Source organism: Gorilla gorilla, chromosome 4, assembly GCF_029281585.2.
Source record: "Gorilla gorilla gorilla isolate KB3781 chromosome 4, NHGRI_mGorGor1-v2.1_pri, whole genome shotgun sequence".
Lineage (NCBI taxonomy): Eukaryota > Metazoa > Chordata > Mammalia > Primates > Hominidae > Gorilla > Gorilla gorilla.
Genome location: NC_073228.2, coordinates 59,988,638 through 60,060,051, shown reverse-complemented (window position 1 = coordinate 60,060,051; position 71,414 = coordinate 59,988,638). Strand labels below are relative to the sequence as shown.

The 71,414-nt window shown below is 45.3% G+C and overlaps 2 protein-coding genes across 9 annotated transcripts in view; both read left to right on the top strand.

Moving 5' to 3' along the window:
• The window catches only part of TMEM98 (transmembrane protein 98), a 21,729-nt gene extending 17,952 nt beyond the window's left edge, over window positions 1-3,777 (top strand). For all 4 annotated transcript variants that reach the window (XM_055388510.2, XM_055388509.2, XM_004041949.5 and 1 more), the window contains 2 exons: window positions 1,605-1,664; window positions 2,914-3,777. In XM_055388510.2, coding sequence (XP_055244485.1) covers window positions 1,605-1,664; window positions 2,914-3,121 — 268 coding nt within the window. In that variant the 3' untranslated portion in view covers window positions 3,122-3,777. The remainder of the gene's footprint in view (window positions 1-1,604; window positions 1,665-2,913) is intronic.
• An 11,094-nt stretch (window positions 3,778-14,871) lies between these two features.
• Window positions 14,872-60,243, top strand: SPACA3 (sperm acrosome associated 3). Of its 5 annotated transcripts, none has more exons than XM_055388504.2 (6): window positions 14,872-14,940; window positions 37,966-38,083; window positions 57,546-57,854; window positions 58,978-59,136; window positions 59,566-59,644; window positions 59,833-60,243. In XM_055388504.2, the coding sequence occupies exons 1-6, from the start codon at window positions 14,908-14,910 to the stop codon at window positions 59,897-59,899; spliced, it is 765 nt and encodes a 254-aa protein (XP_055244479.2). In that variant the 5' UTR covers window positions 14,872-14,907; the 3' UTR covers window positions 59,900-60,243. The 5 variants fall into 5 exon arrangements, with proteins under 5 accessions (XP_055244479.2, XP_055244480.2, XP_004042000.2 ...); XM_055388505.2 differs by having other exon boundaries at window positions 59,017-59,136; window positions 59,833-59,933; XM_055388506.2 differs by lacking the exons at window positions 14,872-14,940; window positions 37,966-38,083 and adding exons at window positions 54,824-55,141; window positions 57,318-57,379 and having other exon boundaries at window positions 59,833-60,239.
• Window positions 60,244-71,414: the final 11,171 nt, after the last annotated feature.

Sequence of the window (71,414 nt, the reverse complement as noted above, 5' to 3'; positions counted from 1 at the left end):
CACCACACCCGGCCTCCTTCCCCATTAGTTTTAAAGATTCTGCACTGTGGTATTCACTAGACCCTTCGTCATACTTTTTGTGCCTTCTAAGAGCCACTTAGAGGTCAGGCAGATTCCTGTGATACAGGTTACAAGGCAGCACTTTCAGGAGGCTGAGGTTTCTGTGTGAGCCTGGGTGAGTAGGATCAGCACGGGTCCTAAGATGAGGGTGTGGCATTGTCCAGAGAGTGGACCTGTGCTGGTGCTCACAGGCCCGTCCTAAAGAGTACCTTGGACTACTTCTAGAATGCTCCGTGCCATAATTCAGCCAGCGTCCTGCTTTGTCTTTTTGCCCTCACACTTCTTTCTCCTTCTGGCCATGTTTTGTCCCTATTGTTTTTCCTGCTCCATTTATCCCACACAGTGTGTTGATGGCCTATGAGTCTCGAGGAGGTGGCTTCAGCTCCAGGGCAGTAGAGAAAGGAGCTGGCTGAGATAGGCGCGGAGGGTGACTGTGTCTCTGCATGTCCTCACCGGCTCCACAGCCGTGAATAAGAGTGTTTGAGGCCATCTTTTTTTCAAGTGCTTTTAGAAATCAAACAATACATCTTTATTTTTTCTTCCTATCGAGTGTTCATGAGCAAAGATTTGGAGCAAAACCTTGTGCCACGCAAATCAGAATGAATTGTAGTTCTGAACTTGATTTAAAAAAATTAACCACAGGGTAGAAGAAATCCAGTAGAGCAGTGTGAAGCCAAACGAAACTCATGGCCTTCTTTTTCGGTGTCTTACATACCTTTAGCTTTGTATTTTTTTTTTCCTGAATACAAGAGTAATTAATGCTTATAAAAATGTAAAATACTGCAGACATAGATGACCTGGAAAGTCTACTCCCTCCCAATTGTAGGAAAAAACCACTATTAAGTGGTGAGTGTTCCTCCAGATCCTTCCCAACCCCACATTTCAGAGCTTTTGTTTATCTATTTTTATGCAAATGACAGATCGAGCTTTACATATTATTTGGCAATTTGCCTTTTTAATATAGTAGTAATCTTGAACATCATTCCATATGTATGACTGTATTTTAAAAAACCATTGGAACTGAAACAAAACTAGAAAACAAAGTAGTCTCTACAAAGACTGAACCTGAAGTCTTTGTGCCTAAGTGTCTGTCTGAGAATGCAGAAGCAATTGGAGAAAGAACCATTAAAGACCAGGTCTGGAATACCAAAAAAGAAGAACTGGAATAAAGATAGGAAGGAAGGGGCCAGGCGTGTGGCTCACGTGCCTGTAATCCCAGCACTATGGAAGGCTGAGGTGGGTGGATCACCTGAGGTCAGGAGTTCAAGGCTAGCCTGGCCAACATGGTGAAACCCCGTCTCTACTAAAAATATAAAAATTAGCTGGGCATGGTGGTGCGTGCCTGTAATCCCAGCTACTTGGGAAGCTGAGGCAGGAGAATCACTTGAGCCTGGGAGGTGGATGTTGCAGTGAGCTGAGATAGCACCACTGCACTCCAGCCTGGGTGACAGAGCGAGACTCCGTCTCAGGAAAAAAAAAAAAAAAAGGAAGGAGAAAAGGAGATCAGGAAAGTGAAGTACTGAACACCTTTTGCCTCCGGTCAGGGTGGATGATGTTGTGAAGTCGATGTACCCTCCGTTGGACCCCAAACTCCTGGACGCACGGTGAGACCAGGGGTGGGTGCATGTTCGGTTTTTCATGCAGAGGTCCACAACCGTTTTATCAGATCTGTGAGGCTGGCTGACTGGCTTGTGTAGGGAGGGTGGCTTTGCAGCCTCCTTAGGCTGCCCGGGCCATGGGTGCCATTTACTTCAGTGAGTGGCGCCTGACTGGGTGATAGAGGCCAGTCCTCTCCTGAAACCCAGGAGAAGAAAGAGCCAGTCTTAGATTTTAAATTGTTATGATTAGACTTCCGGCCATGTTACATCGTAACTGTGCCTTCCCTTCTACCTTTTCCCCTTTCCCCCTCTGATTTTTGTACCCCAGAAGCAGACATGCCTTAGCTGTGAGTGCCACCCAGTTGGGCGGTGGGGCAGTGGTTCCCAGAGCAGTGAGAATGGAGGTGACAGGTCAGCCACAGCTGTGCTCACCTGCCACCAGACATGCACATACACAGAGTGTACTTAGCCCTATGAAATTGTTATGTTCCTGTACCAGATGCAACCCATTTAAGAAATATAGATTCTTTCCTGCCTTGGATTTATATGACTGTTTCATACACATGTAACAGTTGCCAGATCGGCAGTGGGTCACAACGCTTCAGCTTTGGTTTCTCTGCCCCACTCCTACTGCTGCCGAGCTTTGTCCGTGGGTTAATAATCTGTAATGTATTCTCAAATGCATCATGGTACTAACCATATAAAAGGTATTCTACAGTGAATCTTTCAGCACTGAAAAATCTACTCCTCACTTTGGTTTTCAGTTACATTTTTTTTTTTGAGTTGGATAAACCAGCCCTGGGCCTTACCGATTTGTAATCAATAAGGAATGTTTAAGTGAGGGTGTGTCTGTCCTGCGTTTCAGTGGGCAGCGGTTGGGGAATATGCTCATCTGATTGACTATATCTGAACTGTTTCACAAAGCTCTCTTTGGGGAGATGTTAATAGGTGTGCTGCAGAAAATGGCTTCCACAGTCTTAAATAAGTTTGTGAGAGACAGCCTGTTATATTCTCCTTGGAGCTTTACCAGGTACATCTCAGAAGGCTCTGAGGCAGGCTTCAGTTAACCATGTTTAACCCAGCCATCTCCAGATTTATTTGAGCATGGAGCCAACTTTAAATTGCATACCTACCAACATCCTAGGGAAGGGTGTGCAGTTTGGGGAATACTAGTCAAAAAGTCTATCTATTTGGGCTTTTGTGCAAAGTCCCTCGTTTCCTAGGAAACCTGACCCTATTTTCTTTTTTTCCCTAGGACGACTGCCCTGCTCCTGTCTGTCAGTCACCTGGTGCTGGTGACAAGGAATGCCTGCCATCTGACGGGAGGCCTGGACTGGATTGACCAGTCTCTGTCGGCTGCTGAGGAGCATTTGGAAGTCCTTCGAGAAGCAGCCCTAGCTTCTGAGCCAGATAAAGGCCTCCCAGGCCCCGAAGGCTTCCTGCAGGAGCAGTCTGCAATTTAGTGCCTACAGGCCAGCAGCTAGCCGTGAAGGCCCCTGCCGCCATCCCTGGGTGGCTCAGCTTAGCCTTCTACTTTTTCCTGTAGAGTTAGTTGTTCTCCATGGCTGGAGAGTTCAGCTGTGTGTGCATAGTAAAGCAGGAGATCCCCGTCAGTTTATGCCTCTTTTGCAGTTGCAAACTGTGGCTGGTGAGTGGCAGTCTAATACTACAGTTAGGGGAGATGCCATTCACTCTCTGCAAGAGGAGTATTGAAAACTGGTGGACTGTCAGCTTTATTTAGCTCACCTAGTGTTTTCAAGAAAATTGAGCCACCGTCTAAGAAATCAAGAGGTTTCACATTAAAATTAGAATTTCTGGCCTCTCTCGATCGGTCAGAATGTGTGGCAATTCTGATCTGCATTTTCAGAAGAGGACAATCAATTGAAACTAAGTAGGGGTTTCTTCTTTTGGCAAGACTTGTACTCTCTCACCTGGCCTGTTTCATTTATTTGTATTATCTGCCTGGTCCCTGAGGCGTCTGGGTCTCTCCTCCCCCTTGCAGGTTTGGGTTTGAAGCTGAGGAACTACAAAGTTGATGATTTCTTTTTTATCTTTATGCCTGCAATTTTACCTAGCTACCACTAGGTGGATAGTAAATTTATACTTATGTTTCCCTCAAGTGTGTAGTTATTGAGTCAAATTCATATGCATGATGTATTGTGGGACATACTTAGATGGAAGGAGAGAGCCTAAGAATCCTGAGGATGATTTCTGTGTATGCCTCAAAATGAGATATTTAGGCTGGGCGCGGTGGCTCACACCTGTAATCCTCGCACTTTGGGAGGCTAAGGTGGGTGGATTGCTTGAGCCCAGGAGTTTGAGACCAGCCTGGGCAACATGGTGAAACCTCATCTCTACACAAACTACAAAAATTAGCTGGGCATGGTGACACGTGCGGCTGCTTGGTAGGCTGAGGTGGGAGGATCGCTTGAGCCCAGGAGGTGAAGGTTGCAGTGAGCCCTGATTGTGCCACTGCATTCCAGCCTGGGCGACAGAGTGAGACCATGTCTCCAAAACATACATATATATAAAATATATTTAAAGACCTCTTGGAGTTCAGGCAGAAGTGAAGATAGCACTATGAAGTAGTTTCCACATTAACAATAGCAATGACTTGAACGATGTGTTCCCCCTTTCTTCTGATATTAATATCTGTTCATTTTGCAAACATTGAAAGATTATGAAAACTATGACCCAGAATCACAATTATATAATTTGGATACATACCCAAATGGCATAATTTCTGTCATAAGCCTGTAGGAAAAGCTTGAAGTTCTTCACTTCTCAGATTCTCAGAGCCAGCTTGCTCTTGGGAGAGGGGCCTGGTATAGGGGCTGCCCAGGTTCGTAGCCTATGCTGTCAAGCATGTTTGGAGTTGCACATCTGTTCCCATGTCATTTTCTCTGTCTAACTGAAGTCAGAAAATTCCTCAGCTGGATTCTGGGGAACCAGGAACCCATATTCCCAAATCCAAGATTGGGACCTGGTTTGTCTTTCCATTTGGGCACATTTCATTCTTTCCAGGAAAACAGGCCACTTCCAACCTGCACAATGTACACCAAACCACAGAACCACAGCTGGGATATGGAGTCAGGAGAGGGAGGCTGGAGCTCAACTCTCATGGACTAAAGGATGGATTCTGGATAGGCTCCAGGGGACACCTTATTGGATTGGTGGCTTCCATCAACTCTTAAAAACGTTAAGTGGTGAACTTTCCTGTCCTGTCAAGCTGTGAATGGGGAATGTATACAAAGTCACTTTGACTTTTCTATTTGAGGCCTCCACAGTAAACATCCAGAGTCATCCTATTTTTGTCTTTTTACCTCCCTTTCAGAACCTGTTTTCGTAATTAGACTGGAAAGCAATTCATGCTAAGTTTGCAATGGCTGCCACAGTTGTAAGTGTCCCCTGCATTTTAACCTGCACTAGAGCCCTAAACCACAGAGAAGCAGTTCTGAATTGGTATCTCAAATACCATCCACCTGGTGTGGGTCTGCAGGGTGGAGAGCTTTCCCAGCACCCCTGAAGCAATGCCCAATGTCGATTACCTTCTCTGAGTCCTGGCAAGTCCTGGCACATTGGCTTTCTGGATCCCTTAGATGCTGCCCTTTCTGTTGTGAGGAGAGGTTGCCGAAGATATTGGAGGTGTCTGCTGGACTGTAGGATTTCTGATCCCACTGCTGTGTAGTTTTTTTTTCTAGTGCTGGACAAGTAAGAAGCCTCTGGATAAATTTGGTGTTGGTGGCTGATGGTTGAAGTGGAAGCAGTCTTTGGGGTAGGAGGCAATGCCACTCCTCTAGGCCCTTCGGGAGTTGGCTGAAGTTACTTCCTCCCTTGGAAGGGGCTGGTTAGTGAGTGCCAGGGATCTCAGGACTGTCTCTGTGCCAGGTGTGGTTTCCCAGGCAACAGACACATTCCTAAGTGCCTAGTTCTCTAGCGTCTATATACATGGTAGTAGAGCCTTCCTTCCATGTCTCTCTTCCCTCTGGCCTGGAATAGGAGCATTAGACTCAAATTCTGATGAAAAAGAAATTACTTGGAGATAGAGATTCAATGTGAAGAGAACAAGATATTTGAAGTCAGAATTAGGTTTGAATTTGGGCTCAGTGACTTACAGTGTGAGCTTGGTCAAGTTCTTAACATTCTGGTCCTTAGCATTCTCATCTGTATGATCAAGGCTATTGTCATTGGGTTGGTATGTCAATCAAGCAGAACGGTATGTGTGAGCTGCCCGATTGTGGGCCTGGTTCTGATTAGCCAATGTTAACACCCTTCTCTCCACAGCTTCCCATTCTCTGATGCCGCCGACCCAGGTGGCGTCACCTTAGTTCCCATGGCTTGGTCCAAGCAGCAACTTCTGTTCATGGGCTCTGGAATTGAGTGGCCAAAAATCTGGAATCCCTACAGTAGGGAGAGTAGCCTTGTCCCTGCCCCACTACAAGTCTCTTCATATGGAGACATACAAAGCCGTCGCCTCTTATCAGTGTTCAAAGGGTCGATTGTGCAACTCACATTCCTCCAGAGAAATTCCCCCAGCTTGTGAGATCTCCGAGAGGGAACACGTATTCCTGGCATCCAACTTCTCCTGGTGCTCCGCCTGACCTGCCTCATTCCAGGAGTTCCCTCTCTTCAGAGACCCTGTGTGCCCACACGAGCAGACTTTTAGAAAATGGCCTACAGTTCAAAGGCCCTGCATTGCTTTATGGCCTTGGAAATGTGGGGAAAGTGTCAGATGAAGAATTTCTATCCTCCTCACCTCCTCCCTGTCTCCAATAAATGCATACCAAGAGCTTTCTGTGGAAGAGGGTTCGTGCTAGATGCTGGAGCTATGAAACAAAAGGCACAATCCCTACCCTTAAGGAGCGATAGAGAAATGAGCAGCTGCTGGAGCCATGACTGTAGCCAGTGCTGTGATGGAGGGGACCACAAGAGGGACTGTGGGCACACACAGAAGGGACAGGGCAGGGGTGGGGTTGAAATAGGGAGGAGCTGCTGCCTGAATGGAGACTTGACAAAGAAGGAGTCAGGCATCAGAACAGAAAATGGTCCCAGCTACTCAGGTGGCAGGGGCGGGAGGATCGCTTGAGCCCGGGTTGGGTGGAGGCTGCAGTGAATCTTGATAGAGCCACTGCACTCTAGCTTGGGCAACAGAGCAAGACCCTGTCTCAAAACACACACATGTACACACACACAGAAAGTGCCGGGGGAAATAATATGGTTGTGCTGTGTTTGTTCTGGTGGGTCTTACTGTGTTTCTATGAGAAAGGCTGATGAGCAATTTTCAGAATTTGAGGCAAAACTGGTTCTTCCTGTTTCATCCTATTTGTATTTTTATTATCCCAATTTTGCAGGTAAGGAGACCAAAGCAGAAAGATCAGTAACCCTCCTGGAGTCTCACAATTAATATGAATCAGAGCAGGATCTTCAACTCCTCAACTTGTGTTTTTAACTGGCACATCTTCCTGCCTGGGTGCAGCAGGTGGGAAATCCATCATGGAAAGGAAAGAACAGACATGAGAGTCATTCCATTCTCTTCCAGTTCAAATCTTTTTTGTGAAAAAAATGGTAGTTGTGACCCGTGAATTAATTTCATGGCCCACTAATTGGTTACAACCCACAGGATGATAGAACATAGGTACTAAAATGAGGGCTGGGGCATGGGTGAGGTATTTCCTCTCCTTCCAAAATGACTTAATTTTATCCATTTAAAATAAAATTTGCATTTACCAGAATAGTGGAAAAATTTATTGTGCAGAATAGAATAATTGATTTATTACATGAATGATTAGTTCAAGAGTCATCTGTTGAGCATCTGCACTGGATTAGGCGCAGAGATGCATGAATGAATAAAAAGATAATGCCTCTCTTGAGGTGCATATAATCTAAGGTGGAAAGAAAACCATAAAGAGTCATTTTCAATACAGTGTGGTAAGGGCTAAGGGAGGGAATGTGTGTGTGATGACAGCGCAGAGCAGGGCCACCAAACCCAGGTCATGAGAGTTTCCTAAAGGTGGTTACATCTCAGAATAGTCTGTCGAGGAGTAGGCGTTAGGAGAAGACAGGGTGGGGTTGGGAAGGTGGAAGTGGAGGACAGAGCATCCAGGCAGGGCCATCTTGCAGACATGACATTCTATGCCATGCTCAGGACATGTTAGCTGGTTCAATACTGTGAGTGTCAGGTGGGAGCTGTGGCATGGTAGGAGGTAAGCCTGGGGAAGAAGGTGAGGATGAGACTCTGGAGAGTCTCATAGGCCTTGCTGAGGTCTTTGGACTTTTTCTCTAGGTGATAGGGGGCAATTGAATGTTGAAAATTGTTTTCTTATTTTTTTCCTGGGGCCTTAGCAATTGATCACTGCACCCTCACCAGCCTTTAATGTTTTCCTAATTTGATAGGTGAACAATGGCCTAGCATTGTGTTAATTTGCATTTCCCTGACTACTGGTGCAGTTAGACATTTTTTTTTCAGGTGTTTATTAGCTATTTGTACATATTCATGCCCTTTGCCCATTTTTCTACTGGGATTTTAGTATTCTTATTGACTTATATGAGCTCTTTATATATTAAATATAACAACCCTTTGTCATATTTATTGCATATATTTTCACCCAGCTTTGTCATTTGCTTTTTAGTTTTGTTTACAATGGTTTCTGATGTCCAGAAGTTTCAAATTTGGCGTAGTCAAATTTATTGATTTTCTTTTTGTTAGTTATTCCTTCCATTGCTTTTATACTTTCTTATCTAGAGATCAAATAAATATCGAGAGCTGGAGCTATGGAACAAAAGGCACATAATAATATTCACATGTTAGGTGTAGTGGCAGAAAAAAACAACAGGGTAGAAAAAACCCAAACCTTCCTTTATCCACCCCAATCCACCCAAATCCTGTGGGAACAGTCACAGGTCAAAGAAATAGACAAGAATGGTGAGGAGAGGAAGGGAACACCTTGAAGGATGAGTAGGAGCTGGTCAGGCATACAGGGTGTGTGGGAGTAGCACAGAAAGGAAGCTGCATGTCCCAAGGTAGAGGATGAAGAGACAAGCATGTCTGAGTGCGGGGGATGCAGGGCAGAGAAAAGCCACACAATTTCTGCTCTCATGAGATTGTAGTCTGGTGAGGAAAGACATACATTAAACAAATGTTGCTTAAATAAATGTAAAATGAAAACTTTAAAAGTGTTGTAAGAAAATAATTTGAATCTTATGAGAGATTATAAGGGAAACTGATCTATCTAGATGTCAAGGAAGGCTTCCAGTAAGAGGATCTTTGATATACTATCTGGAGGATAAGTAGGAGTCCAGAGGTGAAGAAGTGGATGTACGAGAAACTGTACGTGCAAAGGCCCTTTGGCAGAAGGACAAGAACTGAGACTAGGCCAGTGTGACTGAAGAGCAGAGCAGACAGGGAAGAAGGCCAGGTGAAAATGGGGGAGGGACTGAATCACGCCAGACCTTGCAGGCCGTGTGAAGGACTTTGGTCTTTCTCTGAAGAGTGATGGGAACCCATTCAAATGGTTTCTTCAGATCTGGTGGGGTTTGATTAGAGGTGGAGGCATAATCAGATTTGTATTTTGAGAAGATCCTTTTGCCTTCTACGTGGAGAACCAATAGGAGGAGCTGGAGCAGATAGGAGCTGCCTGATGCTGCTGCAGCAGTCTAGGTGAGAGATGATGGTAGCTTGGTCTAGGCAGGGAGAGGAAGATGGAAAGGGGAGTGGAGCATTTGAGAAATGTTTAGGAAGTAAAATAAATGGAATTTGGGTGGATTGGATATGGGACAGTGATGCAAGATAATAGTGTGCCAAGAAAGACTCCTAGGTTTCAAGTTTGCACACCTATATGGGGGTGACAGTTTGGGGCTAGGGGTCACTGGTACAGGAAGCACCAGAAGAGGATCAGGTTTGGGGACGAGTTTAAAGTCATCCATTTTGGAGTTGAAGAGTTTGCGGTGCATTTGAGATATCTGAGTTGAGTTAGAGATATAATGGTTGGAGCTCAGAAAAGACTGGGCTGAAGGCTTTTCATTAAGTTATTATGAGAGTTTTGGCCATGGGTGCAATCCTAGGGAGAGAGTGTGGAGTGAAAATTGCAGAGGGGTGTGAGATACTCTTAACATCGAATATGATACTGGGCCAGTTCAAAGCTCTGTACTGTTATGTTGATGGCTAAATGAAATTGCGTATGCCCAGTTCCTGGCACACAGTAGGCACTCAGTAAATATTAAATATGTCTCCTTTTTCTCCTTTGTTTCTCTGCTCCCTTTATTCTATTTCTCTCTCTTTTCTGGCTCTATGTATTACAGCCAGAGACTCAAGCTGACTTCTTTCAACTTCCCCAGGGTACCTAGTGCACAAACCTGGCATACATCGCTCTCCTCCAAGACCCAGCCTGGGAGAGCCTACCTCTTGAGAGCTGTCTCAAGCTGAAGTAGGTTTAGTTACCAATGATCAGCGCTCAGAGAGCCAGTTTTTTTTTCCTTCCCTTCCTTCCTTCCTTCCTTCCTTCCTTCCTTCCTTCCTTCCTTCCTTCCTTCCTTCCTTCCTTCCTTCCTTCCTTCCTTCCTTCCTTTCATTTGTTCTTTTTTCTAGATGGGATCTCACTCTGTTACCCAGGCTAGAGTGCAGTGGCATGATCTCTCAGCTCACTGCAACCTCCGCCTCCTGGGCTCAATCAATCCTCCCACCTCAGCCTCCTGTGTAACTGGGACTACAGGTGCATGCCACCACACCTGGCTAATTTCTTTTTTTTTTTTTTTTTGTAGATATTGGGTTTTACCATGTTGCCCAGGCTGGTCTCAAACTCCTGAGCTCAAGCGATCTGCCCACCTTGGCTTCCCAAAGTGCTGGGATTACAGGCATGAGCCACTGCCCCGTCCAAGAGCTAATTTTCTTAGGACACACAGCAACTTCTACTGGACGATCGCACCTTAGAATGATAATTATGTCACCTTGCATTTCCAGAACATTTTGTATTTTTTCAGAGTTTTCACAGTGATTATCTCAGTTGTTCATCAAAGGATTTTTCATTATGAACTGCATTTGCATATTTTATTTACCTATAATCCTTTCCCCGCTGCTGAAACAATAGCATTCTGAGCAAACATGCATATGGCTAACAAATCCACTCTTATTCATAAGATTTCTTTTTCTTGTTTTCCCATTTTATTTTTAAATCATGATTTTTATCTTCCAGGCCATATTCTTTCACACATTTTTGTTATTCTCAAAATCATGATTTCATTCTTTCTCTTCTGATTTGGCACGTGCCCTCTTCATCTCCTCTCACCGACGAGGGTTCTGGCCCCTAACGCCCATTGTTCCAGTACATTCAGAGACTCACGTTTCTGACTCCTCTCCACCTCATTCCTCTCTGAGGCAAGTGCTGTTTATTCTGCATTGAAGCTTCATATTACCTTTAACTAGAGATTTGTTATGCAAGACAACCTCATGATCGTGCAGCCTCATGCAGATTTTTCCTTTGCCCTGGCATCTTGAAGATTCTTTTTTGCTTCTCAAATCACATCTTTTTTTCCCATTCTTCATGACACTTTCCTGATTTCCCTTTCTGTATTCTTGATCTTTATCTTCTGCTATCTGAATTCATCATCTCAGCAAACATGTGTCAAGCAACTACTATGAACCAGGCTCTGTGCTGGGCTCTGGGGATTCAAAAACCCATGACCTGATCTTGACCTTGAAGTATTCACAGGCTGCAACAGTGGGTCTCAGACCTGGTGGCACGTTTGAATCGCTGTCTGAAGAACTTTAAAAAAATTCTAATTGCGAAGTCCTAGCCATAGAGATTCTGGTTTAATTGGTATTGAGTGAGACCCTGGCATTGTTATTTTTAAACAGATTCTAATGTGCACCCAGGGATAAGAACCACTCACTAGTCTAATGGATGAAACAGATGTGGAGACAAATGATTTTAATACAATGTGAAGGCAGAAGTAAGCACAGAGGGCAGGAGGAGAACAGAAGAGAAACCCGGGATCCAGCTTAGGAAGTGATAAAGCCAGGCAGGTTACCCAGAGTGGATGACTCAGTGCCCCGTCTCATCCCAGAAGAACTTTTTGCAGAGCCCACCTTTCCTCCCATTTTCCAATCAAATAGGAGAAATGAAAGTATCTCCTAGAGTTACCTTTTATCTTTTTTTCCCCCCAGATGCAGTGTTTATTGTTTGATTTGTAGTGCTTATTGTTTTTGGAGTTTAAATTCTCCCTGCATGTCTGATTTCAGGGTACCAACATGATGCCATTGAACATGGGACGTGATGTGCATAATCAGCTCTTGGGAACCTTCAGGTGTGGGCTCCAGCACCTCACTGGACCGCTGGGTTCCTAGTAGAGTGGAGGAAGTGTTCACTTAGCCACAACTTTGCCTCACCCTGGAGGCCAACTGAGGCATGTTAGTATACCCTCTCCCTGTAGTTCTGGAGTGAGGACATTGGAAAGCTAAACAGTGGTGCTTGATTCAAGGTGCTTGATCTAATTTCTGTGGCCTTTGTCTGAAGAGGGAGGAATAAGAATGTGTCAACCTGGAATTCCCAGACTGGCTGATTGGGTCATATTTGGAAAGCTGCTGTGTGCACATCTGATTATCCTGCACCTAGGACTATGATTCACTTCTTCTTTCTCAGAATGTGCATCAGTTTGTTATATTGATTAGCCTGATTGTCTGAATAGTGTCTTTCTGTGTCAAATCTATGAAAGTTTGAACCCTATATGCTTTTGCTGAATACTGTATTTCCAATACCTAGTAATTATACCTAGACTGACACATAGTGGGAATTTTTTTTTCAAGTTTAAGTGAAAATTTATTTATTTTTTTAAATCTCCAAAAGCTTCCCATTGTTTATTATTTTTATTTTATTTATTTATTTTTTAATTTTTAAATTTTTTTATTATACTTTAAGTTCTAGGGTACATGTGCACAACTTGCAGGTTTGTTACATATGTATACATGTGCCATGTTGGTGTGCTGCACCCATTAACTCGTCATTTACATTAGGTATATCTCCTAATGCTATCCCTCCCCCCTCCCCCCACCCCACGACAGGCCCCGGTGTGTGATGTTCCCCTTCCTGTGTCCAAGTGTTCTCATTGTTCAATTCCCACCTATGAGTGAGAACATGCGGTGTTTGGTTTTTTGTCCTTGCAATAGTTTGCTGAGAATGATGGTTTCCAGCTTCATCCATGTCCCTACAAAGGACATGAACTCATCCTTTTTTATGGCTGCATGGTATTCCATGGTGTATATGTGTCACATTTTCTTTATCCAGTCTATCGTTGATGGACATTTGGGTTGGTTCCAAGTCTTTGCTATTGTGAATAGTGCCGCAATAAACATACGTGTGCATGTGTCTTTATTAGCAGCATGATTTATAATCCTTTGGGTATATACCCAGTAATGGGATGACTGGGTCAAATGGTATTACCTTTTATCTTAAGGAATAGAAGAGCGATTATGAGCATAGGCTTGGGATGCAAGAAACACATTCAAATCCCAGCTCTGCCACTTACTGTGTGGCCTTACACAAAATCGTGTGTGTGTGTGTCTGTGTGTATGTGTGAATTGATGGAGCTAATGTATGTAACGTGCCTCACCCACTGCTTTACATTCAGTAGATGCTCAAAAACATTGTAGCCATGGGCCGGGTGCGGTGGCTCACACCTGTAATCCTAGCACTTTGAGAGGCTGAGGTGGGTGGATTGTTTGTGGCCAGGAGTTTGAGACCAGCCTGGCCAACATGATGAAACCCTGTCTCTATTAAAAATACAAAAATTAGCCAGGCACGGTGATGTGTGCCTGTAGTCCCAGCTACTTGGGAGGCTGAGGCAGGAGAATTGCTTGAGCCTGGGAGGCGGAGGTTTCAGTGAGCTGAGATTGCCCCACTGCACTCCAGACTGGGCCACAGAGCAAGATGCTGTCTCAAAAAAAAAAATGTAGCTATGTACACTTCAAAGTACACAAACACACAAATGCACATGCTGATGATGCTCAGTGTGTCTTCTTCCAGCAGCAAGTACTCAGATGACTTTCCATGTTTGCCCTGCTGGCCCATCCCTGCTTGGGGGAGATACTTCACTTGGTCTGTCTCCATGTGATCTTTGAAGGCAGGTGTCTGAGCCTCAGCTCCCAAGTGCCTGCTCCTCTCCAGGTCCCTTCCCTTGTCTTCCCCAGTTGTTTAGCATCTTCTTTACCTCCAGTATTCCTGCCAACATTGGTCCCTGGCTCATTGTCTTGTCTGAAGCTTATCATGGATCTGGATGTGATGGTTCTCCCACAGCTCGCTCTGTCATCCCTGCTGTGTTTTCCCTTATGGTGGCTGAGTGGTCCACTGCCATCCTGCATGGCACCCCCAGCCTCACCTGCTGCTGCCAGTGCTTGTGGTGGGACTTAAGCTGGAGCTGCAGCTGGAGGGCTCCAGCTTGCCATAGCTGCCCACTGTCCTTTCTAAATGTATTATTATTGCCTTGGCTAGGCCTCTCCTTTTCCTGGGACAGCGATCTGAGGTTTTCTTGGTATTGAGGCCATATAGAGACGTTGATTGCCAGACTCTGATTCCCTGGGGAGTGCTTTCTTGAGTTTATAGCTTGGCCCATTCTGGAATGATGCTGTAGTCTTCCTCTAAAGCCTGCCTCCCAGTTTCTCTGAGCCTTCCCTTGCTCCTGAAACAGAACGATTACACTGTTCTGATGTCCTTACTTTCTTATTTCTCACCTTTCCCTGTGCATTCTCTCTCAACCCTATGGCAGCCCTCTGACCTCCTTGCATTTCTGGTGAAGGTCTGTGCATGGCATTGCCTTCTTGCCTGCTACTCCGTTTGTCTCTCCTATTTACTGGGATTCTGTTTATACAGACTTCTCACTTTGGCTCTTTGGTTTTTTAAAAGTGATTTCTGCTTCAATTCAGCACTTTACCATTTCTCCTTCTCCTCTTTGTTATTTACTTCTGCAAATGGGATTATTAATTTTGCTCTTTGAAACTTTTGGCATTGTCCTCCCCTGATATGGCTTGGCTGTGTCCCCACCCAAATGTCATCTTGAATTGTAGCTCCCATAATTCCCATGTGTTGTGGGAAGGACCCAGTGAAAGATAATTGAATCATGGGGGCAGTTTCCCCCATACCGTTCTCATGATGGTGAGTAAGTCTCACGAGATCTGATGATTTTATAAGGGGTTTCCCTTTTCACTTGGCTCTCTCATTCTCTCTTGTCTGCTGCCATAAAAGATGTCCTTTGCTCTTCCACCATGATTGTGAGGCCTCCCCAGCCATGTGGAGCTGTGAGTCCATTAAACCTCTTTTTTTTTTTTTTTAAATAAATTACACAGTCTTGGGTATGTCTTTATTAGCAGCATGAGAACAGACTAATACATCCCCTGAGAGAGGCTTTTCTCTTATTGTCTTTCCAGATGACCCAGCCCCATTTGTCTTATGAAGGGTGAATAAGACTCCTTTTCTCTTCTTTTAAAAATTTATTGTTATTGATATGTATATTAGATATACATACTTTTGGGGTACAGGTGATAATTTGGTACATTCATGTAGTTAAATCACAGTAATTGGGACATCCAATACCTTTGTTAAAATAAAAACTTCAATGGAAATAAATTTAAAGGAGTTTAATCAAACAATGAATGATTCATGAATCAGGCAACCCCCAGAATCACAGCAGATTCAGAGAGACTCCAGGGGTGCCTTGTGGTCAGAACAAATTTATAAAAAGGGAAGTGAGGTACAGAAATAAGAAGTGAGGTATAGAAACAGCTGGATTGGTTACAGTTGGTGTTTAACTTAGTCCATGAGTAGTTTAACTTAGTCCATGAGTAGTTGAAGTGTGGCCACTGGGATTGGCCAAGACTCAGCTATTGTTACAGGTGCATACTCCTAAGTTAGGTTTTCAATCTTGTCTGCCTATTAAGCTAGGTTACATTTTGTCCACAATCACTCATATATAGAAGTATGGAGTCCTTCTCAGGCCGTATTTAATTTGCTTTAACACCTTAAATATTTATCTTCCTTTAAGCGAGGAACATTCAAATTATTCTCTTCTAGCTATTTGGAAATATACAATTGATTAATGTTAACTATAGTCACACTGCTGATGTATCGAATACTAGATCTTATTTTTTCCATCTAAGTCTATATTTGTACCCATCAATCAACTTCTCTTCATGCCCCTCTCCCTGTACCCTTCCTGGCCTCTGGGACATCCTTTCTCTTAGTTGGTGTTGTTGGACTGATCACTGTGTCCTGACCTGGTAGGACTTTGCTCATTCCCCATCTCCTCTCCTCAGGAGAACACATGCCACACTCATCTTACTGGAGTCTGTGGATTCCTTAAAACAGCCTGGGAGATCTGGAGGGGTAGCAACTATTATTCCTGGTTTTTAGTTAGGAAAATGAGACTTAGCAAGGAGGAAACAGGCCTAGGAAGGGAAACTGACGCTCCAAGCTCATGCAGCCAGTAAGGGAAGAACTGGGAAAGAATGCACACCAAGGAATTCCCAGTTCATTGCTTGGAGGAGAGAAGGTGAGTGTGCTACTCAGAGCCCCTAACATCTGTCATCCTGTAAAAGCTATAATAAAAAGTCATAAATGCATAAACAGTGTGAAAAAGTTCAAAGGTAAACTCATTAAGTTCAGAAATATAAGGGGTATGCCTAGGGCCAAAAAAAAAAAAAAAAAAAAGTCATCTAATGACTTATGGGACGCACTAGCACAGTGTGGTAGAATGTTAAAATAGCTGAGAGGAGCCTGCAGAGACAGGGGCCTCGGGTGACTGGGTCCCTACTGCATGTAGGGAGCTGTTGGAAACACCTTACATGCATTATTTTATTTAATCTTCACAAGAGATGAATGACCTTATGAGGCTGGTGTTATTACATCCACCAACTCAAGGCTCAGAGAGGTCAAAGCACTTGCTCACAGTCACAGAGTGGCTTAGGAGCTGATTTGGGATGAGAGACCAGGTCTCTCAAATTCCATTTTCATGTGCTTGCCTCCATGTCACGATTTGCCCAGTTTTCTGAAGGACAGACCTGCACATGGCCCCTGCAGGAGAGATACATCTCTCTTTGGGAGAGGTTGGCATTGGGGAGGAAAGCCCTGCCCGTCAGCCCTCCTCCTGGCTGCAGCGTCCTGGCTAGCTGTACCTGTGGGTGTGACTCTGTGTAGCTGTCTTTCTCTTAAGTACACAGAGAAAAAAATTTTTTTCCGTCGTGGGGATAAAGTTCAAGGAACAACCTCACCAAGAAGGTGGGGCTGAGTGCTGCCCAGCTGGCTGGCTGCCTGCTGTGAATAACTAACCAGAACACATGGAATATGGCATGATATGGGCCAAGACAGAGCAAGGACCCAAGTTCATGTATGACCCTCATCACCCTCCTTCTACATGCTCCCAGCGCCATGGAGAGCTTGCAGTTGGGAGTTAAGAGGGGCTACTCTCCCTTCCCTTCCAGGTAGAGGTTAAGATTCATGTCTCATAGTCCTTTATTCTTCGGGGTTTTCTTGAGACTTATTTGAGTCAAATACGTGCCAAATGAGGACGTGTCCTGCTTAAGTACTGGAGTTGGAGGAGACTAAATACCTCCTGCTTATCCCTCCCTCTGCTTGCAACACCCTCCCTGTTCCTCAGTTCTTCCTCCAGGTACATCTCAAATGTTCCCTGTTATAAGAATAGCTAATATGCTTATACACTAATACTTATGTGGCAGATATATTTATTCATTTATTTAATCCTCTCAACAGCCCTACAGCATAGGTACTATTATTTCCATTTTGCAGATCAGAAAAACAAGGCACAAAAAGGCTAAGTAATTTATCCAAGGTGACACTGTTAGTAAATGGCAGACCTGGGATTGTATCCCAGTCTATTTCAAGATATTGAAGTTGGCAGCATGGTGTGGTGAAAGAGCCTGGATTGGGTTCAAATCTTGGTCACACCATTTAAAGCTGCATGAACTTGGGAGGTGACTTAGCCATCTTGAACCTCAATTTTCTCATATCTGAAAGGGAATAATATGGTCGGGTGTGGTGGCTCATGCCTGTAATCCCAGCGCTTTGGGAGGCTGAGGCAGGAGGAACTTGAGGCCAGGAGTTAGAGACGGGCCTGGGCAACATAGCAAGAACCCATCTCTAAAAAATAAATAAATAGATAAATTAGTTGGGCATGGTGGCGTGTACCTGTAGTCCTAGATACTCAGGGAGCTGAGGCAGGGAGGATGGCTTGAGCCTGGAAGTTCTAGGCTTCAGTGAGCTCTGATTGTGCCAATGCACTCCAACCTGGGTGACAGAGTGAGACCCTGTCTCTAAAAAAAAAAACAAGGGAATAATACATCAAACATCATATAATTGTTTGTGAGGTTTAAAAAAGATAAATAATGACAGTATTGAACATTTGAAAATAAGTAATACGTATTGGTTCTCTTCCGACTTTGAATCAATCAATTATATTAAGCATAAAGCTTTAGCATAGAATAGTATAGGATAGAATGAGATGTCAGATCCGGAAAGGATCTTAGCAATGACCTAATCCAATGCATTGTCTGAAGGGTGAGGAATTATTGACACTTGCCCAAGGCCAGTCACATAGTAACTCAGTAACTGTGACAAAGATTGTGAGTTGCCTTTTCTAATATCTTGTCTCCCTTCTTTCTTAGCAATAGCATCCCTGGTTTTTAGCTGGGTTCATGGTGTCTTGGAAAAAGACTACATTTCCTAGCTTTCCTTGGAGCTAAGTGTGGCCATTTGACTATGTCTGGCCAGTGAGATGTCAGTGAAAAAGTCATAGGATACTTTCTGGAAGTCTCCTTCAAAAGGGAGAATGCTGGTTCTTTTCCCTTTCTTCCATCTTTTTGCTTAGAAGGCAGATCTGGTAACTGCAGCTCTTGTCATCTTGAACAGGAGTATGTCATAGCCTAGGGATGACAGTGCCTTCACACTACCATGAGTTATGTACCTCTAGATTTATTTCTTATGAGACAGAAGTAGACTTCTGTCATGTTTAAGCCGCTGTTGGTTGGGTTTCCTGTTACTTGCAGTCTAATCTAATCCTAACAGACACCATTAGATACGGACTAGAAACAAGGTCAATAAATGTTTATTGAGTTGAGGAGAGGTCCCCCAGAGAAGCCTGGCCTGTCTTTTTCCATCTCTGCAGGTATTTAGGAGAGAAGCTGGGGTTTTCACAACAAAACATCTTGAAGCCCTAAAATGACTTGTCATGCCTTGTGAGTGGGGGTGGGCTTATCTCTGGAAACCAGGGCTGTGGCTGGAGGAAGGTGCCCAGGTATGGGTGGTCTGGCACTGTCGGTCTTCTCTCTCAGCCACAGAGGGACAAACCTGTGGACAGAGCTATCCTTTGGTTCCAAATGTGGGTCTCTGCACGTGGTCCGTCCCGTAAGCTCTCAGCTGGTGGGCTGAAGAAGCCTGAGGAAGCCAGGATCTGTGAGATGGCCCGATTACCTTGCCTGTTATTCACTTCGTTACTGGCATGTTTTGAAATTGATGATTTCTTTTCTTTCCTCAAAAAACTTGTTCCTCCCTTTGCTTTGCTTTTTTTTAAATTAATTTTTCTGTCATGAAATATTTCAAAGATAGACAAGAATAGAAAAGAGCATAATGAATACCTATTTACCCACGATTAAGCTTTATCAAATCTTAACATTATGTCATATTTGCATCAGATCTCATTTAAAGAAATAAAATATTACTGATATAATTGAAGATCTCCGCATATTCCACTCCTACCCCTGTTCCTCTCCCTCCTCAGAGGTAACTATTACCATGAATCCAGTGTTTATCATTCCTATGTATGTTTTTACACTTTTATTACATATTTATGTATTCATTAATACAATATAGCATTACTCAGTAGGATTTTAAATTTTATATATAAATTGTAGCAGATTCCACTTATCATTGAGTATTCCATTGTATAAATATACCACAATGTATTTCTCCATTTTCCTGTTGATGAATATTTATGCTGTTTCCTTTTTTTTTCTTTTTTATAACCCACACTATGCTGTGATGAATTCCTCCACTTACCTCCTCCTGGGGAACAGTGAGAGGGTTTGTTTAAGGCAAGTGTCAGCAAACTATAGCTTATAAGTCATACCTGGCTACCACTTGTTTTTTGTATGCAGCTATGAATTAAGAATGGTTTTTACATTTTTTCTTTTTCTGAATTTGTATTTTAACTTTAAAAATTGTGGTAAAATGGGGCCTGGCATGGTGGCTCATGCCTGCAATCCCAGCACTTTGGGAGACCAAGGTGGGCAGATCACCTGAGGTCAAGAGTTTGAGATCAGCTTGGCCAACATGGCGAAAGCCCATCTCTACTAAAAATATAAAAATTAGCTGGGTGTGGTGGCACATGCCTGTTATCCCAGCTACTCGGGAGGCTGAGGCAGGAAAATCACTTGAACCCAGGAGGCAGAGGTTGCAGTGAGCCAAGATCGCACCACTGCACTCCAGCATGGGCGACAGAGGTCGCACACACACACAAAAATAAATAAATAAAAATAAATAAAAAATTATGGTAAAATATGCATAACAGAAGATTTACCATTTTCACCATTTTTCAGTATATAGTTCAGTGGCGTTAAGTACATTCACGTCATTGGGTGACCATCACCACCATCCATCTCCAGAATGTTTTCATCATCCCAAACTGAAACTCCGTGGTCATTAATAACTCCCCTTTCCCGCTTCCCCTAGCCCTGACAGACACCATTCTACTTTCTGTCTCTGTGTACTTGACTACTGTAGGTCCTTTATGTTGGTGGAATCATGCCATATTCATCCTTTTGTGACTGGCTTATTTCACTTAGCATCATGTCTCCAAGGTTCATGCATGTTGAGGCATGTGTCAGAATTTCATTTTTAAGGCTGAATAATTTTCCATTGCATGTGTGTATCACATTTTGTTTATCCACTACATTTTTAATGATTAAAAATAATAAGAAAACTATTTTGTGGCACGTGAAAAGTACATAAAATCCAGATTTCTGTGTCTATTAAAAAGTTTGAATCGAGCACAGCCACAGGCATTGATTTGAGTGTTGTCTATGGCTGCCATCATGCTAAAACAGCAGTTAATTAAGACCATATGGCTGGCAAAGCCTAAAATATTTACTATCTGGCCTTCACAGAATAAGTTTGCCAACTCCTGCTGTTATATAATTACCTACAGGTGGAATAATGAATGGTAAGGTATGGGCATCTTCAGCTTTACTAGATGTTGTAAAATTGCTCTCCAAAGCAATAGAACTAAGTATTGTAGTGCTTGAGTTTTTTATAAACTTCTTTCTTTCCTTTTTGGACAGATTCTTTGTTTAAATAAAGGTGCTGGAAGTGCCCTTAAAAGGCATTGTGCAGTCAGTTAATGTTGCTGCATACAGACAACTTTGAAATTTGAATGGTGGCAGAGTGTGGTGGCTCACACCTGTAATCCCAGCACTTTGGGAGGCCAGGTGGACGGATTACTTGAGCTCAGGAGTTCGAGACCAGCCTGGGCAACATGGCAAGATGTGATCTCTACAAAAAAATGCAAAAATTAGCTGGGTGTGGTGGCATGCACCTAGAATTCCACTACTTGGGAGGCTGAGGTGGGAGGATCACTTGAGCCAGGAGGTGGAGGTTGCAGTGAGCTGTGATTGCACCACTTCACTGCACAGTCTGGGCAACAGGGCAAGATGGGACAAAAAAGAAGAAGAAAGAAAAAAATAAATTTGAATGTTTTACAACAAGCGTTTATTTTGGGCTTATTGACCTGTGCATTGGTAGGGTTTGGCTGATGTGTAACGGGCTCAACTCAGCCTGACTCCAAGCAGTGGGTTGGGTTCAGATTTGCTCCACATGCCTCTCATCCTCCTTGGACTTGTAGCTGAGGCAAATTTTTCTCATGGGAAAAGGCAAGAACTCGAGTGTAGGCCCACACAAACACTTTTCAAGTCTTTGCTAGTGTTGTGCAACCATCCTGTTGGTCAAAGAATAGGTAGGCCCAAAGTCAAGAGCTCAGGAAATACACTCTGTCCATCGTGAAGCCATGGTATGAATGTGGATGTATAATTCCACTATAGGGGAAGGAAGATCTGGGGTCAATAACTGAATCTGCCACAGATATCAGCGTTTTTTAGTTTCAGGACCTTCCTTCCTTCCTTCGTTCCTTCCTTCATTCCTCCTTCGTTCCTTCCTTCGTTCCTCCTTCGTTCCTTCCTTCCTTCCTTCCCTCTCTTTCTGTCTTTCTTTCTTTCTCTTTCTTCTCCGTGTTTTTCTAATATCTTTTTTTTTTTTTGAGATAGGGTCTTGCTCTGTCACCCAGGCTGGAGTGCAGTGGCTGATCATGGCTCACTGCCGACTCGGCCTTCCAAGTTCAATTGGTCCTCTTGCCTCAGCCTCTCAAGTAGCTGGGATCACAGGTACATGCCACCATACCCAGCTATTTTTTTCTTTTAAGTAGAGACAGGGTCTCACTGTATTGCCCAGGCTGGTCTCAAACTCCTGGGCTCAAGGGATCTGTCCACCTTGGCCTCCCAAAAAGCTGGGATTACAGGCATGAGCCACTGTGCCCAGCTCTCTCTCTCTCTCTCTCTCTTTCTCTTTCTTTCTTGGAGACAGGGTCTCTCTCTGTTGGCCAGGATGAAGTGCAGTGGTGTGATCATAGCTCACTGCATCCTTGAACTCCTGGGCTCAAGCGATCCTTCTGCCTCAGCGTCCTGATAGCTGAGAGTATAGGTATGCACCACCATGCTTGGCTAATTTAAAAAAAAAAATTTATAGAGACAGGGGGTCTCACTATTTTTGCCCAGGCTAGTTCAAAACATTTTCTTGAAACCAAACCTTATGTAGAATTGTAATGTAATATGGAGAAAAGTGAAGCTGCTCTGATTTGAAGTGGGAATGGGGGTGTGCAGAACCCCTGCCTGCTCAACTCCCCTCTGTTCCCGAACAACTCTGCGGAGTCCCCCAGCTTCACAGAATGTAGTTTGATAGCCAGTCTCTTACATTGTTTCCTCTTCCAGGCGACGTCAACACTCTCCCCGCTGCAAGATCCAGGGATCTGCAGCAACACAACCAGGAGCAGATCCTCTCTGAGGGTTGAGTCTCAACATGTGGCCCAAAGGGGCGCCTCCTAGAAGCCAAGAGTAAAGAGGATGCCTGAGGCCACACCTGAATGTGGGCAAAGTAGATGACAAGATTAGAAACAGACCTGGTTTGCTCCGTGGCTCAGCCCAAGCTGGCTGGATTGACAGAACTTCAGCTCCTTGCCTGCCTCTGACTCAGGGAAGGAGATCCTTGTCCTGTGGAACATCTGGCTCTCATGTCATGAGTCTTCTGTCAGAGTAATGGTGGCTTCTTATCATTATTGACTTTCACCATGGTCTTAGCAGCACCTTTTGGGCAGGCAGTCTGGTTGCTGTTTCCAGAACAGAGCCACAGGCCAGCCCCATCCCATGTGGCCTCTGTAATGCTTTCCTCTTCCATAGGCAGTGTGAGAAGCCCATCCACCAGAGTTACAGTGTGGAGGTGATGAGTCAGACCACGTCCTATTGTGAGCTTGCAAGGCTGCTTTCATTAGGTATTAGTTCCCTGTGTCTGGCTGGACCAGGAAGCAAGGTCCAGCCCCCTCTTCTCCTCTCCATGCCCCAGTAGGCTCCCCTGCTCTCTCCAACCCTCCCGCAACAGCCAGTCTTCCCCTCCCAGGCGCTGCTCCTGGAGCTCAATCAGCAACTCCATCTCCAAGCTTTATGTTTCCCATTAGATTTCTCCTAATTTTCTTGTCCTTTACAACCTGACAGTATCTGTACTTTTGTTCTTATGATCTAATTAAAATTAGTGATTTAATGAGACTACCCTCGGAAGCTGCAAGAAAGGCAGTGATGGGCAGGATGGTGGAGACGGGAAGGTAAGCAGACACTTGGTGTCTATAGGGGCTTTGTCTTGCATTTATTAATTCTACAAATGTTTATTAAGCATCTATTATATGCCAGCATCCAGGCTAGGCAATGAGAAGATAGTGACAAACAAGAAAATCGAGCCAGTTATCTGTTTCTCCCCTTCCCCACTTGCTGGTGAGGTCTTGCTGCATCTGGACATGTTTTCCGTAACTGACTTCCATTTATTTGGCTGCTGAGCTCTGGCTGGCTGCTTAGACATTCTGCTGCTGTGCACTCATCCCAGCAGCTTTACAGACATTTACTGCTTGTACCCTTGAGTTTGCTTCACTTTTTGAACTAAGCACCTTGAACCTTCACAGCTGCCTTCTGCAGGGGCCCAGCCCTGGAACTGAATTTTTTTTTTTTTTTTGAGATGTTATCTTGCTCTGTCACCCAGGCTGGAATGTAGTGGTGCTATCTCGGCTCACTGCAACCTCCACCTTCCGGGTTCAAGTGATTCTCATGCCTCAGCCTCCCGAGTAGCTGGGACTACAGGCACCCGCCACCATGCCTGGCTAATTTTTGTATTTTCAGCAGAGATGGGGTTTCACCATGTTGGCCAGGCTGGTCTCAAACTTCTGACTTCAAGTGATCCACCCACCCTTCCTCCCAGATTGCTGGGATTACAGGCGTGAGCCACTGCGTCCAGACTGGAGCTGAAATTTTGCCCCCTACTCAACTCTATCCTGAGCTCTGGCCTGGCTTGTTCTCACCTCCCTGTCTTAGACTCTAGAGAAGTGGGCACTATTTAAGGCCAACCATTGACTTCTGATAATATAATTAGATAAAGGCTTCTGGACTAACTCCATTGCCTTTGTATACATTGGTTTCCTCTGATAAGAAAACTGGGTAGTAACTAAAGCCACATTCTCTGGAGAGATGAAAGATTAACCAAGAGAAGAGCAAGCTTCCACTGTTTATTTAGAACGTTTAAGGAACCAGAAGTGGGTAGCTGCTGCTTGACTCTCTTTATCATGTGGGTGCCTCTGTCTCCTTCTGTCTTCTTGTCTGTATCTGTCTCTTGTCAAGCCTGATTGTCCCAATACTCCCAGCAACTTTGGAATTCAGGGGTCTGCCTTACAGCCTCATGAGCTCTGTGTATGTTTGCAGGACTCTATTTTAAGCACTATCAGAGTTTGGAGCTCAGTTTCAGCCCTCTGTGTGGGAGTGCCTTAGCGAGATACTGGCAATCCAGATTTCAGATTCTGTGAAATAGCTTACTTCAGATCATTCCTCCAGGGTTGCATCTCCTTGGATTTTGAATGATTGGTTTCAGACTTTTAGCCTCAGGACTTGGCATTTCAGAATGTTAGGTCTCTCCATAGCTTAACTAATCTACATTCTTGTTGACCTTTAATCAATAAGAGATGGTCTTGGCTTAACCATGGGACAGATTCTGTTTTACAAGATTTCTTTCTTTATAGAGGCTCAGGGGTAGGATGATGCCTTTCCCACTTCAAACAGTCATTTTAACCTCTTTTGATGGGTATGTTCTTGGGAGTGCAGTATGTTCTTGGGATGAAGGAAGGAGATGCTGGAAAAACACAACTTTATATCCCCATCCTTCAGAGTATAACAGATCTTTATCTTGATCAAATGTCCAATGTCAACTTTTTTATATGTAAAATGGGATGCGTGTGTGTGTGTGTGTGTGTGTGTGTGTGTGTATGGAGGGAGGGTAGCAGAGACTACTAAACATCTTTCTCATGGAACCGTGATGGGGTTTGACAATGTTGTGTGATTTTTCATGGAAATCTTAAACAAGAATATAGTTGTGCCTAGGCAGGCAATACACTAATACACTGACTGGGACCCATCTGTAGCTCTTAGAACACAACAATAGCTAATATTATTAAGCACTTACTAAATACTTTATCTCACTTGAAATTCACAGCCTCCTAATAATAATTTGAATTATTACCATCCCTACTGACAATTAGGTCACTCAATAACAAATGGCAAAGGAAGGGTTTGAGCTCAGCTCAGACTTGGCATCAAGGCTCTGTAATCTTCCACTTTGTAGTGACTGGAGCTGTTGAAATGATTATTCCAGTGTAATCTTTTTTTTTTTTTGGACAGAAATATTTCTGTTAGGGATGGGTCAGAGGCCTAAAAGCAGGTCTGTTTATCTCCCTGCCCAAGTTCTTTCCACTTCACTAGGCTGCCTGTGAAGCCTGAGATCCATCACTGCCTCTTGGAAAGTTGTGACATCATGTAATTCTCTTGGCTTGAAGGCCACTCTGTCCCGCTGGCTGTTGAATGAAGATGCTTGTCAGTGAATTACAATTTTCTTAAACATTTTTTCCATGCTAACCCATTATGATGGTTTTTTAAGGAAGACAAATGTTGATTAAGCATGTACTATGTGTAAGGCAATTTCACACACATTATTCCCTTTTTCTCCTCATGCCAATATAGGAATGGTGCAGTAGGAATAATTATTCCCATTTTACAGTTGAAGAAATGGAGGTGACAATACACCCACTTTAGCTTATGGAGACTCAAAATACCGTACACAAAATCAGCAGGTGGGTGAGTAGGGGGCACAGCTAGAGGATGATGGCATTAGGAGGGGCCACATGGATCATCAATGTGAGAAAACATTTTAAATGATCCATTTTCAAGGCATGATAAATCTAAGTACTGGCAGCCAGCCTGCAAACGTAACAAACCACATGTCTCATGCACCTAGAAGGTCACCATAAGTGAACAGAATGTAGAAGAGGGGTCAGCCCATAAAAGGGAAGAAAGTTTTGTTATTGGGAAATTGAAACTTAAGCAGGGGAGGAGACCAGGGTATATAACCTTAGAAGGGAGATAATGAAACTTAGGCGATGTCTAGGAAGACTGTAACCCCATAGTACTCAACCAATGAGGAACTTGGGGGAGGATTTGTGTGCTAGGAGATAAATTACCTGTTGTAACTGCCCTGGGTGTGCCTGCCTATCAGACACCCGATCTTGCAAGTCCACCATTAAAAGTCTCGCTTCCGCTGTTCTTCGTGTCTCTGAGTCCATTCTTTGGGTTTGGATGGGTGAATGTATGTTTCTCACAAACCTGGAGGCCCATCTGGGATCTCTGTGCCTGCATGGAGTAAGACTCTGGATGAGAGGGGAGATGTGTCCCACCTGATTTAGGTGGCCTGCTCTGTCCAGGCACCCCGGCTCCCTGCAGAAGCCATAGACAAACTCGAGACTGTTACTCAGGAGGCAGTGGAGGTGACAGAGGGAGAAAAGCAGGCACTGTGGCAACCAGGCAAACTTGTGCATGAGCCAAGGTAGAAAATTGGACTATAAGTACTGCCTTGGTGGTTGGGCATTTTCGGAGGTCAAGTGTGTGTGACTGAGAGGTATCTTAGATATGAAGTGAGTGCAGAGTCCCAATCCGCAGTTCCATTCTCCTGCAAGGGAAATGGCCGGAGATGGATGAAGTGATTTTCGGGGTGTGCAAGAAACCTCCAATAGAGGGGGGTTGAGCACACAGGGAAACTCAGACACAGAGACTGACCAAAAATGGGAAACAGAAATTCTAGGCCAAGGGGACAAAGGAAAGAGGGAATCAAAGAGACTCTCTCTGACATTCCCTGGATAGTCTTTTGGGGAGAATGCTGCAGGTTTGGAGGGACAACTCTCGAACCAGGGACAAGGAAAAGCAAAAGATGAAAAAGTATTGCTGTTTTATCTGTCCCAAGGACCCCATTTGTAAGCCTTCAGTCTTTTGGCCTAACTTTGGATCAGACGAGGACTGGGTTTGCCAAGTTTTAATTCTCTATGTGAATGATAAAACCCCATACTGACGAGAAGAGATAGGTTACACTCTCTGATGGATCATGGAATTAGCCCCCATGTTCCCCCTCAAAGAAGAAAAAGAGCCTAGTAAAAAGTCCTCACCCAGGGAAAAGCCCTGGGACCCCCTACCATGCTTGCCCCTTCCATATGTCTCAAAAAATAGGGGACAGAAAGATCAAGGGGCAGGAGGAAGGTTAGAGGAAGAAAGACCTGGTGACCATGGGGGAGCTGAACCAACCTCTCCCTTAAATCTTCATCCAAATTTAAGAAAAGAATTAGAACAGTGTAAGAGGCTATGTGTGTCTCTGCACTTGAGATGGGTCTCCTGAATACAGCACACTGATGGGTCTTGACTCTTTATCCAATTTGCCAGTCTGTGTCTCTTAATTGGAGCATTTAGCCCAATTACACTTAAGGTTAATATTGTTATGTGTGAATTTGATCCTGTCGTTATGATGTTAGCTGGTTACTTTGCTCGTTAGTTGATGCAGTTTCTTCCTAGCATCGATGGTCTTTACAATTTGGCATGTTTTTGCAGTGGCTGGTACTGGTTGTTCCTTTCCATGTTTAGTGCTTCCTTCAGGAGCTCTTGTAAGGCAGGCCTGGTGGTGACAAAAATCTCTCATAGGCTCAAAATAAAGGGTTGGAGGAAGATCTACCAAGCAAATGGAAAACAAACAAAAAAAAGCAGGGGTTGCAATCCTAGTCTCTGATAAAACAGGCTTTAAACCAACAAAGATCAAAAGAGACAAAGAAGGCCATTACATAATGGTAAAGGGATCAATTCAACAAGAAGAGCTAACTATCCTAAATATATATGCACCCAATATAGGAGCACCCAGATTCATAAAGCAAGTCCTTAGAGACTTACAAAGAGACTTAGACTCCCACACAATAATAATGGGAGACTTTAACACCCCACTGTCAACATTAGACAGATCAATGAGACAGAAAGTTAACAAGGATATCCAGGAATTGAACTCAGCTCTGCACCAAGTGGACTTAATAGACATCTACAGAACTCTCCACCCCAAATCAACAGAATATACATTCTTCTCAGCACCATCTTGCACTTATTCCAAAATTGACCACATAGTTGGAAGTAAAGCACTCCTCAGCAAATGTAAAAGAACAGAAATTATAACAAACTGTCTCTCAGAACACAGTGCAATCAAACTAGAACTCAGGATTAAGAAACTCACTCAAAACCACTCAGCTACATGGAAACTGAACAACCTGCTCCTGAATGACTACTGGGTACATAACGAAATGAAGGCAGAAATAAAAGATGTTCTTTGAAACCAATGACGACAAAGACACAAGACACCAGAATCTCTGGGACACATTTAAAGCAGTGTGTAGAGGGAAATTTATTGCACTAAATGCCCACAAGAGAAAGCAGGAAAGATCTAAAATTGACACCCTAACATCACAATTAAAAGAACTAGAGAAGCAAGAGCAAACACATTCAAAAGCTAGCAGAAGGCAAGAAATAACTAAGATCAGAGCAGAACTGAAGGAGATAGAGACACAAAAAACCTTTCAAAAAATCAATGAATCCAGGAGCTGGTTTTTTGAAAAGATCAACAAAATTGATAGACTGCTAGCAAGACTAATAAAGAAGAAAAGAGAGAAGAATCAAATAGACACAATAAAAAAATGATAAAGGGGATATCACCACTGATCCCACAGAAATACAAACTACCATCAGAGAATACTATAGACACCTCTATGCAAATAAACTTGAAAATCTAGAAGAAATGGATAAATTCCTCGACACATATACCCTCCCAAGACTAAACCAGGAAGAAGTTGAATCCCTGAATAGACCAATAACAGGCTCTGAAATTGAGGCAATAATGAATAGCCTACCAACGAAAAAAAGTCCAAGACCAGATGGATTCACAGCCAAATTCTACCAGAGGTACAAAGAGGAGCTGGTACCATTCCTTCTGAAACTATTCCAATCAATAGAAAAACAGGGAATCCTCCCTAACTCATTTTATGAGGCCAGCATCATCCTGATACCAAAGCCTGGCAGAGACACAACAAAAAAAGAGAATTTTAGACCAATATCCCTGATGAACATCGATACAAAAATCCTCAATAAAATACTGGCAAACTGAATCTAGCAGCACATCAAAAAGCTTATCCACCATGATCAAGTTGGCTTCATCCCTGGGATGCAAGGCTGGTTCAACATATGCAAATCAATAAACGTAATCCATCACATAAACAGAACCGAAGACAAAAACCATATGATTATCTCAATAGATGCAGAAAAGGCCTTTGACAAAATTCAACAGTGCTTCATGCTAAAAACTCTCAATAAACTCGGTATTGATGGGACGTATCTCAAAATAGTAAGAACTATTTATGACAAACCCACAGCTAATATCATACTGAATGGGCAAAAACTGGAAGCATTCCCTTTGAAAACTGGCACAAGACAGGGATGCCCTCTCTCACCACTCCTATTCAACATAGTGTTGGAAGTTCTGGTCAGGGCAATCAGGCAGGAGAAAGAAATAAAGGGTATTCAATTAGGAAAAGAGGAAGTCAAATTGTCCCTGTTTGCAGATGACATGATTGTATATTTAGAAAACCCCATCGTCTCAGCCCAAAATCTCCTCAAGCTGATAAGCAATTTCAGCAAAGTCTCAGGATACAAAATCAATGTGCAAAAATCACAAGCATTCCTATACACCAATAACAGACAAACAGAGAGCCAAATCATGAGTGAACTCCCATTCACAATTGCTTCAAAGAGAATAAAATACCTAGGAATCCAACTTACAAGGGATGAGAAGGACCTCTTCAAGGAGAGCTACAAACCACTGCTCAATGAAATAAAAGAGGACAAAAACAAATGGAAGAACATTCCATGCTCATGGATAGGAAGAATCAATATCATGAAAATGGCCATACTGCCCAAGGTAATTTATAGATTCAATGCCATCCCCATCAAGCTTCCAATGACTTTCTTCAGAGAATTGGAAAAAAACTGCTTTAAAGTTCATATTGAACCAAAAAAGAGCCCACATTGCCAAGACAATCCTAAGCCAAAAGAACAAAGCTGGAGGCATCATGCTACCTGACTTCAAACTATACCACAAGGCTACAGTAACCAAAACAGCATGGTACTGGTACCAAAACAGAGATATAGACCAACGGAACAGAGCAGAGCCCTCAGAAATAATACCACACATCTACAACCATCTGATCTTTGACAAACCTGACAAAAACAAGAAATGTGGAAAGGATTCCCTATTTAATAAATGGTGCTGGGAAAACTGGCTAGCCATACGTAGAAAGCTGAAACTGGATCCCTTCCTTACACCTTATACAAAAATTAATTCAAGATGGATTAAAGACTTAAGTGTTATACCTGAAACCATAAAAACCCTAGAAGAAAACTTAGGCAATACCATTCAGGACATAGGGATGGGCAAGGACTTCATAACTAAAACACCAAAAGCAATGGCAACAAAAGCGAAAATAGACAAATGGGATCTAATTAAACTAAAGAGCTTCTGCACAACAAAAGAAACTACCATCGGAGTGAACAGGCAACCTACAGAATGGGAAAAAATTTTTACAATCTACCCATCTGACAAAGGGCTAATATCCAGAATCTACAAAGAACTTAAACAAATTTACAAGAAAAAATCAGACGACCCCAACAAAAAGTGGGTGAAGGATATGAACGGACACTTCTCAAAATAAGACATTTTTGCAGCCAACAGACACATGAAAAAATGCTCATCATCACTGGCCATCAGAGAAATGCAAATCAAAACCACAATGAGACACCATTTCACACCAGTTGGAATGGTGATCATTAAAAAGTCAGGAAACAACAGGTGCTGGAGAGGATGTGGAGAAATAGGAACACTTTTACACTGTTGGCAGGACTGTAAACTAGTTCAACCATTGTGGAAGACTGTGGCGATTCCTCAAGGATCTTGAACTAGAAATACCAGTTGACCCAGCCATCCCATTACTGGGCATATACCCAGAGGATTATAAATCATGCTGCTATAAAGACACATGCATATGTATGGTTATTGCAGCACTATTCACAACAGCAAAGACTTGGAACCAACCCAAATGTCCATCAATGATAGACTGGATTAAGCAAATATGGTACATATACACCATGGAATACTATGCAGCCATAAAAAAGGATGAGTTCATGTCCTTTGTAAGGATATGGATGAAGCTGGAAACCATCATTCTCAGCAAACTATCGCAAGGACAGAAAACCAAACACCACAGGCTCTCACTCATAGGTGGGAATTGAACAATGAGAACACTTGGACACAGGAAGGGGAACATCACACTCCAGGGCCTGTGGTGGGGTGTTGGGGGGGTGGGCGAAGGGATAGCATTAGGAGATATACCTAATGTAAATGACGAGTTAATGGGTGCAGCACACCAACATGGCACATGTATACATATGTAACAAACCTGCACGTTGTACACATGCACCCTACAACTTAAAGTATATATGTAAAAAAAAGAACAGTGTAAGAGGATATTGAAAACTCCCCTATCCACTCCACACAGCAGGCATCTAGCATGTATCCTCTTAGGGAAGTTCCCATGGGACAGGGAGAGACTGGCTTTGTAAATGCTCCTGTTACAGGTACTGAAGTTAGGAATTTCAAGGAGGAAATGAAACCACTCCTAGAAGATCCGCTCAGTTTAGCAGACCAGCTGTACCAAATCCTAGGACCCAGCTTTTACACCTGGGCTAAAATTATTCTATTATAAATATACTGTTCACAGGAGAAGAAAGGGGAATGATTAGGAGAGCAGTCATGACCATCTGGGACAGGCAACAGTCTCCCGGGCAAGGGTTCTTGCCAGCCAAACAAAAATTCCCAAATGTCATTCCCAAATGGGATAATAATGATCCCAGGGGCTGGGCCCAAATGGAGGAATGAATAATTATAAGAGATCAAAGAGTCCACTCCTAGGACATAAAATGTCTTAAAGGCATTTGAGATTCAACAAGAAAAAGAGGAAACTCCCTCTGCATTCCTACAGAGGCTCAGAGATCAGATGAGAAAATATTTTGGATTAAATCTGGAAGAACCAGTGGGCAAGGCCTTTTAAAGGTTAGCTTTGTGACTAAAAGCTGGCCTAGCAGGCCAGGGAGTGCAGCTGCAGGCGTGGGGGTGGCAGGAGCCACAGAGCCAGAGCAGACAGCTGAGAAAAAGGTGGACAGTGTGAAAGAACCAGTGTGAGTAAACCCCTAATAAGAAACTAATGTCTGTATTATGCAAAAGGAGTCATTGGGGATCCCAGTCTCTGTATAATGCAATACTTAGGAATTATGGGTGTATAGGGATTTATACCCTCACTAAACAAGTATGTGGAAGTTGTGTAGCTTGTCAAAGGATAAACAAAAAGATAATGAGAAAACAGGCCACGGGAGGAAGACCTCCCAGATTAAGACAATTTCAAAGCATTGAAGTAGATACCACAGAAATCCCCTAAGTAGGAAGACTAAAGTATTTACTGGTGATCATAGATCACCTTCCTGGCTGGGTCTTTCCCCTTTCAACAGCCACCACCAGGAATGTGGTCAAAATAATATTAGAACAATTATACCCTAGATTTGGCCTGGTGGAAAATACTGATTCAGACAATGGGAGCCACTTTATCTCAAGGTTGTTAAGGGGAATTATGGAAGGTTTACAAATTAGATGGGATTATCACACCCTTTGGCACCCCCCTTCCTCTGGAAAGGTAGAAAGAATGAATCAAACACCCAAAAAGTGTATCATCAAACTAATCTTAGAAACTAAAATGCCTTGGACAAAATGTCTTCCAATAATGCTCTTAGGATTAGGACAGCCCCAAGAACAGACTTGGGATTGTCTCCCTATGAGCTATTATATGGGCTCCCATATTTGGGCAGAGCTACAGATCTCCCTACTATGGAAACCAAGGATCAATTTTTTTTGATCAGTTCTTAAGATATTATATGCTGGCCATATCCTCTACCCTGTTATCCCTTAGGTTAAAAGGACTTCTGACTCAAATTCTGCCTCTTGAGTTTGTGGTTTACCACTTCCAGCCTGGTGACTTGGTGCTGATTAAGACTTGGAAAGAAGACATGCTGCACCCAAGCTGGGAAGGTCCCTATCAAGTGCTCCTGAGCACTGAGACAGCTGTGCAAACAGCTGAATGGGGGTGAACTCAGTATACTTGAGTCAAGTAACTGGTAAAAGATACCCCAGAAGGGAGGGAAAAAAAAACCCAGTGAAAAGTGCATGGGTCACCTGAGGAACCCTTAAAGTTAACTCTGAGAAAAATCTAAAAAGAAAACATGAGCTGGTCCCATTTCTGGAAGTTAATATGGCTGGGATAGGCTACTATACAAGGAGCAGAAGGTCAAAATGGAAACTGGCAGGGGACTCCTCCCTATCCAATCAGGTTGGTAGTTAATATAACCCAGATGGTAGCACCCCAAACTATAAGATTTAATGCCTGCCAGGTCTTACCTTGTGGGAATTTGGAAAATTAGAGACAGCTGTCCCAGGTGAATAAATATCTTTGCCCTGAGTCAAATGCAGGTTACAGTAGGGCATCACCCTGCCCCAGCTGGGATGATGTATGGTGGACTACCCAATTTGAGGGTTGGGCAGTAAACATGGGGTGGGAAACTCTGAGCTGAAGACCCTCGAGGAGTAAACTACCTCTGTCCAAGAGCTCCCCACCAAATAACTGCCAGAATTTAGAATGCAATCCTATACTCATCACCATTGACAATCCAGCTGTTCTAGACCAAGAACCAGAAGTAGCATCCTATGTACATAAGTTAGGGGCAGACATCACAGGGAAAGACCCCTAGGGTGGTTTGTTCTCAAACTAATCAATAACTCAACCTCCCATTTGCCTGGGACTACTGCAACCCCAGACCCTAACAAACACTTTAGTCCACCAATAATGACCCTAAAAGGGTAAAAATAATTGAGGTAAAGTATTTAAGGCAAATCATAGAAATTGAGACAGTTTACAGGGATGTGAATGCCTGGGTCTAATGGGTCAAATTTTCGGTATAAGCCCTCAAGAAGAGTAATTGCTATGTGTGTGCTGCAGGACAACCTCAGGCACAAGTGGCTCCGTTTCCCCTAGGATGGGATACCAGTCCTGAAGGAATGCGTTGTATGTTGGCTCTATATGAGGATAAGGATGCATGGGAAATGAGACTTGTAGGAGTCTGTCGTTACTCTTTCCTGCATTGCAGAGGTCAGATCCCACAGCAATCCCCTCATTCTCTATAGGGAATATGAACCACTCCTCTTGCCTCTCTAGGCAGGGGGAAGGTTCAATAAGCCCATGGGAGAACTCTCGACTTGTACCCAATTCCTAAACATCACTGGTGAGGCAAAGGCAATTATTCAGCTCTCCATATACCCCAGGCTGATGTCTGATGGTACTGTGGGAAAGGAATCTCCATAGCTTGTTACTGTCCAATTGGGCCAGGACTTTGCTTTAGTCCAATTGGCCATTCCCTTCACCCTGGCATTCCACAAGATACCTGAAAATACATATGGCCACCAAAACTGGAGAGATTTGACAAATTCTTTTGACCGCAATATATATGTTGACTCAATAGGAGTCCCTAGTGTGGTGCCTAATGAATTTAAGGCCCAAAATCAGCACTCTTTTGGGGGTCAACTAATTTTTTTTTTTTTTTTAGACAGTGTCTCACTCTGTCACCCAGGCTGGAGTGCATTGGCACGTTCTCGGCTCACCACAACCTCCTCCGCCTCCCAGGTTTAAGCCATTCTCCTGCCTCAGCCTCCCAAGTAGCTGGGATTACAGGTGCATGCCACCATGCCCAGCCAATTTTTGTATTTTTAGTAGAGATGGGGTTTCCCTATGTTGGCCAGGCTGGTCTAAAACTGCCGACCTCAAGTGATCTGCCTGACTCGGCCTCCCAAAGTGCTGGGATTACAGGCGTGAGCCACCACACCTGGCCCAACTATTAATAAGAATGTGCATTGGATAAACTACATCTATTATAATCAACAGAAATTTATCAATTATACTTGAGACACCCTCAAAGGGGTGGCTAGCCAGTTAGATGCCACCAGCCAAATGGCCTGGGAAAACAGGCTTGCGTCAGACATGATACTAGTGGAAAAAGGGGGCGTATATGTTATGCCAGGTGGGAAATGTTGTACTTTCATTCTCAACAATACTGCCCCAGATGGGACCATCACAGAAGCTTTACAAGGACTGAAAACTCTAGCCAACGAACTGGCAGAAAATGCTGGAATTGATGACCCACTTGTGGGTTGGCTAGAAGTTGGTTTGGAAAGACATGGTAGCTTCAATCCTTATATCTCTCACAATTGTGGCAGGAGTCTTAACCTCTGTGAGATGTTGTATTATCCCTTGTGTGAGGGGACTAGCACAGAGATTAATTGAAGCAGCTATTAGTAAACAAATGCCCATGACTTACCAGGAAAATAACCTGTTACTGTTAGAAACCAAATTAAACTCATTCTCCTATGATGAAGAAAGTAAACGAGAAATTCAAGGACTAAAAGGCTTCATATGAAAATGAGACCAAAGGAAGTAAATAGAAAAGAGGAGGGAGTTTGTGAGAAAACATTTTAAATGGTCCATTTTCAAGGCATGATAAATCTAAGTATTGGCAGCCAGCCTGCAAATGTAACAAACCGCATGGGTCATTCACCTAGAAGGTCACAATAAGTGAACAGAATGTAGAGGAAGGGGTCACCCTATAAAAGGGAAGAAAGTTTCATTATTGGGAGATTGAAACTTAAGTGGGGAAGGAGACCCAGGGTATAACCTTATAAGAGGGATAATGAAACTTAGGCGATATCCGGGAAGACTGTAACCCCACAGTACTCGATCAATGAGGAACTGGGGGAGGGACTTGCATGTTAGGAGATAAATTACCTGTTGTAACTGTCCTGGGCGTGCCTGCCTACCAGACACCTGATCTTGCAAGACTGCCATTAAAAGTCTTGCTTCCGCTCTTCTTCGTGTCTCCAAGTCCATTCTTTGGGTTTGGACGGGTGAATGTGTGTTTCTCACAATCAAATCAAATTGTCTTGTTTTGCAGGTCAGGGAACTGACTATGGCCTAGAGAAATGAGAGAGCCTGTCTAAGATCACATGGAAGCTAGGAACCGAGAAGGATCCAGACCTAGACTGCTCTATGCCGTATATTAGGATGTTTTGACCTTGCCACGACTGACATTTGGGCTGAATAATGATTTGTTGTGGGCAGCAGTCCTGTGCTTTGTTGGATGCTGCATCCTTGACTTTTCCCCACCAAATGCCAGTAGCAATCCCCCTCCCTTAGTTGTGATAACCAAAAATGTCTTCGGGCATTGCCATGCATCCTCTGGAAGGCAAAACCATCTCCAGTGGAAAACCATTGCTATATAAGATATTCCTCTGAGGTGGGGCATGGTAGCTCATGCCTGTAATCCTAGCCCTTTGGGAGGCGAAGGTGGGCAGATTGCCTGAGCTCAGGAGTTTGAGACCAACCTGGGCAACATGGTGAAACTCCATCTCTACTAAAACACCAAAAAAAAAAAAAAAAAAAAAAAAATTAGCCAGGCGTGATCCCAGCTACTTGGGAGGCTAAGATGGGAGGATCCCTGGAATGCAGGAGGCAGAGGTTGCGGTGAGCCGAGATCACTCCAGCCCAGGCAATGGAGTGAGACTCTGCCTAAAAAGAAAGAAAGAAAGAAAAAAAAGATACTCCTTTGGGCCCATCAAACAGCATAAAACTGGAGCTCAGCTCTTTCCTTGTAGTTTGGGAGAGAAATTGCTTTTGGGTGCTAAGTGGAGAATGTCTTTCCTCCCCACTCAACCCTTGAGCACCGTGGGAGACCTCTGCTGGGGCCTGGGATTTCAGCTAGGAGAGAGGAGCTCCAAGAGAGTAGTAGGGAATGTGTCAGAGGGAAGACAGCATGAACACCAGATCTTTTGAAAGATGCATATCATTTTCCCCATTTTGCAGAGAAAGGCGTAGAAGTTCAGAAGGTTGAACACACCCACAGAGCCGCATATGATTTCCCTTCCACACACCATAAGAAGACCCATAGAATACCCAGGCTCACTGTCCCTCAACTCCAGGCCCATGAGCAATAATGTCAGAGGCTTTCTCTTGTGCCCTCTCTGTCAATGGCAAGAGCAGTGTGATTACACAGTTATGTTCTGGAAAGGTCGATCTGGTCCCTGCTCTGGCCCTTCCTGTGAGCGTGGGAGGTCTTCACTTTCCCCTTGGGGGTCTTGGTCCTCACATTGGACTGCACCAGGGATGAGCATCTTCCTGGTGTTCACTCCACCTTCCCACACTCGCAACTTTGAGAATCAAATGGGGTGAATAAAGGTGTTTACAGGGCGTATTTATTTTAATGAAAAATGACAGTTTTTTTGAGTCCAACGTAGGACAATGTGTATTTTTAGAATCCAGATTAACCTGTTTTATTCACAGGAAGTATGTTAGTGCAAATGACTGTTTAGCCACTAAAATGTTAATAACTGGATCGTTTGTTTTGTTTTTGAGACAGGGTCTCGCTCTGTTGCCCAGGCTAGAGTGTACTGGCGTGATCATAGCTCACTGCAGCCTCAGACTCCTGGACTTGAGAAATCCTCCTGCCTTAGCCTCCTGCATATCTGGGACTCCAGGTATGTGCCATTGCACCTGGTTAATTAAATTTTTTTTTTTTTTTTTTTTTTTTTTGTAGAGAGTGTCTCTTTATGTTGCCCAGGTTGGTGTTGAACTCCTGGCCTCAAGCAATCCTTCCACCTTGGCCTCTTAAAGTGCTGGGATTACAGGCATGAGCTACTGTGCCCGGCCTTTTCTCATATGTAAGGAAACTGATGGTCAGGGAGCTTAGGCCACAGGATATATGGTTAGCAAGTGGCAAAGTCAGAACGCTAAACATGTGTCTTTGGTTTCCAATTCCAGCTCTGTCTCTTAGATCACACTGCTTCTCAAGATGCAGCGGCAGCTACTGCAAGAGTGAGAGGCAGTCTGGGTCCAGGGTTGGATGTGTACAGGGCCCTCAGGTTGTACAATCTCTCTGGTTGCTAGGAGTCTCTGATAATTAGAGCCCCCAGGTTGCTAGGCAACCCAAGTTGCTAAGAGTTTCAGTTTATTATAGGTATTGGGTTGTTAAAAGCCCCAGGTTATTCAGATTTTCAATTTATTAACAGCTTCATGTTTCTCAAAGGCCCCAAGTTATTAGAGACATCAGTTTCTAGGGGCCCTAGGCTCTTATGGATCTAGGCTCTCAAAGTTGTTAGGTTATTAGCTCAACCTGGTTGCTAGGACTTTCAGGTTTTAGAGGCTCTGGGTTTCTAGAGGCCTTTAGCTTTTGAAGGTGTCAATCCACTCAAAGCCTCACTTTTTAGCACCTGTAGCTTTTCACAGGTTCCAGGTTGCTACGGTCACAGTCTCAGAGTTTTAGGTTTTCCCAGAGTTGTGGGTCAGCCCAGCAGTTTTCTTCCACCCATTCAGCCTCTATGTGGTCAGATACCGTAAATGCAGCTGTATGTTTCTCTCAGGTGTTTCATCATTGCTGACCTTGTTCAGCACCCACAGCAGCACTGACCTAATTCACTCTACTCAAGGCCCTAAGCACTTAGGCACTGGTGGAAAGGTCTTCAGAGCAGAAACTTGTTATATTCTAAAACAACCATGTTTTTTTTTTCTTTTTGTTTTTAAACATCAACTCAAACCAGATTAAAACAGCCGCATGTTCAGCCAAAAAACACATGAAAAAATGCTCATCACTGGCCATCAGAGAAATGCAAATCAAAACCACAATGAGATACCATCTCACACCAGTTAGAATGGCAATCATTAAAAAGTCAGGAAACAACAGGTGCTGGAGAGGATGTGGAGAGATAGGAACACTTTTACACTGCTGGTGGGAGTGTAAACTAGTTCAACCATTGTGGAAGTCAGTGTGGCGATTCCTCAGGGATCTAGAACTGGAAATACCATTTGACCCAGCCATCCCATTATTGGGTATATACCCAAAGGACTATAAATCATGCTGCTATAAAGACACATGCACACGTATGTTTATTGTGGCATTATTCACAATAGCAAAGACTTGGAACCAACCCAAATGTCCAACAATGATAGACTGGATTAAGCAAATGTGGTACATATACACCATGGAATACTATGCAGCCATGAAAAATGATGAGTTCATGTCCTTTGTAGGGATATGGATGAAATTGGAAATCATCATTCTCAGTAAACTATCACAAGAACAAAAAACCAAACACCGCATATTCTCACTCATAGGTGGGAATTGAACAATGAGATCACATGGACACAGAAAGGGGAACATCACACTCTGGGGACTGTTGTGGGGTGGGGAGAGGGGGAGGGATAGCATCGGGAGATATACCTAATGCTAGATGACGAGTTAGTGGGTGCAGCACACCAGCATGGCACATGTATACATATGTAACTAACCTGCACAATGTGCACATGTACCCTAAAACTTAAAGTATAATAAAAAAAATTAAGTAATTAAAAAAATAAATAAAACAGCCTCATGTTGAAGCACACTTGGGTTATGTTTCTGTTGTAATCATTCACCTTCCAACCAATTTTAAATAATATTAAATTAGACTTTGACAGCCCCTTACTTCCAATTATTTTATTAGATTAGCCGGAACAGTAAAACTAGACTTTGTGTGTGTTTTTCATTTCTAAGAAAGTTTTTCTTTTCCTTTTTTTTTTTTGACGGAGTCTTGCTCTGTCTGTCGCCCAGGCTAGAGTGCAATGGCGCCATCTTGGCTCACTGCAACCTCTGCCTCCTGGTTCAAGCGATTCTCCTGTCTCAGCCTCCCGAGTAGCTGGGATTACAGGCATGCACCATCATGCTTGGCTAATTTTTGTATTTTTAGTGGACATAGGGTTTCGCTATGTTGGCCAGGCTGGCCTTGAACTCCTGACCTCAAGTGATCCACCTGCTTTGGCCTCCCAAAGCGCTGGGATTACAGGTGTGAGCCACAGTGCCCGGCCAACTTTTTTTTTTCAAAGTAACTATAGGTTCACAAGAAGTTGTGAAAATAGCACTGGGAGATCCTGCATATGCTTCATCCAATTTCCTTCCATGGTTACGTCTTACACAGCTATAGTGTAATACCACTGTCAGGACATTGACATTGCTACAATGTGTATATAGTTCTATGCCATTTTATAACATGTGTAGATGTGTGTGTGTGTGTGTGTGTGTGTGTATGTGTTTGAGACGGAGTCTTGCTCCATCGCCCATGCTGGAGTACAGTGGTGGGATCTCTGCCTCCCAGGTTCAAGTGATTACTCCCACCTCAGCCTCCCATTAGCATGGCTAATTTTTATATTTTTAGTAGAGATGGGGTTTCACCATGTTGGCCAGGCTGGTCTCGAACTCCTGACCTCAAGTGATCTGCCCGTCTCAGCCTCCCAAAGTGCTGGGATTAATAGGCGTGAGCCACTCTGCCTGGTCTCATGTGTAGATTTGTATACCCACCACTCCAATCCAGATACAAAACTATGCCATCACCATGAAGCTCCCCCTTGTACTACCCCTTTACAGTTACATTCATCTTCTTCCGTCCCCAACCTGTGCATTTTTAAATGTATTTGCTTAACATCTCTTCAGTGCCTTCTGTGTGCCTCACCCATTAATAGGTCAAAGAAATACGGAGATAACTATAATGTACTTGTAGCTCTGGAAGAGCTCACAGAGAGGGCCATAGTCACGTACATCACAAACTATAGTGTAATGTCGTAATTCTATGATAGGAATAAGCTCAAGGTGCAGTGGCAAGCAAATAGGTGAGGGGGCGGGGTGTTCAGGAGGCAGAGAGTGTTGGATTAGCTCCTTCTGCAAAAGTTGTGACACTGGGTTGATTTTGAAGGATAAGACAAAGTTATCTGTTGCCAAATGAGGAAGAACGTTTAGACAGATATGTCTGGGGAAGAGTTGGTTGTTTGGAACTTCCAGGGCCCAGGGGTTGGGAGGTGAGGCTGCAGGGTGAAGAGGGCAGACCATGGAGGTCCATCTGGGCTTCTGACTGAGTGGGCTGGCCCAATTCTGTAAGTGACAGAGCCCCACTGAAAGGTTTAGAAATGGGAAATGGTGCATTCAGCCGTGTCATTTAGAAAGAGCCCTGTGATGCAGAGAGGCCAGTTAAGAAATGACTGCAGTCCCAGGTAAGATACGAAGAAGGCATCAACCAGAGTAGTGGGAACAGATATGGAAGAACCAGCTCTGAACTCAGAAGGAGATCGGGGTGGGAATGAGGAGTTATCAAAAGGATGAACAAGCGCTTTTTCCAAGATTGATTTTTTTTTAAGGTGATATCAGTTTCCTTGAGAGAAAATCCTAGGATATAAGTCCAAGAAGATGAATGCGAGAAGAGTAATTCCCTGCTTATCCAGAGATCTTGCCACTGCAATGAAAGCCAAGATAGCATAAACTTGTATGAGGAAAAGGCCTCTGATCAGTTGAAACAAGCTCATGCTGTTTTAACTTCGCAATATACTTTAGGTCCTTACTCAGAGGCTTTTTTGACAATTCAAGTGTAGTTCTCAAAAGCATAGTTTCTTTGTTTCCTCACCTCTAAAATAATAATATAAGCAATCTTTTATTGAGTGTCTGCTTGGTGCCAGGTACTGTGTGAAATGTTTTGCATGTTATCTCATGAATCCCCTCCACACCTTCCTGGGGCGGCAGTTCTCTTCATTTTACAGGGAGGATACTGAGGGTCAGCAAAGTTAATTAATGCACCAAGCTCACAGAGCTGGTAGGTTCTGTAAAATCAGGCCTCCCGCCAGGTCTGCTGCTCTCAGCCCACTGACCCAGACTGTAGAAGCCACAAATCACAAGAGGGAAAGGAAGAATGTCAGCCTATAGTGGCACCAGGTCCAGGAAGGAAATTCACATGAATTGAGGATCTTGGCAACTGTTAAGTAATTTCTATCAGCTTCACATGAGTGGTATATAAGTTAGGCTTCTCCAGAAACAGAATAGGATGTCTGTCTATCTGTCTGTCTGTCTATCTATCTATCTATCTATCTATCTATCTATCTATCTATCTATCATCTATCTATCTTCTAACAAATAATTTTCTACCAACTTCACGTGAGTGGTATATAAGTCAGAGTTCTCCAGAGAAATAGAACCAATAGGATATCTATCTATCTATGTATCTATGCATCTATCTATCTATCTATCTATCTATCTATCTATCTATCTATCTGTCTATCTATCTATCTATCCATTTTCATACTGCTATGAAGAAAAAGACGTTTATGGACTCATGGTTCCACATGGCTGGGGAAGCCTCACAATCATAGTGGAAGGTGAAGGAGGAGCAAAGTATTGTCTTACATGGCAGCAGGCCAGGGAGCATGTGCAGGGGAACTGCCCTTTATAAAACCATCAGATCTCATGAGACTTATTCACCATCATGCAAACAGCACAGGAAAAATCTGCCCCTGTGATTCAATTACCTCCCACTTGGTCTTTCCCGTGACACATGGGGATTATGGGAGATACAATTTGAGATGAGATTTGGGTGGGGATACAGCCAAACCATATCATTCAGCCCCTGGCCCCACCCAAATCTCATGTCCTCACATTTCAAAGCCAATCATGCTTTCCCAACAGTCCCCCAAAGTCTTAACTCATTCAGCATTAACTCAAAAGTTCACAGTCCAAAGTCTAATCTGAGACAAGGCAAGTCCCTTTCGCCTATGAGCCTGCAAAATCAAAAACAAGCTAGTTACTTCCTAGATACAATGGAGGTACAGGCTGGGTAAAGACACCCATTCCAAATGGAAGAAATTGGCCAACATATAGGGGCTACAGGCCCCATGCAAGTCCAAAATCCAGTTGGGAAGTCAAACCTTAAAGCTCCAAAATGGTTTCCTTTGACTCCATGTCTCATATCCAGGACAGGCTGATGCAAGAGGTGGGTTCCCATGGTCTTGGGCAGCTCTGCCCCAGTGGCTTTGGAGGGCAGCCCCACACTCCTGGCTGCTTTCACAGGCTGGCATTGAGTGTCTGTGGCTTTTCCAGGTGCATGTTGCAAGCTGTTGGTGGATTTACCATTCTGGGGTCTGGAGGACAGTGACCCTCTTCTCACAGTTCCACCAGGTAGAGCCCCAGTGGGGACTCTGTGTGGGGGCTCTAACCCCATATTTCCCTTCTGCACTGCCCTAGCAGAGGTTCTCCATGAGGACACAGCCCCTGAAGCAAACCTCTGCCTGGACATCCAGGCATTTCCATACATCCTCTGAAATCTAGGTGGAGGTTCCCAAACCTCAATTCTTGCCTTCTGTGTAACCGCAGGACCAACACCATGTGGAAGCTGCCAAGGTTTGAGGCTTGTACCCACTGAAACCATGGCCTGAGCTGTACTTTGGCCCCTTTTAGCCACAGCAGGAGTTGTTGTGATGCAGGGCACCAGGTCCCGAGGCCGCACACAGCAGGGAGGCCCTGGCCGTGGCCCAGAAAACCATTTTTCCCTCCTAGGCCTCCTGGCCTGTGATGGGAGGGGCTGCTGTGTAGGTCTCTGACATGCCCTGGAGACATTTTCCCCATTGTCTTGTTGATTAATATTTGGCTCCTCATTACTTATGCAAATTTCTGTAGCTAGCTTGAATTTCTCCCCAGAAAATGGGGTTTTCTTATCTATTGCATCATAAGGCTGCAAATTTTCCAAACTTTTATGCTCTGCTTCCTTTTGAATGCTTTGCTGCTTAGAATGTTTTCTGCCAGATACCCTAAATCATCTCTCTCAAGTTCAAAGTTCCACAGACCTCTGGGGGGGGGGCGCAAAATGCTGCCAGTCTCTTTGCTAAAACATAGCAAAAGTCACCTTTATTCCAGTTCCCAACAAGTTCTTCATCTCTATCTGACACCACCTCAGCATAGACTTCATTTATTGCTCATATCACTATCAGCATTTTGGTCAAAACCATTCAACAAATATCTAGGAAGCTCCAAACTTTCCCACATCTTCCTGTCTTCTGAGCCCTCCAAGTCTCTAGGAAGCTCCAAACTTTCCCACATCTTTCTATCTTCTTCTGAGCCCTCCAAACTATTTCAACCTCTGCCTGTTAACCAGTTCCAAAGTTGCTTCTACATTTTTGGGTATCTTTATCATAGTACCCCACTCTAGCGGTACCAATTTACTGTATTAGTCCCTTTTCTTTTATTTTTCTTTTTTCTTTTCTTTCTTTCTTTTCTCCCTTCCCTTCCCTTCCCTTTCCTTCCCTTCCTTCCTTCCTTTCTTCCTTTCTTCTTTCTTTTTGAGATGGAGTTTCACTTTTGTTGCCCAGGCTGGAGTGCAATGGCACAATCTTGGCTCACCACAACCTCCACCTCCCAGGTTCAAGTTATTCTTCTGCCTCAGCCTCCAGAGTAGATGGGATTATAGGCATGCGCCACCACACCTGGCTAAGTTTTGTATTTTTTAGTAGAGATAGGGTTTCTCCATGTTGGTCAGGATTGTCTTGAACTCCCAGCCTCAGGTGATCCACCCGCCTCAACCTCCCAAAGTGCTGGGATTACCGGCGTGAGCCACCGTGCCCAGCCATTTTCATATTGCTAGGAAGAAATACCTGAGACTGGGTAATTTTTAAAGAAAAAGAGGTTTGATGGACTCATGGTTCCACATGGCTGGGGAGGCCTCACAATCATGGTGAAAGGTGAAGGAGGAGCAAAGTCACATCTTACATGGCAGCAGTCAAGACAGCATGTGCAGGGGAACTGCCCTTTATAAAACCATCAGATCTCATGAGACTTATTCACTATCATGAAAACAGCATGGGAAAAGCCCACCCCCATGATTCAATTACCTCCCACTGGGTCCCTCCCATGACAAGTGGGGATTATGGGAGCTACAATTCAAGATGAGATTTGGGTGGGGACACAGCCAAACCATATCATTCTATGTATCTATGTGTCTGTCTATACTCTATCTGTTATCTATGTACCTACTTATCAATCTATATATATATAGAGTTTTTATATATTTTTTAATTTTTAATTTTTGTTTTTGAGACAGGATCTTGCTTTGTCATGCAGGTTGGAGTGCAGTGGCACCATCATAGCTCACTACAGCCTTGAACTCCTAGGCCCAAGGATCCTCCTGCTTCAGCCTCCTGAGAAGCGGGGACTACAGCACATGCAACTGTGCCCAGCTAATTTTTTATTTTTCATTTTTGTAGAGATGGGGATCTTGCTTTGTTGCCCAGGCTGGTCTCAAACTCCTAGCCTCAAGCAATTCTCCTGCCTTGGCCTCTCAAGGTGCTGGGATTACAGGTGGGAGCCACAGCACCTGGCCAAGGGAAATTTGTTATAAAGAATTAGCTTATGCAATTATGGAGGCAAATCCCAAGATCTGCAGAGTGAGAGGGCAAACTGGAGACCCAGGAGAGCTGATGTTGTAGTTCCAGTCGGAAGGCTGACAGACTCAAAGCCCAGGAAGAACCAAACGTTCCAGTTTGAGACTGAAGGCAGGAAACAAAAGGTGATGTCTTAGTTGGAAGGCAGGCAGGCAGGCAGGCAGGCAGGAGGAATTCTCTCTTAACTTGGGAAAAGTGAGCCTTTTCTTCTATTCAGGACTTCAAAGAGATTGGATGTGGCCCACCCACATTAGGGAGGGCAATCTGCTTTCTCAATCTACCAATTAAAATGTTAATCTCATCCAAAGCACCCAGAATAGAAACACCTAGTAAAATGTTTGACCAAATATCCTGTGACCCAGTCAAGTGGACACATAAAATTAACCATCACACAGGATAAGATAGAATAATAAAGGAGACACAACACTGAAGGAATACAGTGGTGTTAGACTAGTGTAGGAATAAGTGGCTTTACACACCACAGTCCTCCTGCCAAAAATGCCACGTGACTACTCCCATGTACTGTGCCCACTGATGAAAAGAGCAGGGAACAGCTCATGGGGAAGAGGTGAATTCTGTTTTCAGTGCACTAAATTTGAGGTGGATCAGGTGAGAGTCTTGATCTATGGATTTTAGGCTCTCTCTGCTTAGCCAGAGGAGGACGCATTCTCTCTTTGCCCACAGTGACCCTGGCACATTCCTTGTGGCCAGGCTGAGGACTCTTCTGACCAAGTCTTCTGGGCTAAGTTTCTTCTGCATCAACTAACTAGGTGATTTTCATTCATTTCTTCATTTCTTTACTCACCCAGCATCTAAAAATCTTTGTTCTTGATGCTGGGAAAATAGACATGGGAGACACAAATCAGGCATTTGCTAGTCTGGTGGGAATGATAGAGAAAGAAGAACTGAGAGCATGTGGGATGTGCTGAGATTATAAGTTAGCACTGGATACTGTACAAGAACGTACCACTGGATACTGTCTAAGTCAGCCCAAGGAGTCCAGAGGGAGATGTCAAGCTTTAGCAGTGCTTTAAGAAGGACTAGATTCTAGCCAGGGAGTTGAGTCAGAAAGAGCAATTTTGACAAATGTGAATATATGATCCCATACAAGACATGGATGCAAAATGTCGTCACACATTTAGGGGAACTATAAGAGTTTGGTTGGAAGTGGCTCTTAGCCCTGGCTGCACTTTGGAATGACTTGGGAACATTACAAACATACTGATGCCTGAGTTCTACCCCCAGAGATTTTGGTGTAAATGGCCTGGGATGGGACCCAGGAGTCAGTAGTTTTTTTAAAGTGTTGGCAGGCCTGTGGACAAGGCATGTAAGAGAGGCTGATGGAGAACTTAAACTTGGAGAGAGCAGAGGAGTATCTCTTCTGGGATGTGGTCAAGAATCTGAGCCCACTTTGAGGGTAGGAAACACTGTGCAGAGCTCAGCAGGGAAATAAAGACCTGCTGATCTCCAACTGGGGCCTCGTCTGCCCTTATAACTGTTCCTTTTGAGCTTCTGTTTCTTATTCCCCATTTAAAAGTGAAAGTCAACTGGGAAATAACAAAACATACAATAAAATAAAATAAGCTGAAAGATTACTCAATAAAAAGAAGCAATAAAATAGTAAAAGCAGGCGGATGCAGTAAAACCCCCAAAACTCAACCAGACAGAATCACCACCAAGGGCCAGGCAATAAAAACAATAGCTAAAATGTACTGCTCCAAGTGGTAAGCATCTTCATGCATTGAGACACTTGAGATTCACCACCACCCTAAGAGGGAGGGATGGTTATTATTTCCATTTTATAGGGGAGGAAAACGTGGTTTGGGGAGATGAAGTACAGTGCTCAAGGTTACAGTGGGCAGGGCAGGGTAATGACTCCATTTCAATGATGAGAAGTGGAGGCTAACTTGCCAAGACTAGTTAGCCAGTTGGGGCAGAGCAAGAAATTGAACTGGGATTTCTAACTCAAGTACAAAGCTCTTCCCTCCCCCACCTCCAATAAAGCCCGAAGACTGGCTGCATGTGGGAGTCATCTGGGAAGCTTTAAAGACATATTGATGCCAACAGACATTTCTTCAAAGAAGACATACAAATGGCCAACTGGTGTTGGAAAAAATGCTCAGCATAGCTAATCACCAGGGAAATGCAAAACTAAACCACAATGAAATATCACCTCATACCTGTCAGGATGGCTATTATTTAAAAAAAAACTAAGACAAGTGCTGGTGGTGAGGGTGTGAAAGAATTGGAACCCTCGTGCACTATGGGTGTGAACAGAAAATGGTGCTGCTGTTATGAAAAACAGTATGGAGCCTGGGCATGGTGGCTCACACCTGTAATCCTAGCACTTTCGGAGGCTGAGTCGGGTGAGTCACAAGGTCAGGAGTTAAAGACCAGCTTGGCCAAGATGGTGAAACCCTGTCCCTGCTAAAAACACAAAAATTATCTGGGCTTGGTGGTAGGTGTCTGTAATCCCAGCTACTCAGGAGGCTAAGGCAGAGAATTGCTTGAATGCAGGAGATGGAGGTTGCAGTGAGCCAAGATCGTACCACTGCACACCAGCCTGGGCAACAGAGTAAGACTCCATCTCAAAAAAAAAAAAAATAGTATGGAGATTCCTCAAAAAATTAAAAATACCATACGATCCAGCAATCCTGTTTTTTGGTATTTATCCAAAATAATTGGAATCATGATCTCCAAGAGATATTGGCACTCCCATGTTGATATGGTTTAACTCTGTGTCCCCACTCAAATCTGATCTAGAATTTTAATCCCCACGTGTTGAGGGAGGGACCTGTAATCCCCATGTGTTGAAGTAGGGAGGGAGGTGATTGGATCATGGGGTGGGGGCAGTTTCCCCCAGGCTGTTCTCTTGATAGTGAGTGAGTTCTCATGAGATTTTTTTTTTTTTTTTTTTGAGACTGAGTCAGGCTGGAGTGCAGTGGCATGTTCTCAGCTCTCTGTAACCTCTGCCTCCCGGTTCCAGTGATTCTCCTGCCTCAGCCTACTGAGTAGCTGGGATTAGAGGTGCATGCCACCACACCTAATTTTTTTTGTATTTTTAGTAGAGATGGGGTTTTGCCATGTTGGCCAGGCTGGTCTCAAACTCCTGGTCTCAAGCAATCCACCTGCCTTGGCCTCCCAAAGTGCTGGGATTACAAGCATGAGCCACTGTGCCCAGTCAGAGTTCTCATGAGATCTAACGGCATTTCCCCTGCTTGCACTTCTCTTGCCTGCCACCATATAAGATTTGCCTACTTCCCGTTTCACCATGGTGGTAAGTTTCCTGAGGCCTCCCCAGCCATGCGGAACTGTGAGTCAATTAAACCTTGTTCCTTTATAAATTACCCAGTCTCAGGTATTTCTTTATAGCAGTGTGAAAATGGGCTAAAACAGTAAATACAATGGGGGTACAGGCATTGGGTAAATGTTTCCATTCCGAATGGGAGAAATTGGCCAAAACACATGGGCTACAGGCCCTATGCAAGTCCAAAACCCAGCTGGGCAGTCATTAAATCTCAAAGCTCCAAAATCTCCTTTGACTTTATGTGTCACATCAAGGTCATGCTGATGCAAGAGGTGGGTTCCCATGGTCTTGGGCAGCTCTGCCCCTGTGGTTTTGCAGGGTGGAGCCTCCCTCTCGGCTGCTTTCACCAGCTGGCATTGAGTGTCTGTGGCTTTTCTAGTTGCACAGTGCAAGCTTTCAGTGGATCTACCATTCTGGGGTCTGGAGAACAGTGACCCTCTTCTCATAGCTCCACTAGGCAGTGCCCCAGTGGGGACTCTGTGTGGGGGCTCTAACCCCACATTTCCCTTCCACACTGCCCTAGCAGAGGTTCTCCATGAGGGCTCCACCCCTGCAGCAGGCTTCTGCCTGCACATCCAGGTGTTTTCATACATCCTCTGAAATGTAGTGGAGGTTTCCAAACCTCAATTCTTGACTTCTGTGCACCTGCAGGCCCAACACCACGTGGAAGCCACCAAGGCTTGGAGTTTGTACCCTCTGAAGCCATGGCCCCTTTTAGCTCTGGCTGGAGTTGGAGTGGCTGGGATGCAGGGCACCAAGTGCCAAGGCTGCACAAAGCAGCAGGGTGCTGGGCCTTGCCCATAAAATTATTTTTTCCTCCTAGGACTCCAGGCCTATGATGAGAGGAGCTGGCTTGAAGATCCCTAACATGCCTTGGAGACATTTTTCCCATTGTCTTGGCTACTAACATTTGGTTCCTGGTTACTTATGCAAATTTCTGCAGCTCATTTGAATTCTTCCTCAGAAACTGGGTTTTGCTTTTCTACCACGTGGTCAGGCTGCAAATTTTCCAAACCTTTATGCTCTGCTTCCCTTTTAAACATAAGTTAAAATTCCAAACCATGTCTTTGTGAATGCGTATAACTAAATGCTTTTAAGAGCACCCAGGTCACTTCTTGAATGCTTTGCTGCTTAGAAATTTCTTCTGCCAGATACCCTAAATCATCTCTCTCAAGTTCAAAGTTCCACAGATCTCCAGGGCAGGGTCAAAATGGCACCAGTCTCTTTGCTAAAGCATAGCAAGAGTGACCTTTGCTCCAGTTCCCAATAAGCTCCTCATCTCTATCTGTGACTGCCTGAGCCTGGGCTTCATTGTCCATATCACTATCAGCATTTTGGCCAAAACCATTCAACAAATCTTTAGGAAGTTCCAAACTTTCCCACATCTTCCTGTCTTCTTCTGAGCCCTCCAACCTGTTCCAACCTCTGCCTGTTACTCAGTTCCAAAATTGCTTTCACATTTTCAAGTTATCTTTATAGCAGTGCCCCACTACATTGGTACCAATTTACTGTATTAGTCCATTTTCACACTGCTATAAAGAAATACCCAAAACTGGGTAATTTATAAAGGAAAGAGATTTAATTAACTCACAGTTCCACATGGCTGGTGGAGGTGGCTCAGGAAACTTACAATCATGGCCGAATGGGAAGCAGGCACGTTTTACAAGGTGGCAAATGAGAGAAGTGCAAGCGGTAGAAATGTCAGATGCTTAGAAAACCATTAGATCTCATGAGAACTCACTCACTATCATGAGACCAGCATGGGGGAAACCCTCCCATGGTCCAATCCCCTCCCTCCCTTGACACGTGGGAATTAAAGCTTCCTCCCTTGACACATGGGGATTGCAATTCAAGTTGAGATTTGGGTGGGGACACAGAGCCAAACCATATCACATGTTCATTGCAGCATTGTTCACAAAAGCCAAGAGGTGGAAACATGTGTCCATCCACGGTGATACGGTTTGGACACGTGTCTCCTCCAAATCTCATGTTGAAATGTGATCTCCAGTGTTGGAGGTGGGTCCTATTGGGAGGTGTTTGGGTCATGGTGGTGGATCCCTCATAAATGGCTTTGTGCTGGCCTCATGGCAATGAGTGAGCTCTCGTCCTATTAGTTCATGCAAGAGCTGGTTGTTTAAAAGAACCTGGCATCTCCTTCCATCTCTCTTGCTCCCTCTCCTGCCATGTGACATGCTTGCTCCCCCTTCACCTTCCACCATGAGTAAAACCTTCTTGAGGCCTCCCAGAAGCCCAGCAGATGCTGGCACCATATTTCCTGTACGGCCTACAGAACTGTGAGCCAAATAAACTTCTTTTATTTATTAAGTTCCCCAGCCTCAGATGTTCCTTTATAGCAATGCAAAATGAGCTAACACACACAGATGAATGGATAAAAAAAATGTGGTATACACACAAAGTGGAATACTATTCAGGCTTAAAAAAGAAGAAATTTCTGACATATGCAACAATATGGATGAGCTTTAAGGACAATATGCAAAGTGAAATATGCCAGTTACAGAAAAGGAAATAATTCTACTTTTATCAGGTACCTAGAATAGTCAAATTCATGGACTCAAAGAGAGGAATGGTGGTCACCAGGGGCTGGTAGGAGGAGAAAACAGGGAGTTACTAATCAATGAGCATAAAGATCCAGTCAGGTGGCTGGGTGCGGTGGCTCATGCCTGTAACCCCAGCACTTTGGGAGGCCGAGGCAGGTGGATCACCTGAGGTCAGGAGTTCGAGACCAGCCTGGCCAACATGGTGAAACCCTATATCTACTAAAAATACAAAGATTAGCCAGGCGTGGTGGTGCATGCCTGTAATCCCAGCTACTTGGGAGGCGGAGGCAGGAGAATACCTTGAACGCAGGGGGCAGAAGTTGTAGTGAGCCGAGATCATGCCACTTCACTCTAGCCCTGGCAAAAGAGTGAAACTCCATCTCAAAAAAAAAAAAAAAAAAAAAGACAAGAAAAAAAGAAAAAAAAGAAAATCCAGTCAGGCAAGATGAATGAGCTCAAGAGAGCTGCTGTACAGCAGTGTCCTGTACAGTCAACAATAATGGATTGCATATTAAATATATGTTAAGAGGGTAGATCTCCTACTAAGTGTTCTTACCTCAATAAAAAAATGAAAGAAAAAAAGAAATACTGGTGCTGATGCTAGGCCATCCCTCAATTTTAACTTGGTTGTCCTGGGGTGGGGCCCAGACAGATAGGGTGGACATGGTGCAACCAGACACTTTTATGGCTGTGCTCTGCACTTAGTAGTAATTACTATTATTTATTGAGCACCTGGGGTACTAAGCACTTTGTTGCTGTTTCATTGAGCCTTCCTAGTACCCTGTGAGGTTGGTGTTGTCATCCCCGCTTGAAAATCAAGGAAACAGAAAGTGAGGCCATTTTCTCTAGGTCATCCACTTGGAAGTCACTAGCACCTGTGTTCAGCCCTGGTCAGCCTGACCCCAAAGCCTATGCTCTAGCTGCTGTGCTGTGGGACTCAGGCTCCTGTGGGACACAGACGTGGGCACCACATGCCCTTTCCTTCCACTTCTCTGTCCTTTAAGTTTTAGGGTCAATAGTGTAACCTTTGCCCTGTACCTGTCCACACTGAATGGCCATCATCCAGGTGGAGAAGGGAGTGGCTTGTGGCTCAGCATTAAGGAAGAACTTTCTGGCACTCAAAGGAGCTTCATGGTGAGATGGGCAGCTTGGAAAAGCAGAGGGCAACGACCACCATCCCTAGGAACCCACCACCATCCCTGGGCACCTACCCCCATCCCTGCACATCCACCACAATCCTTGGGCACACATCACCATCTCTGGGAATCTACCACTATCCTTGCACACTTACCACCATACCTGCACACTGACCACCATCCTACACACTCACCTCTGCCTCTGCACACCCACCGCCATTCCTGAACATCCACCACCATCCCTGGGCACCCAACACTACCATCCCTGCACATCCACCACTGTCTCTGAACACCCACCACCATCCCTGCACATGCACCACCATCCTGGGGCACCTGCTACCATCCTTGGGCACCCACTTCCATCCATGCACACCCATCACTGTGCCTGGGCACCCACCAACATCCCTGCACACCCACCACCATCCTGGGGCACCCACTGCCATCCCTGGGCACCCACTACTGTCCCTGCACACTCACCAGTGTGCCTGGGCACCTACCACAGTGCCTGGGCACCTACCACCATCCCTGCATATCTGCCACCATCCCTGGGCACCCACTACCATCCTTGCACATCCACCACTGTTCTTGCACACCCACCACTGTCCCTGGGCACCCACCACAATGCCTGCATATCCACCACTATTTCTGGGCACCAACCACCATCCCTGCACATCTATCACCATCCCTGGGCACCCACCATCATCCCTGTGCACCCACTACCATCCCTGCACACACACCACCATCTCTGGGCACCCACTACCATCCTTGCACACGCACCACTGTCCTTGCACACCTGCTACCATCCCTGGGCACCCATCACCATCTCTGTACATCCATCACCATCCCTAGGTGTCCACCATTATCCCTGGATAATCATCTGAAAGATCTGTTGGGAGAGGAAGTGTCATCCCTCAGTGTAGTGTGTGTGTGTGTGTGTGTGTGTGTGCGTGCACGCATGTGTGTATGTGTGTGTGTGGGGGGGGCAGAGATGTGCAAGGGGGCTGGGATTAGATATCCTGCTCTGCCTCTGGACCCTGAGTGGAAGGGCTCAGGTGGGCTAGTCAAAGCTCCGTGGTGGCGCTGTTTGTGGAAGATGAGCTCACAGAGCTGGAGTTCTAGAAGGCCCTCCGTTGGCCTGGAGCCTGCCTTCCCCATTGTTCTCTTAACACTGGGTGCCTGGGGCCCTGGCAAGGTTGTGGGGGACATCTTGAGCTGAAGCAGGGTTTTGAGCCACTGCTGCTGCTGCCATTGTCACCATGGTTTCAGCTCTGCGGGGAGCACCCCTGATCAGTGAGCCCCCTTTCCCTTCTTCCTGGGGCTGTTAACAGGGGCCCTGGGTTGGTCTGGCCAGAGACCAGGTGGAGAAAAACAAGGTGGTGGTTAGGGTGGGGGTATCTTGGCCTGGAAGAGTGACCAGCTGAGAGAGGAGAGAGAGAGAGAAACTCTGGAGCTGCTGTGAAATGCTCAGGATGGAATTCCTTTTAAGTCACTTTTCTACAAAAAAAAAAAAAAAAAAAAATCAAAAACAGTCCATGTGTAGCAGTCAATTTAGTTTCCTCCTCTACAACTTAGGGATATTAACCCCACACCTTTCAATTGCTGAGAGGATTGGATGAGATTAAGCTGGAAAAGCTCTGGGAAAGGCCTGGCACAGTGTTCAAAGACTTGACAAACCCCACCAGGTTGGTTGCCTCCTCCTTTTCACTCCCCTCGCGGTGAGGAGAAGGTCTCGTGTCCCTGTGGCCACGCCTTTTGTGGACTTGAGTTTCAGAAGCAGCCACAGAGCAGCTACTCCATGCCAGCAACTCTGCAGATAAATAAGACATGCAGATAAATAAGACCAGCCGCCGTTCTTCAGAAGTTAACTTTGTGGTGGGAAAGACTGACATCTATTCCAGCCTCGTGTGACAGAGGATGTGGAAGATCGGGTGTGTGAGAGCGTGGGGGGGGGTGGCATGCCAGGAGACTCTCACTGGGGAACACACCTCTGATAAGACCCTTCAAGTATGAGTCAGAGTTAACCATGTAGAGGAAAGGAGAGGGTGAATGTTCTAGAGAGCAAGGTCATTGTGAGAGAACAAGGTGGCACTGCTGAAACATAACGTGTGAATGAGGGAGTGGGCCGCAGGGCTGGGCTGTGAAGGGTCGTGAAGGGCTGTGTGGACCTCGAAGGGGCAGTTATGGTGGGAGCCATCCAAGGTGTCACAGGGCTGGGCTTTTCATTTAACAAATTTGTTCTGATGGATGTGTATAGAATAGCTTGGAAGAGTGGTTGAGACATGATACGAGAAGACCATGAAGGAAGCCAGGATGGAGGTGTGAACCTAGGAAAGGACGGTGCTCTCGGAGGGAAGGTGGAATCCACAGGACATTGGGACTGACTGGTTGGAACTGGGTGAAAGATGTCATGGGGAAGGAGTGAAGAATGACATTCATATTTCCAGTTTGGGTAAATGTGTGGCCCATCATGTTTTAAAGCACATAAGGAAAGTCACAAGGCAGAAGCAGGCATTGATGGGATCAGTGGTTCTGTTTAGATGTGCTGGGTTTGAGGTGCCTGCAGGGCATTCAAGTGGAAGTGTCCTGCCAGTAGCTGCCTCTGAGGTCTTGGGGAAGATGCCACAGGGGTTGCCAGCCTTCAGGCAGTGGCTAACAGCAGGGCTGCCCAGGGGGTTTCCTCAAAGTGGAAGAGAAGAGGGCTCAAGGCAGGAAGGCCTTAGAAAGCATATCAGCGTTTATGGCCTGGGCAGAAGTGAATTCCACGCAGGATAAGGAGGAGAGTCAGCCAGAGAGGGAGGAGGAAACCTGGGAGAAGGGAGCATCGTGGAAACCAGGAGAGGCAAGCCTTTCAACAGCGGGTGGCGGACAGCATGAGTACAGCTGAGAACTCCCATAAGACAGAGTCGAAGGGGGCCTCCTTGGACCCGCAGAGCAGTTTCAGCCTGCGATGGTGGCAGGGAGGCTAATTCACCAGGTTGGAAAACAAGTGGGATGGGAGAAAGTGGTAATTTTCCCCAGGAGGTTGGGCGAGAAGAGGGGGAAAGAGACAAGGGAGTACCAGTCAGCATGAGACTTGAGGGAAGGCATTTAGAAGATGGAGACTGAGAAAGTCTCTACGAGCAGGGGAAGGAGGAGCAGGAGGGGAACGGTGCTAGCGCGCCGGGAGAGGAGGGACAACGGATGGAGCAAGGCTTGGTGATGGGAAGGACAAATCTAGAGCTTAGAGGGAAGATGGGCCTGCATGAGATTGGAGGCCCCGCACCCAAACAATGATGGGGTGGAGATGAGGGCGAGGAGGCTACTGATGAGTTTGCAAGTGAGCAGGACTAAGGCAGAAAGAGGAAGAAATTCCACAAGTGAGCACCTTACTTTTCTTAGTGCAGCAGGAGACGAGATCATGTTCTGAGAGCCAAGGGCTGGGACAGCGTGGCGTGCTAAAGGACAATACTGAGGGTTTTCGTTTCCTGTGAGGGAAATGGGAGAGAGAAGTCTGAGCAGAGACAAGCGCGAGTACCAGTGCTAGTTGTAGTTCATAACAGAAACAACAACTCACTTATTTTTAGTGCCAAGAGCTAAGCTGTGCCCACGCCTTTTCTCATTTATTCTTCCAACAATCATATGAGGCAGGTGTTACTCACGTCCTCATTTTATAGAGGAAGAAACAAACCTCAGGGAGGGCCCAAAGTCAGAGATGGAGCAAGGAGCAGAGGGGGGCTTCCATCCCGAACCTTGCTGCAAAGCCATGACCTCAACCACTTTGTCATCCTCGGGGGCATTCAAGGTCCCGTGGAGGTTGGAGACCAGGGACACCAATTGGCACAAACAAGAGTTTGTACAACTCTTTCACTTTTTGACTCTGTGAAGGCGGAGAGCAGGTGTGGAGGTGCAGAGGTCAAGAGAGGCATGGGAAGGCTTGTCAGAGGTGGTGGGCAGTGGGATAGGAGCTCACAGACGTGGGGAAATGCGGGTGAGGACAAGAAGCAGGGATGACCAAGGCAGGGGAGGGACTGGCTGAGACACAGAGGAACTGGAGGGGACTAGGTCTGGGGAGATGAAGGAGCCCTGATGCTGTGACACCCAGGTGCTAATGTCCTCTGTGATTTGGGGGACTGGCCACACACAGCCAATGATGACAGGGCAGGGAGGTCAAACCAGACAGGCAGGCTGGGCTTCCAGGGAGAAGGGCTTTTTGCAGGTTGTGGTTTAGAAGTGGTGGTGGGGGTGGAGGAGACTCTCGGGACATCTTGGGGTCTTGGGTGTGGAGAAAGAGCAGCTTCCCCTTGAGCGGGCTATAGGGGAGCAGTGTTCTGGGGGAGACCTTGTTTCAGTTAAGATCTGGAGATGGAGGGTCAATGCCAGAAAGGCTGTCCCTTGACAGTTGGGCTGAGAGACCCATGAACACACCGCCTGGCCATCCCCTCCGGGGGCATCTGCTCAGTGGGGCTTTGGATTTATAGAACTTTGTCTCCATCCAAACTTTGCCCCTTCCTAGTTGTAAAATCTTGGGCCTCAGGACTAAATAATCCGTAACGTGTAATATGGAGCTTACAATAGGTTAGTTTTCTTCCTGTCTCTGGCCTGGGTGGTGTGAAGCAGGATGGGGAAGGAGAGGGGCTGGTCTCGGGGTCAGGGTGATGCTGATCAGGAATGCAAGGGGGCTGATACGTGCTGCTGGAGCCTGGCCTCCTGCCCACCCCTTCTCTCCTCTCCCCTTTCCCAGGGGTGCACTCGAGCCCTGTTTCTTCTCCTTCTGTGAGTGGACCACGGAGGCTGGTGAGCTGCCTGTCATCCCAAAGCTCAGCTCTGAGCCAGAGTGGTGGTGGCTCCACCTCTGCTGCCGGCATAGAAGCCAGGAGCAGGGCTCTCAGAAGGCAGTGGTGCCCAGCTGGGATCATGTTGTTGGCCCTGGTCTGTCTGCTCAGCTGCCTGCTACCCTCCAGTGAGGCCAAGCTCTACGGTCGTTGTGAACTGGCCAGAGTGCTACATGACTTCGGGCTGGACGGATACCGGGGATACAGCCTGGCCGACTGTGAGAACCCCTCTCCCTGGCGGGCCCTGACTTCCCCACACCTCCCTCCCTCTTTCCCTCCCTCTCTCCTTCTCATTCAAGGGCTGTGGCTTCGGGAGCTTTTAGAGCCCTTCTGTAAACTGAAGATGATTTGAGATGGCAGGTAGAGAACAGCCAGCATGGAGTTAAACACGCAGTAGGCAGGCAGCAGGCAACCAAATTGGAGTCACCCCTTCATTTTACCCTGCTGCTAAAGTCGGGGTCAAAGGAAACAAACAGCTCAGTCCCCTAAACTTAACTATGGCCACAAGGATCAGACATTCCTTCTGAAATTAGAAAAGACAAACTGAACAGAGCAGTCATGCCAAACTTTTCAAGCTGGTGGCAGTTTTAGATGGCCATGTGGGAAGGGCAGTCACACCGGGGCTCATCTTTCTAACAGGTCGAGCACCCTCTATAGATTCCACCTGGGTCTTCCTACTCTTGTTACTGAAGATTTAGCACTTGTAGGCTGGGTGCAGTGGCTCAGGCCTGTAATCCCAGCACTTTGGGAGGCCAAGGCAGGTGGATCACTCTGAGGTCAGGAGTTTGAGACCAGCCAGGCCAACATGGCGAAACCCTGTCTCTACTAAAAATACAAAAATTAGCTGGGCATGGTGGCAGCTACCTATAATCCCAGCTGCTTGGGAGGCTGAGACAGGAGAATTGCTTGAACCCGGGAGGCAGAGGTTGCAGTGAGCTGAGCTCACGCCACTACACTGCAGCCTGGGCAACAGAGTGAGACTCCATCTCAAAAAAAAAAAAAAAAGATTTAGCACTTGTAGATTCATTCAACAAATTTATTGGGCCCTACTACGTGCTGAACAATGAGATAATGGGAAGACTGCTGGGCTAAAAGTCAAGAGGCCTGAGGCCAGCCCCAACCCATGCTATTTGGTAGCTGGATGGGACCCTGGGTGAGTCGCTGTGCACCTCTAAGCCTCGATTGATTGGTTTGCAAAGCAGGTGGGAGGGCACCTGCCCCAATCACCTTGATCAGGCAGGAGAGGCTCGGTGGAGCCAGCGTGGGACCTGTGCAGTGAGCACCCTGGTCTGGGGTGGCTGTAACCATCTGACCCCCAGGCCTATGCTCTGCCCTATGCAGGGGTCTGCCTTGCTTATTTCACAAGCGGTTTCAATGCAGCTGCTTTGGACTACGAGGCTGATGGGAGCACCAACAACGGGATCTTCCAGATCAACAGCCGGAGGTGGTGCAGCAACCTCACCCCGAACGTCCCCAACGTGTGCCGGATGTACTGCTCAGGTAGCTGGGCCTGCGCCCAGGGCTGGCAGGAGTCAGGCCCTGCATTAGCTTTTGTTCCATTCCCAGTTTAGTTTGCTATCCCCATCTCTGAGTGAGGGTTCCCCCACATCAGGCTGGGCCCACGGAGGAGAGGGAGATGGGACAAGGGATGAGGGTAGGTCTTCCATCAGTCTGAATTGGGGTCCCAGATAGGAGACTGCCTTAGGGCTATAGGAATGGAGGGAGGATTGTTTCTGATGGAGGGGGAGAGGGATAGGGTTGTACCTGTGCTTCCGGAGTGGTTGAGACAGGATTGGATTTAGGCGAGTGGAGTGTGTGTGTGTGTGTAGAGAGAGAGAGAGAGACAGATACACACTCACACACACACACACACACACACACCTGGATGTCTCCTGTTCTCTCATTGTGTTTCTCTGCCTATCACCCCAGATTTGTTGAATCCTAATCTCAAGGATACCGTTATCTGTGCCATGAAGATAACCCAAGAGCCTCAGGGTCTGGGTTACTGGTAAGTAACTTGGGCTGGAGCCCCGCAGCGGTGATATGGTTAGGACTGGTGGGCAGCAGCAGGGAACAAACCCCTTTCCTTCCTCACTTCTGGTTTAGAGACCACACTCTCCTTCCTGTTCTTCTCTGGGCAGTGACTGGCAACTGCAGCTGATATGATCTCTCCTCTTCCCTGTTCTCCATCCTCAGGGAGGCCTGGAGGCATCACTGCCAGGGAAAAGACCTCACTGAATGGGTGGATGGCTGTGACTTCTAGGATGGACGGAACCATGCACAGCAGGCTGGGAAATTCCTGACCTAGGCTTGGGAAGACAAGCCAGCGAATAAAGGATGGTCGAACATGAATACGGCTCTCAGCTCTCAGTGTGTCTGCAGGTGCCATGTCAGAGCCAGAGCACCTCCGTTTTCCCTCACCTCACCTGTCCGCTTGGGCTGGGTTTCCAGTGGACTCCAGAAAGCCCAGCACCAGAGGCTTACCTCCATTTCTGGTGGCCTGTGGGCAGGTGTTTGGGGGGGGCACCAGTGCATTTTTTGTCTACCACACCTGGCAAATTTGGGTCTAGGGTGGCCAGATTTAACAAAACAAATACATAAGAAACAACAAAAACAGGATGCCCCAGTTTAATTTGAACTTCGGATATACAACAGATAATTTTAAGCATGTCCAAAATATTGCATAGGAACATATTTATATTAAAACTATTTGATGTTTATCTAAAATTTAAACTAAACTGGGTGTCCTATGTTTTACCTGGCAACCCTAGCTGGATCTAGGGCTGTGCACCTCTGGCTTGATTGGGAAGGTCCTTGGGACACTTTTTTCTGCAGCTTTGGTTGCAGATGGTGGTCACTGTGCTTTGGCCCTCCAGCTGTGACTGCTAACACACACCCCTGCCAAGCCGGGGGTGCTGCTTGGTCGCGGGAGAAGAATGACCACCCGGAGCTTCTGCTTTCACCTTGCTCTCTGGTGCCCTCTCGTGGCGGAAGATTCAAGTGCCGCTGATAGAGACGGTGCGCTCACTTTGCCTACTACTGCTAGGAGTTTGGAGGATGGGACGGGAGTGACCGTGGCTTTCAATCCGCACAGCCAGTGCAGCCTTCTGCCTTAGTCAGCACACGAGAAGCCCAGAAAAAGATAGCGCGGTCCCCTGCTAATCTGGGACGACAGCCTCTAAAGGAGGAAGGTGGGTGGGTCTCAGGATCACAGTGGATGTGGTGGCAGCAGCAGCAGTTGCAGAGATAGGATGATGTGTGAGAAGCCTGAGCCCTGAGTTCAGACTGTAGATTCTTCTGAAAAGGTTCCAAAGAAACCTGCAAGCACTGAACTGTTGGGTGAGGCATGGCTGGTGACTCTTAGGGAGAGGAGGGGGCGACATTGTCGCCCCCACCATCCTCCTCCACCTAATTCAGCCATCCTGAATGCCTCCGGGTCAGCATACACCAGAGGGGCGTGGAATGTCCACAATTAGCGAGGCAGGCCAGTTTCCTTCCCCTGCTGGTCTGGTCAAGATGATGATGAAACTTGAGAGCGACTCATGCAAGGGGACAGAGTGGTGAAGAACCCTGCTGGGAGTAGGGGCATCAATGACTAATAGAGCTATTAAATCATAAGTAGGGAGAAGCTGCTGTCTTTTTAACATCAAGGCAAACACGGTGTGCCTACCATGTGCCATGCATTACCTAATCTAGACCCTAGAACAATAGCTATGATGCAGCTACCATTATGACCACCATTCCACAGACAAGGGGAAACAGAGGCTCAGACGAGATAAATTTGCACCCAGCTCAGTGTGACTCCACATGTACGCTTACTCACTGTACTTTGCCAAGGGGTTGTTGTTATGGTCATCTGGCCTGGGACCCATGACCCATCCATCTTTCTTTTTTTTAAATTTATTTTTTGTAAGACAAATTAAAAATTTTATTTATTTTTATTTGTACAACTAATGGGGTACCTGTGCGATTCTGTTACACATATAGATTGCATAGTGGTCAAGACAGGGCTTTTAAAGTATCCCTCATCTGAGTAATGTACACTGTCCCCATTAAGTAATTTTTCATTGTCCACCCCCCTCATACCCTGCATTGTTCTGAATCTCCATTGTCTATTATTCCAGTCCTTTTTTTTCGAGATGGAGTCTCACTCTGTCACCCAAGCTGGAGTGCAGTGGTGCGATTTCAGCTCACTGCAACCTCTGCCTCCGAGGCTCAAGAGATTCTCGTGCCTCAGCCTCCTGAGTATAGGCGCCCACCACCGCACCTGGCTAATTTTTGTATTTTTAGTAGAGATGGGGTTTCACCACGTTGACCAGGCGGGTCTTGAACTCCTGACCTTGTGTAATTTGCACACCTTGGCCTCCCAAAGTGCTGAGATTACAGGCATGAGCTATTGTGCCCGGCCCCTATTTTTCCAATCTTCATGTCCATGTGTACACATTTTTTCACACCCACTTAGGAGTGAGAACATGTGACATTTGACTTTCTGTCCCTGGCATTTTTGACTTAAGATAATGACCTCCAATTCCAACCATGTTGCTGCAAAAGACATGATTTCATTCTTTTTTTAGGGCTGAATAGTATTCCATTGTGTATATACACCAAATTCTCTTTTTCCATTCATCCATTACACTTATGTTGGTTCCATATCTTTGCTATTGTGAATAGTGCTTTGATAAACATGAATGCAGGTGTCTTTTTGACATAATGGTTTCTTTTCCTCTGGGTAGATACCCAGTAGAAGGATTGCTAAATTGAATGGTAGTTCTACTTTTAGTTCTTTGATAAATCGCCATACTATTTTCCACAGATATGTTAATTTACACTCTCACTAACAGTGTATAAGAGTTCCCTTTTTTCTGCATCATCACCAAAATTTGTTGTTTATTGCCTTTTTAATAACAGATATTCTGATTGGGGTGAGATGATATTTCATTGTGGTTTAAATTTGCATTTCTCTATAATCAGTGATGTTGAACATTTTTTCATATAACTGTTGACCATTTATATGTCTTCTTTAAAAATGACTATTTATGTCCTTTGCCCACTTTTTTTTTTTTTTTTTTGAGAAAGGGTCTTGCTTTGTTGCCCACGCTGGAGTGCAGTGGTTTGATCATGGCTCATGGCAGCCTTGACCTCCTGGGCTCAAGCAGTTCTCCCACCTCAGCCTCCTGAGTAGCTGAGACTACAGGCATATGCCACCACACCTGGCTAATTTTTGTTTTTTTATAGAGACAAGGTTTCACTCTTTTGCCCAGGTTGGTCTCGAACCCTGGAACTCAAGCAATCCTCCTGCCTTGACCTCTCAAAGTGCTGGGATTTTAGGCATGAGCCACCATGCCTGGCTTGCCCACTTTTTAATGGGATTGTTTCTGTTTTTGAGTTGTTTGAGTTCTTTGTATATGCTACATATTAGTCCCCTGTTGAATGAATAGTTTGCAAATATTTTCTCCCATTCTACAAGTTGTTTATTCTGTTGATTATTTCTTTTCCCGTGCAGGATCTTTTTAGTTTAAGTCCCATTTGTCTATTTTTCATTTTGTTGCCCGTGTTTTTGAGGTCTTAGTCATAAATTATTTACCTAGACTAATGTTCAGGAGAGTTTTCTCTAGGTTTCCTTCTAGTATTTTTATAGTTTTGAGTCTTACATTTAAGTCTTTAATCCATCTTGAATTGATTTTTGTATATGATGAGAGACAGGGGTCATTTCATTCTTCTGCACATGGCAGAAGTTTTCCCAGCACCATTTGTTGAAAAAAGCGTCCTTTCCCCAACGTATGTTCTTGTCAGTTTTGTCAAAAATCGGTTGGCTGTAAATACGTGGCCTTATTTCTGAGTTCTCCACCCTGTTCCACTGATGTGTGAGTCTGTTTTTTATACCAGTACCATGTTGTTTTGGCTACTATGGCCTTGTAATATAATTTGAAATCAGATAATGTGATGCCTCCGGCTTTGTTCTTTTTGCTTAGGATTGCTTTGGCTATTTGGGCCCTTTTTTGGTTTCATATAAATTTTAGGATTTTTTTTCTAATTCTCTGGAAAATGTTGTTGGTATTTTGATAGGGATTGCATTGAATCTGTAGATTGCTTTGGGAAGTATGGTCGTTTTAATGATATTAATTCTTCCAGTCCATGGTCCAACCATCCATCTTTGAAGGATTCGTGCCTTCTACTTCAACTTCAGACTTCTGTTGCCTGCCTGGCCTGGTTGCTTCACTGGGTCCCATTCAGCTTGTCTGGGAGAGGAGCCCAGGAATAGGTATAGTGAAGCTCTTGGAACCAAAGAGAACATTGTTAAAGGATTTGGGGGCTGTGAGCAGTGATGATGGCCACAGTCTCTTCAAGATAGGGCTGGACTGGGATCAGGCCTGGACAAGGGACCCTGAAGGCCTGGGCTGGGTGGTTGACCAGGAGCAGGTGAAGACGGAGCTGGAGAAGGAGTATTTAGGGAAGAGGGCCCTGATCAAAGCCAGGGAGGCCTCCCTTGTTATGAGGGCTACAGAGTGTGCAGGCCCATCTGAATGTAGAGGCCAGGGGAGCCTCTATGTTCAGAGCTCAGCTCCTGAGGGACATGCTCAGGTTGGTGAGAGTAACCAGGCCATGTCCTGGTATCTCTCTCCTTCCACGTCGCTCACCCCACTTACCATGGGCCATTAAGTCTTACCTCTTTTACTTTCTTTATATCTCTAGAAACTCTCCCTCCTTTCTATCCACATGCAGCTGCTTTAAATCAAGTCCTCATCACCTCTTCCCAAGGACAGTTGCAATGGCTTCCTAAGAGTGTTCGTGTCTCTAACCTTGGTCCTTGCAACTCCACCTCCTCCCTCAGAGTGAGCTTTCTGTCTTGTTTCTGCCTTGCATCCTAGGCCCAATAGCTTTTCTTATCTTTGGGTTAAAGTTCAAGTTCCTTGGGTTGGTATACAAGGTCTTTCATGACCAAGACTCAGCTGACTGCTACAGATTCAACTCTCACCTGTTCGGAAACTTTTGCTCTAGCTAGTTTGTGTCCTTGGCGGTTAGTTTCCTGAGGGTAGCATGCTGCTTCACGCCTTTCATTATCACCGACCATTCTTCTCCCATTCATTACACTCTGTCCCTTGAATGCAACAAGCTGTTTGCACCACGGGGTCTCTGTACCTCTCTCTTGTCTTCCTGGAATTTTATTTCTTCAGATCTTTGTTTTGATTTTTTTTTTTTTGAATTTCAAGCTGTAAGTTTTTTATTACAGAAAAAATTTTGGTGCCATGTGTTTGTGGTATCGAGTGAGTAGAATACAAAGATAACCAAAGGTAACCAGTGTTAACCCAGGGCTCACTTGTTCACACTTTAAATTTCCAGTTTCTTAAATAGATTTAATTTTTGGCGCTAGACTCCTATCCTAGCTGTTTGATTGCTTGATACATAATTAAAACCAAACATGTCTAAAGCCACACTCCATCCTCCTGAAACAATATCCTTACCTTACTTATGTTAATTTTAGTATTCTTCTTCCAGTCACTCAAATTTGAAAATACTGTCATCTTTGACTTTTTCCTCTCCATTTGCCATAGCCATCCTATAAGGTCTCTGTAATATCTTCAACTTCCACCGCCCTTTCAGATCTTGTTGCTTCCAGTCAAGTTTGAACTGTGCCTCTCACATAGTATTCTTTTTTTTTTTAATTATACTTTAAGTTCTAGGGTACATGTGCACAACGTGCAGGTTTGTTACATATGTATGCATGTATACATGTGTTTTGGTTTTTTGAGATAGGGTCTCACTCTGTTGCCCAGGCTGGAGTACAGTGGTGCGATCATAGCTCACTGCAGCCTCCTGTGTAGCTGGGACTACAGGTGAACGCCACCACACCCAACTAATACTTTGATATTTTTGTGGAAATGCATTTCCTCAGACCTTTGGGTGACGCTCCCTTTTTCTTCAGTCAGGTCTTGTCTCAGTTTCACCTCCTCAAAGTGACTTCTCTGATTGCTGTAGCTGAAGGAGTCTTTCCCCTCTTTGTCACTATCTTAGCACTACAGCATGCTCCATTATCTGAAATTATTCCATGCACCTCTGAATTTATGTATATCCCCTTTTCACTTGCCTATGCTAGATTGTAAGCACCATGGGGGCAGAAAATTTGTTTGTTCCTTATATGTCTACCACCTAGAATAGTACCTGGCGCATTATACTCAATAAAAAAAAAAAGAACCTGTTGAAAGCATGATTGATGCATGAATGAATGAATGGTAGGCACTCAGCTAATGTTTGCAGAATCAGTGAGTGAATGGGGCTTGATACCATCTAATATGCAACAATTGATTCAATGATATTACTTAAGCACTACCTATGTGCCAGACCCTAGGCATCTCTCCAGATGGACCCACTGCCACCCCCTGCCCCATGCCCCTGGGGATCCCTCTCTTGGGGAGACTCTCTATCCCTCAGCCAGGTAACCACCCTGGCTGCTTTTCATACAAGTCCTGTCTGCCTCCTCCTTGCCCGTATGTGGTGTAGAGGGAGCTCAGCATGGTTTGGGCAGTTTGGCAGAGGTGGAGCAATGGGGTTTTCTCCTTTTTCCTAGCCACCTGACCTTGGGAAAGTCACTCCACCTCTCAGAGCTCAGTGTTCCTCATGGGCAAGAGGAGCAAATGAAGGCCACCTTGGAATATTGTATCAATTGCATCTGTAATCTATCATCGTACTCTATAATATAGAGCAGTGACGCACCCAGCATAGTGCCTGGCACAGAGTGGGGCTTCAGAAATGCTGGCTCATCTGGTTTTCCTGAGCTCTGGGGGTAGCAAGTTCCAACCTACCTGGGGAGGAATGGGTGGGAACAGGACATGCCTGCCCCAGTGACCAGGGCTTCCTTAGGAGACCTGTACTGTGTCCTTCTCACTGTTTGCTAAGAAGAGAAAGAGAAAGGGGAAGGTGTGAGAAGGAGAAGGAGGAGAAGGGGAATGGTTTGGGAAAAGCAGTAGACAGTCCTACGGAAAGTAGGGGAGAATTCAATGAATTTTTGTTACTTTTCGTAAGTCTCCCCCTTCTTGGATTAGTTTGGCTGCAGGAGAGAGATTTAAAATGGGCTTTTCTATATCTTTTGTGCTAAGGGTGGATTGAATGTTCCTGGGGATGACTGGCTTGCTAAGGTGCTGTCCCTTCTCTACCTGTAGGTACAGGTGAGGGTGGCAGAGGCCCCTGGCAGCTGAAGGAGGCTTTGCGGGGTGCTCTTTCTGTGTGGTCCATGCCCTCAGCTGGGTATGGTGGTTTTTCTCCGCTCTGAGCACTGGCCTGAAGCTTCTAGGGTAGGGAAACTGTGGGAGGTGGGCCAGTCAGAGGGCACCCAGAATTTCCTGGACCCCATCACCTCTGTGCCTATGGCAGACGTTGCAAACTGAGTACAAGCTTTTGTCTTTACTGAGCTGGCATGTGTCCAGGAATCTTTCTTTTTTTTTTTTTTTTTGAGACAGAGTCTCCCTCTGTCGACCAGGCTGTAGTGCAGTGGTGTGATCTTGGCTCACTGCAACCTCTGTCTCCCGGGTTCAAGTGATTCTCCCACATCAGCCTCCCAAGTAGCTGGGACTACAGGTGCACACCACCATGCCTGGCTAATTTTTGTATCCTTAGTAGAGATGGTTTCATCATGTTGGCCAGGCTGGTCTTGAACTCAAGTGATCTGTCTACCTTACCCTCCCAAAGTGCTGGAATTACAGGTGTAAGCCACCACGCCCAGCCAAGGAATCTTTCTTGACAGTTCAATGGTAGTCACTCTCGATGGAGTTGGCATGTAGAATGGGACCTCTTTATCATCTCTGACCTACCCTATGTTGGCCATCACAGCAGCACAGCATCCAGAGGAGATTGAGATGGTCATCCCCATTTTTAGGAGGAAACTGAGCCTCAGAGAAGTTCTAGAGCTTGCCCAAGGAAGCACAGTTGGCCGGAGCTGGGACTTGGATGGGGCTGCCAGATTGCCAAGGCCATGCTTCATCCTCAGCTGTCCCAGCTGCCATAGCTGCACTAGCACTTGGACTCTCAGTAGGCTGCCCCCTGGAGTGGGAAGGCACAGTTGAGGGGTGGGGGGCAGTGGAGAGATAGCCCACCTATCCACAGGGGATCCATCATTCTCCAAGCCCTCCAGCTTCTCTTCTGCCTCCAAGCCTCTGCCCAGGTATCTGCTCTGCAAACTTGCTTGCCTGGCAACTTCTACCCATCTCTCAAGGCTTCAGTCAAAACCTGCTCCGACTCAGCCAACCAGACCCAGGTGCTTCTGCTGCAATGAGCACACTGTGCCCTGGGTACCTTTGTAGCTCTTGCTGCTCAAGTCTTTCTTTCTTTCTTTCTTTCTTTCTTTCTTTCTTTCTTTCTTTCTTTCCTTTCTTTCTTTCTCTTTCTTTTCTTTCTTTCCTTCCTTCCTTCCTTCTTTCTTTCTTTTCTTTCTTTCTTTCTTTCTCTTTCTCTTTCTTTCTTTCTTTCTTTCTTTCTTTCTTTCTTTCTTTCTTTCTTTCTTTCTTTCTTCCTTCCTTCCCTCCCTCCCTCCCTCCCTCTCTCCCTCTCTCTCTCTCTCTCTCTCTTTCTTTTATTTCTTTTTCTTTTCTTTCTTTCAACGGAGTCTCTCTCTGTCTCCGGGCTGGAGTGCAGTGGTGCGACCTTGGCTCACTGCAACCTCTGCCTCCCAGGTTCAAGTGATTCTCCTACCTCAGCCTCCTGAGTACCTGGGACTACAGGCATGTGCCACCACGCCCAGCTAACTTTTGTATCTTTAGTAGAGACGGGGTTTCTCCATATTGGCCAGGATGGTCTTGCTCTCTTGACCTCGTGATCTGCCTACCTCAGGCTCCCAAAGTGCTGGGATTACAGGCGTGAGCCACCATACCGTTCAGGTGTTTCTGTACATGCCTGTTGCCCACCTCTGCCCACCTAGACTGTGTCTTCTTGATATATGAATTCCCAGTACCTAGCTCAGTGCCTGGCACATAGTGAGCACACAGAAAATGCTCGTGGAGTGATGGGGTCAGGGCAGAGACTCCAGCATGGTACTGGGAAGTTTCCTTCTGGGAGGCTGGTTGAGCTGGGTGTGCTTTGGTGCCCACCAATCACTTTGTATTGGGCCTATTTTAACTCAGATAGAACTGCTTTTGTAAAGAAGCCACAAAAGGCAGAATTACACTAAAGACAAATGGCCTATAATGGTGATAAGTTTGCCACTTCCTTCAGAGGCATGGGGGAGAGAACAGCTTCAAGGACGCAAAAAATCCAAATTCTCCAACCCAAAGCATCACTCACAGTCATTATCAGGGGGCGGATTTTCTTTTCAACAAAAAGCAAAACACCATTGTGGCCTTGCTCAGAAACAAATGAGATGTCAGCAGTGGGGCGTGTTTGGAGGCTCAGTGGCAGCCAGCGAACATTATGCATGCATTCCTGGGTGCAGGGCATGCAGGGGGCATGTTCTTGAAGAACCAGGCCATGGGGGTGTCTGCAAAGTGGACCCTATGGTTGCTTCTTATGTACACAGGTCTTTTCCTTCAGCCTTCGAAATCTCCACATGCATAAAATAATTTTATGAAATCACGTTTCCAAGTTTTTCTGTTCATATTCATTTTCTGCTCATTCATTCATTTTGCCATCTGTGAGAACGCACAAGCTGCAGCAGGTGCCAAAGGTTTAAAAAAATTATGGGAGAAAACACTTAACACTGATCAAATGCTGTCTATCCTTTTATTTTTTCTTCTTTCTGTAAATTGAAAAATGACAGTCATTATGTGATTTTAGGAGAAGAAATGTTGGTTGCATTTTGTGGTACTGTGGTGTTCTTTTGGAGGACTGTTTAGCACTTTCTCGATCAGGGTGACTTTGCCTAGCATCGGTGGATCCCTAGAGGATCACAGATGGGCTCTGGGGATCCATAACCCTCCTGAAATTATATGCAAAAATTTTGTTTTGTTTTGTTTTGTCAAGTAGCTGGGACTACAGGCATGCACTGCCACGCCTGGCTAATTTTTTGTATTTTTCATAGAGATGGGGTTTTGCCGTGTTGCTCAGGCTGGTCTCGAACTCCTGAAGTCAAGTGATCCTCCCACCTCAGCCTCCCAAAGTGCTGGGATTATAGGTGTGAGCCACTGCACCCAGCCTGTAGGCAAAATTTTACGTATATCTATGTGACCATGTGCAATTTTTGGGGGAGAGAATTTACAGCTTCATCTTATTTTTAAGAGTCAGTGATCCAAATAAGATTAAACATCAATGTTCTACAGGAAGAAAAGAGAAAAGAAGAAAAGATAGAAAGTGTTTTACACACTTAAACTTATTTAATCCTCATAATAAGCCTGAAAACTAAGCATCAGCATTTCTGTTTTATAGATGGAGAAATGGGGGCTCTGAGCAGTCAATTAAATATTTGCTTAGATGCCTGACATGCACTTACAACTTCAACTCATAGACTGTTAGAGTCGGGAGGCACCAAAGAGATTATCTGTCCATTTTCATCTCCTTCCCTTTTATAGAGGAGGAAACTGAGACCCATAGAAGTGAAGTGAACTGGGCCTAAAGTCATGTGGTCAGTTTGCAGCAGAAACAGATTAGAAACTCAGTCTTCTGGCTGGGTGTGGTGGCTCATGCCTGTAATCCCAGCACTTTGGGAGGCCGAGGTAGGCGGATCACCCGAGGTCAGGAGTTTGAGACCAGCCTGACCAACATGGTGAAACCCGTCTCTACTGAAAATACAAAAAATTAGCCAGGTGTGGTGGCTGGCACCTGTAATCCCAGCTACTCGGGTGGCTGAGGTAGGAGAATCGCTTGAACCCAGGAGGCAGAGGTTGCAGTGAGCCGAGATCACGCCACTGCACTCCAGCCTGGGTGCAACAGAGCCAGACTCCATCTCAATAAAAACAAAAACAAAAACAAAAACAAAACTCAGTCTTCTGACTTTGACCAAAGCCTTTTCCAACCCACTGCTTTATTCTTGAAAAACAAGTGAGTACTGGTTTCATCAAATGTTAAATTGAATTAGTAAGAGATTCTCCTCCTTCCACCTGTCCTCAAGCAGGGTTGGGTCCTATAGTCCTGTTTCATGTCCCCATGAACCTCATGCCCCCTAGAATAACCTGTTAGCCTTAGGAATACATAAATGCTGCACAAAAAGATCCCATGTGCTAAGAGGCTAAGAATCTCCAATGAGTGGGGAGAAAGGCATTAGCTCAAGAAATCAACCCTTGGTTTGGGAAATGTCTTCATAGCCTCTTGGGGAGCAAAGGAAAGAGCTTGAAGGACTTTAGCCATGACACTCCTCTCAGCATGGTGGCCAGGCCCTTCATCCTTCAGCACCTGCCTACCTCTCATGCCCCTTCATGTCTTTGCTTGGGTTCTCCCGGACCTGTGTGCAATCCCCTGGGCTGTGCCTCCTCCAGCCTCCTGGGCTTCCCATACGCTGCTCTCTCACTTCCCTTCAACTGGAAAAGCCAGATTCATCTTTTGCAGTCTTCTGTTTACTTGTCAGTATTCCTTGCTCAGATTAGAAATTCCTTGCCTCACTGCAAGTGCCCGGCAAGGTAGCGGTCAATCATACAAGGGCATGGCAGATGCACCTGGGCCCTTCCTGCATTTGCCCCTTCTTTCTTCCCCTGCTGCCTTCCCTATTATGCCAGAGAGCTTGTTCTGTGCAGCGGAGGGTCTGCCCTGGCTGTGTGCGGGTCAGGGCTGGCTGCATTCTCTCCCGCTGCTTTAGCAATTCCTTGCCCTCTCTGAGCCCGCTTTTCTTTGTCACATGGGAGCTGATTCATTGGGATCTCATG

Excerpts from the sequence above, each read along its gene's own strand:
- SPACA3 (XM_055388504.2), top strand. The coding sequence starts at position 14,908 with ATGATTGTGAGGCCTCCCCAGCCATGTGGAGCT. Across the intron at positions 14,941-37,965 it reads CTCCCCAGCCATGTGGAGCT|GGTCTCGCTCTGTTGCCCAG; the intron begins GTGAGTCCATTA and ends TTTTTGAGACAG. Across the intron at positions 59,645-59,832 it reads CCTCAGGGTCTGGGTTACTG|GGAGGCCTGGAGGCATCACT; the intron begins GTAAGTAACTTG and ends CTCCATCCTCAG.